This window comes from Malus domestica, chromosome 09 (assembly GCF_042453785.1).
Source record: "Malus domestica chromosome 09, GDT2T_hap1".
Classification (NCBI taxonomy): domain Eukaryota; kingdom Viridiplantae; phylum Streptophyta; class Magnoliopsida; order Rosales; family Rosaceae; genus Malus; species Malus domestica.
Genome location: NC_091669.1, coordinates 15654909 through 15726997, shown reverse-complemented (window position 1 = coordinate 15726997; position 72089 = coordinate 15654909). Strand labels below are relative to the sequence as shown.

At 37.4% G+C, this 72089-nt stretch overlaps 3 protein-coding genes and 1 long non-coding RNA gene across 7 annotated transcripts; 1 reads left to right on the top strand and 3 right to left on the bottom strand.

Annotated features, from left to right (window-relative positions):
- Nucleotides 1-3026: 3026 nt before the first annotated feature.
- Nucleotides 3027-7857, bottom strand: LOC103453593 (PHD finger protein ALFIN-LIKE 4-like). 2 transcript variants are annotated; one of them, XM_008393145.4, is made up of 5 exons: nucleotides 7649-7857; nucleotides 5512-5544; nucleotides 4329-4557; nucleotides 3802-3934; nucleotides 3027-3522 (listed from the first exon to the last, which is right to left on the bottom strand). In XM_008393145.4, exons 1-5 carry the CDS (start codon nucleotides 7785-7787, stop codon nucleotides 3247-3249), a joined length of 810 nt encoding a protein of 269 aa, XP_008391367.3. In that variant the 5' UTR covers nucleotides 7788-7857; the 3' UTR covers nucleotides 3027-3246. The 2 variants fall into 2 exon arrangements, with proteins under 2 accessions (XP_008391367.3, XP_008391368.3); XM_008393146.4 differs by having other exon boundaries at nucleotides 3027-3519.
- Nucleotides 7858-16953: 9096 nt separating this feature from the next.
- On the top strand, nucleotides 16954-20230 carry LOC108172108 (uncharacterized). Its single transcript, XR_011571542.1, has 3 exons — nucleotides 16954-19634; nucleotides 19730-19804; nucleotides 19903-20230. It is a non-coding gene; the product is annotated as an uncharacterized lncRNA (long non-coding RNA).
- Nucleotides 20231-22702: 2472 nt separating this feature from the next.
- On the bottom strand, nucleotides 22703-27673 carry LOC103424150 (nuclear transcription factor Y subunit A-3-like). Of its 3 annotated transcripts, none has more exons than XM_008362227.4 (7): nucleotides 27262-27673; nucleotides 26019-26078; nucleotides 25632-25938; nucleotides 25044-25153; nucleotides 24895-24969; nucleotides 23661-23831; nucleotides 22703-23544 (listed from the first exon to the last, which is right to left on the bottom strand). In XM_008362227.4, exons 3-7 carry the CDS (start codon nucleotides 25933-25935, stop codon nucleotides 23167-23169), a joined length of 1038 nt encoding a protein of 345 aa, XP_008360449.1. In that variant the 5' UTR covers nucleotides 25936-25938; nucleotides 26019-26078; nucleotides 27262-27673; the 3' UTR covers nucleotides 22703-23166. The 3 variants fall into 3 exon arrangements, with proteins under 3 accessions (XP_008360449.1, XP_008360450.1, XP_008360451.1); XM_008362228.4 differs by having other exon boundaries at nucleotides 25632-25929; nucleotides 27262-27657; XM_008362229.4 differs by having other exon boundaries at nucleotides 25632-25706; nucleotides 27262-27642.
- A 6265-nt stretch (nucleotides 27674-33938) lies between these two features.
- Nucleotides 33939-41751, bottom strand: LOC103424149 (polyadenylate-binding protein-interacting protein 3-like). The gene is made up of 15 exons (XM_008362226.4): nucleotides 41366-41751; nucleotides 40165-40317; nucleotides 39936-40085; nucleotides 39343-39479; nucleotides 38812-39002; nucleotides 37718-37895; nucleotides 37402-37629; nucleotides 36706-36833; nucleotides 36556-36604; nucleotides 36411-36444; nucleotides 35861-36171; nucleotides 35496-35642; nucleotides 34646-34729; nucleotides 34479-34535; nucleotides 33939-34268 (listed from the first exon to the last, which is right to left on the bottom strand). Exons 2-15 carry the CDS (start codon nucleotides 40295-40297, stop codon nucleotides 34239-34241), a joined length of 1857 nt encoding a protein of 618 aa, XP_008360448.1. The 5' UTR covers nucleotides 40298-40317; nucleotides 41366-41751; the 3' UTR covers nucleotides 33939-34238.
- Nucleotides 41752-72089: the final 30338 nt, after the last annotated feature.

The following is a 72089-nucleotide window of genomic DNA, read 5'->3' as shown; positions in this document are numbered from 1 at the left end:
GTTGGGTTGAAAATGCCAGGCCTAATTTCATGTGTATTCAATTAGAGTTTGAATTTAAAGAATTTACAAAAGTTGAGGAATTAGAGGGAATTAGAGAGATTTTGTAGTGCATTTTAAGCAGCCACAAATCTTACCTCTCCCCATGAGATTTCGAAGGAATTGAATCAAAATTTTACATGAAATCTCTACAAATCAGTTAAACTCCATAAAAATTCATAGATTTATGAATCCATTAAAATCTCTCAAATTCCCAATTGAATACACCCCCTTAGTCCAAAGATCAAACATAATTTTCAGCTCCTGAATGTCACAACATCTTCCCCAAATAGGAAGGATATGGATTTGTTGGTCACTCGATTCTTAATAGCCCTAAGGATAGCATAGTGGTTTAGTTGCCCTAACCAATTAATGCAGTCCACGTCAACAAGATGACCGAAACAAGAATACTTGAATTTCATAAGCTTATCTCTTGAAATTCGGCCTCTTATGTTAGAAGGACACCTTGTCATGTATGATAGACAGGAGATGGTGGCAATAAAGACCTCATCTAGTGAACACACTAGTTCTGCCGGAAGAGAAAATTTCACTTTCGACATGCAAGATTTCCAACACAGTCTTTCAATCAAACAATGAGAACCATAAGGTTTTATACGCACATCAAATTAATAACATAAACATGCACACAGGTAATGCATAGTATATACACATTATATAATCTACAAAGGATGTGCAGTCTTTCATCAGGATCAAATTCAACCAATTCATGAACCAAATTCAAGCAACTATGCCCAACATCTACACCATATCATATGCATAGAATATGGACCAAATTCAAGCAAGTATGCCCAACATCTACACCAATTCATGAACCAAAGTACAACTGAATCAATTAATTTTCAACAATATCATATTCACATGCACATAATATGTACACAATATTCACAACCGAAAATTAAATATAGATCGAACAAACCATGAACAAAATTAATTTCAAAATACATGCAATTATACAACCCTAAAGCCTAATCAGTTAATTTCCCTCAATTTAACTGTACAAAACCCTAAATTCCCAAATTGAGAAAATCTAAGTTCAAATAATAAAAATTCAATTCAAAACATTGAATCGTTGGGCACAAAAGCACAAGATCTGAGTTAAAACGACATTGATTGTCAGATGATTGGAAACTTGGCATCGGTTAGAAAAGTGGAAAAGGATTTGGAAACTTAAGGTTCATCGAGCTGGGGGCTGCACCGTTCAGTGTTAGTGTTCGTTGAGCTAGGGGTCGCTCCGGTTGGGGGTTTCGAACAAGAAGCTAGGGGTCGTGCCATTCGGAGTTCTCGAACAAAGAAGGAGAAAATGTTGACTGGGTTGGACAAAATAACCCATTTATATGGGAGGGAAATTTGGTCATTTCAAGTTTTAGAAAAATCTTATTTCTGTCATATTATTGTGCATGTCATTTGCATGTTCTGTGTATATCTCAAAAATTCTATTTTACTCCCAATATGAAGAAAATGGCCCCCATTTTCTGTCAAATTTCCTTCTTTTTTTTTTTGTGTATATGTTTTTAGTTTAATTTTTATAGTTCTGAAAAATGGGCCCAAACCTTGTACAACTATGAGGGGCTCCATACTAGTTTTCTTTTCTTTCTTTCTTTAATTTTTTTTTTTGTTGAACCCATACCAATGTAAAACGCATTGAAGACCCTCAAAACTCAAGGATTCCTTCCTAATATCTTGTCTCATGCTCTCAAAATCTCAGTGACAGCCTTTGATTAATCTCATATCCTCAACCAAGTACAAAAGAGAAAGCAAAAGCCTAGGCTTTCCTGTTTAAACCAAAATCGGTCGGAAATGGAGGCGCAATTCAGTTAGAATTGCCCATGAACTTCGAGAAGTCGAGAATGGGGTTGATTGGGGGGTGATTGAATCCAGATCAAACTACCTACATATCTCTGGGGTTAGAGAATCAAATCATGGGTATAGTTCTAAAGAATGAGTGGTGTGATGTGTGTGACATCATGTACCATCCTTGATGAATGACCTATGGCGTGACGTGTGGGAGATGCTTCTCCCAAGCTAGAGTGTATATAGAGATCCTGAGAGAGCAATCCCAATTAAACTGGGAGGTAATCTAAGATAAAATGTCCAATCCTCCTAAGGTTATGATTACATTGTCTAATACCTAAGATATCATAATTTGACTTGAATAAGAGTTTCATTACTTATAAGACAAATAATATCTTCAATGGGCTTAGAGCTAATGGAACCGTGTCGGACTACCATGACATGTGGTAGTCCGATTCGGAATACCCATGTATCTTTCGACCTCACTCTAAGAGCTTTTCGGTCATTCTAACCATCCTGAGTGCCACATGTCGTGGGCAGAAAAATTTATTGTCCCATAAATGCCATTTTCATACTCACATTATGTTTGTGTGTTTTTATATCTCCCTCACTTTTTTTGTTCCAGCTGATTAATTAACTACTATTAAGGTTAAAGAATGTCAAGAAGAGATAAATTTCTGAAATTTGAAGCTTTGAGTGATTGGGGTCTTATAAACGAAGAATTTGAACTGAAAAATTATGAATAATAAAAGCAAAATTAGTTAAAAACATTTTCACTAAAAACGTTTTCAACTATTTTAAAGGTACTTTCAAACGAGCTTTATGATTGCTTTTAACACTCCATGCCAGCCAACAATTTTTCTGAAGTAATGTATAACCATATGAAACATCCATGGTCTCTTCTCACACTATAACCACATCCAAGGCCATACACTACAAGAGCAAGTTTGGGTACATTGACATTATAACGGCTCATGTCAATAGTATAACGTCATATGAGGAAAAACTTGTAAGTGTCGATCATTGGCAAAGGATCTGTGTATCTTTGCCATGAAAATCCTCCATACACCGGACTTGCTGAGAATCACATCAGGACGTGGTGCTCCCCTCCATTCAGTACATGTGGATTAATAACACACTGGCGACGTAATGTAATGCAGTAAGTGATGTAAATAAAGTATTCAGAACACTAAAATTACTTGGATAAATATATGAAAAGAGTGACAAATGTTTCATAGGAACAAACAAATCAAAAATCTATCGCTAAAGTGGTAGCCTGGAATGGAAAGCACGTTTAGGAAGAGAGCCAAGTAGCAGCAAACTATGACAGCAGCGTTACAACAAATAGTCTTAAACAGAGTGGATTTTCGAGAATAAAACCATCGGGAGCGTTTAGAATTAATCAGGCCGGGCTCTCTTGTTGCTGCATGAAGGGCATTTGTACTGCTTAATCTGTTTTGCCCTTGCGGGGGTCATCTTCACGCATTTCATGTGGAACCACGTCTCACAAAAATCACAGAAAATCCAGGGTTCGTCCAGTGAGGACGGTCCTCCTCCACCACATGCCCCACATGTCTCTTCACGTTCATCTTCCTCCTCTTCGTCCAAGCCCTCATCTTCGTCCTTTGGCTGCACTACTTCTGAATGTCTTCCGTGCAATTCTGATCCTCGCTGCTTTTTTTGCCACAAAAATAAATACTATAATTGTTTCATGTCCGTTAACTATACTTAAAAGTGTGACAACGGAGAATCTAATAAAAGGCCGATTACATAAACAACAGCATCATCTCATTTGAAAACCGTGGTGACTGATCAAGCCACTGATCACATAGTTAACGCGACCTGCCCTAAAGTGCACGCCAACATATAGACAGTAGCCATAAATCTAAACTCCACAAAAATATAGCACCCATTTTCTTGAAACAGAAGCACACATGGAATGTAACTTTTTACCGCTTTGGAGCTTGACTTGGATTTGTTGCTGCCATGATTTGAAGATGACTTCTCCTTTACTTGTTTTTTTGCTGTACCAGTCACAACTTCAAATATTGTTGGCAGTTCATTAATCATATTAAAAAGCCGCTTCCTGCAGCAAAAACCAAGATACAATACATTGAATAGAAGCTCAGAACCACATAAAAGCATTGAAAGAATCAACTTTGACAAAAAAAAAAACAAAAGCTTAAAGCAAACATAAGCAGTTTGGTTGTGTACCTAGATTATTATTTATCACATGACTAATACTTATTATTTACTAGCAGCCACCGTCAACCAAACAAAAATAATAATAAATAAATAAATTTAACTGAAAACTACCAATTTAGCGTTCCACATAGAAGGAAATGCACTAAAAAAGATACACCGATGTTTATCTATCAATACTTCTACCAGAAAAAACATTTACAAACAAAAAATGAACTTTATTCACAATCATGCAGCGTCTGATCAAGGGAATTGTATACAGAGTGGTTGCAACTTACCTGTCAGCCTTATCGAACCCAAATCTGGCACCAAAGTAGAATGCAACAGAAACTAGCCAGGCATCACTATGAACAGCAACCAAAGATAGCCAGTCTTTTTCTGCCATACCATCTCTTGCAAAGTTGATACCCAGTGCAGGCTCTGGCAGCTCTGGAGGCACTTCTTCAGCAGGTAGGTTGACTTCCCACTGCTCACTAGGATATCCATATAAGGAAAGATTCTCCTTCTCTGTAAGTAGAAAATATTTCATAAAGATGGTTGAAACAGACAGCAAAAACATAGCCACAAATAGGAAGTAACAACCAAAAATGATAATTGACGAGGAAACCCAATTAAATACGGCTTTAATTTCCAAAAAAAATCTGAACATAAGGTATAACAGACCAAATTTCACAAGGCTTTGAACATATATGAAGGTACAACAGTGCAAGGCAACGAAGTACCAGTGATTCATGGAAACCATACAAAACCATTAAAACAATAATGCACAGAGACCGACAAAAATTACAGGAACGCTATATCATAACAAAAATAATCATCATTGCTATCTCTATATCACAAAAGCCTTGTCCAGGATGCAACATATTTAAAACACTGTAAACGGCAGTTAATTCTCCTTGGACTACAGCTCTTAAGAAAATTAAATATAACTCATAACACGACACAAGCATGCATGTCACAAATTTCAATTGAATTGATCCCTTGGACAAAGCACATGTACATTGTACATATACGTGCACACAAAGAAAAGAAAAGAGTTTCTTCCTAATTCTCTCTAAAATCTTTAATTAGCTGTTTCCCTTTAGACATTATTTACCTATTAGAATGAAACAACATGATTCAATCGTATATTCCAAAATTCAAATTATTGACCAAAACTGTTCCTGCAATATGCTAAACTCATTTGAACTTTTTCCAATGAGTAACAGCCTGAGCAACTCCATTAACTTGTTTGAACAAAGGTTTCCATGTAGAGCTTTGTTGCAAACAGCTAATTAGATGACCAATACAATAGATTCCTGAAAGTAACGGGAAAGATGTAATGACAACCTAGTTAAGTTCCAAATTTGTTACAGATCACCATTTACAACTCCAAGAAACAAAGGAACAGTTCATACATAGCTCACATGTTAAATAGATGCCACACTTATGATATAAATTCATAAAGCATAGAAAACTTACCAGGATCACACATCTGAAAGAATTTTTCAACATCTGCAACAAAAAATCAAAATCATATAAATCAATCTACAGTCAAACAAAAAAAACAAAGTTCTTAATGCAAACTACTACAAGTCCAACAAAATTTTCAAAATCCTTTAAAACATAAAACTGTAATGGTCCATTACAATGAAAAAAATTACATAATTCAAAACAAACAAAACTCATGCAAAACGGGATTTTCTTTTGTCATGGCTCTCCATTCAACAAATCACAAGATGTTCATGTGATACGATAGTACTCAAATCTAGTTTCTCACATTTTGGTTTTTTGTATCCCTATGTTTCTTCACTTCCAAATAGAGGTTCATTTCTATAAATAAAAACAAACAAAAAATATTCATTCACTTTGGTTCATGAGTTCTTTATTGAAGCCTGTAAAGGCGAAGTCATCCTCCAACAAATTAAGGAACAAATACACGCTCCAGTTAAGAAAGCTTCCAGCGTAAAGCGTAGCGTGGGAGGTTTCGCTATGCAATCTCACACTATGTTGTGGTTTCGTGTAAGCTATTCAAGACTTGCATAGCGCAAATTAGCATTGAATAAACATATAATAAACTTGCACCAAAATATATATAATTTAAGATAAGTTACAATTTGCATCCTCAAGTTGCAAATACAATCTCAACTCATTTTTTTATACATTGTCATATCATAAACAAAACTGTGTTTCAGTTGCAATGTCATACATCCTTATAAAATTTAAACTATCCAATAGAACAGGTTTAAATATTTAACAATATAAAAAGTCAGAATAATCATTATACAATATCCAAATCCATTATTAATCAATTTTAAAACTTCATAAAATAATCTCATCTTCTTTTCCTAGAACCATTTCCCACAACTTCTCCTTCCCACACATCCCAGCAACTCCTCCCACCAATCGCAACTACTTGGCTATTTTCCACCCCCCCTAACCCGCATCTACCCGACCAGCCTTCCACCTGCACCCCACAACCCACACCTACCACCAACCATAACCCTTGACTGTGACCCCACCACAACTCTGGTTCTTGAAGAATCGCCATAAATGGCGTCGGCCAATAGTAGATCTCGGTTCAGAATCGAAAATACTGCCCGTATCTGGCTGTTCTGAAACATATCGTCCACAGAATTCGGGGTTGGTGCAGGTGAAAGAGAAATATCGTTATATTTTTGCGCTACATCACAAAAACCTCTCCGCAACAAGAGATATATTGTGCAATATCACCCGTTTTTTCAAACCTTGGTTTCTAATCCGTTATCTGCTTTCTCACAGAAGGTAAACATTTTTCCCCTTTACAAGACAAAGTAAAACGTCCAATTCAGAAACATAGTCTTCCAGCATCCCTCTCTTCACTCCTAATACAAAAAACACTAAATATACTGTAGAGACAAATGTGTTAAGAGGAGAAAACGTAAAACACGAACTAGTCTGAAACTTACTTCCAAATCACAGACCAATACAATAACCATACATAAAATCACATTTCAGCTTCTCTCAAGCACTAAAGCCGAAAAACAAAGTAGAATTCCAAAACCAAAATAATTGATTTTACCATCCTCAATGAGCTTGAAACCTAAAAGCACATAGCAGAAATGAAAGCAAGGGAATAACTTCAACCATTCAATTCAGTGAATTCACCAATCTTCTATCCTTTCATTTCCTCGTTTTTCTTGGAAACCGAACAGAATTTGAGAAATGAGCTAAACCCTATTCAGAAGGGGGGAAGTGAGAATTCCCTATCACTCAAATTCTAATTTGAAACAAAACAAAATAATCCAAACCCAAAACTACATTAAATGTAAATATTCAAAATTTACTTCCATTTAGTTTTCTGGATTTACTCTCAAACCAAACACAGAAGCTAAACACAGTAGAAAAATATCCATTTTTTAAACCCACTTGTCAAGTCAACAGAAAAAACAAGGAGACGACGAAACAGAAGACTAATTTCCAAATCCCAAATCAAATAATCTCACTAATCAGTGAAAAAACACCAATTTCCCTTCTGGGTTTCCTCCAAAACCAATACAACTTCAATTAGTAACTTAAAAAGTTTCAAAAAAAAAAATGAAAGATTCGAAGTAAAAATAAAGTACAAAGACGAAATTACCTGAAGTGAGAGCCTTGATCATTCCAGTTCTGCGGCCCTTGAAATCTCTGAAAACCTCCTCGACCGTTCGAGGGTTGTAGAGCGCGGCATCAGCTCCCTTCATTGCTCTCTCCCCCCCCCTTATTTCTCTATCTATCATAAAAACCAAGTCAAAAACTTGTGTGAGAGGGGGAGAGTTTGCCAAAGGTGTTAACGCAGGAGGAATTGCAATTTTGGACCTGGAGTTTGTGTTAATTACAACTTTAGTGCTTGATATTTGCAGTTTGATCCTTTAGGGTTAAAAACTTCATTTTCACTTGTTTGTGTCATATTTACAATTTGGTCCTTGTGTTTTCAAATTTGAAATTTGAACTTCCTTTTTTTTTTTTTTTTTTGTTAAACTAAAATTACACCGGGCAAAGCTAAAGTACACTAGAAAAGCCCACACAGAGGACAAACAATGCTACAAACCATAGAAACAACATACAACAAAGTGATATAAGGCTAAAGACCGATACAGTCAACAACAACATGTCACCATAAATCACTCCAACACCGATTCTTTTTAATGTGGGCAAGATTTCAACCTCGAACTTACTTTAAAGTTTGGAAGATAGTATCACTAGACTAAGACGTAGTTGCAATTGATGCTAAAAGAGAAACTTGAATCAAAATCAAAATAGTAGGGTAAATTACATTTTACCCCCTCAGGTTTCGGTGTAATTACAACCTCATACAACATCTTTAAAACATTTCAATCTCATACATTTAGTATTATTTTTTTCAATTTCATACAACCGTTAAAAAATCTGTTAAGTTAACCATTAAGTGATGACATGGCAAATATAGGGTCCCCATTTGTACTGAAGTGGCTGCCACATTTGTGCCATGTGGCTAAACACTTAATAAAAAATTTAAAATATTAAAATAATGAATTAAAGAAAAGTAAAATAAAAATAAAAAAATAAAAAAATAAAACCCAAACTCTCCTTCGTCCTCCCCACCCGAGCCCACCCCTTTCGTCTTACAGCAAAGGGAGGAGATTGCGAAGCAATTCGAGGAGGCGGTGAAGGAGAGGGACAGTTTGAGGGCTGAGATTGGGAATTCGACTCATATGCTCATGTCTGGAATGGACAAGATATCGGGGAAAGTTAGCAATTTCAAGAATTTTGGGGGTAGGGGATTGCCAAGGTCGTAGAAGTACACCGGATTTCCGGCGGATGCCTACGAAGTGATTAATGGGGGAAGAGGTGGGTGATGGGGATGGGGGAAGGGGGTGGGCTCGAGTGGGGAAGACGAAGGGGATTTTGGGGGTTTTTTTTTTTTTAACTTTTCTTTAATTAATTATTTTAATATTTTAAATTTTTTTTATTAATTATTTAGCTACGTAACTCAAATGTGATAGTCATGTCAGCACAAATGGGGACCCCATATTTGTCACGTCATCACTTAACGGTTAACCTAACAGATTTTTTAATGTTTGTATGAAATTGAAAAAAAAATAATACTTAATGTATGAGATTAAAATGTTTTAAAGATGTTGTATAAGGTTGTAATTACATCGAAATCTAAGGGGATAAAATGTAATTTACCCAAAATAGTAACTTGAACAAAAATTAGATTTGGAACATGAACCGATGATAAAACTCGTACAAATCTGGATACTAATACCAAACAAGTAATGAAATTGGTATATGATATGATACTAAATTGATACAAATGCAAGGAATGAAATGGAATCACAACTTAGATATGAAAACAGTGAGTGGTGACCGACCATGATGATCTACTATAAGAGCAACTCCACCCATGGAGCCCTCCCCCCTGGCAATCCACTATTGAATCCACCATTTTGAACAATAACTGCCTTTAATGAATAGTAACTGTCATTAATGAACAGTAATTGTCATTTGCATCTCTACCCATGGAGCCCTCCCCTCTGACAATAGACAATAAAATATTAGTTTTTTTTGTTTGTTTAAACAATACAAAATAAAATTATTTGTAATTTCGGATAAGATTTTTTAAATCATTCCGTTGCGTCACTTGTCATTTTATAAAAAAAAACAATTATTTAGCGATGGATTTCGATAAGATTTTTATCCAATGTTATCGTGCCACGTGTCGTTATCTTTTGAGAATCTTTGACGATAGATTTCGATTAGATTTTAACTTGTTCAAAATTGCGTCACGTGTCATTATCCGAAAAGATAATTATTGGAGATCGATTTCGATAAGATTTTTATCCAATACGATCGTGCCACGTGTCATTATCTTTTCAGAATCTTTGAGGATAGATTTCGATTAGATTTTTAACAAATGATGGCATGTCACGTGGCCTTATCTACAATCCAATCCTTTCTGAATCGTCCATATAATCCATCATCCATCCTCACAAATCTCACACCAATTTTCTCAACATCTCTATCTCATTATTCATAGTTTCTGCTTCTTCTTCACCATCCATCATTACAATGTCTTCTTCTTCATCAAGGATGATGTGGGAAATCGATCAGCAAGAGGAAGAATTGTTTAACCAATCTGAAGGAATGTTCAACCTTCAGATAGCCGAAAACGAGATGGAAGAGGATGAGGAGCGTAGAAGGAGAGATGACGAAACAAGAATGGTCAGAGCCTCACATTCTCGTCGAGTCATCCAGACTGTTGCTCAGATATGCAGGCCCAACCGTTCAAGAAACCTTGATAGAAGCAGGCAACGACGGGGTGAAGAGTTGTTGGACGATTACTTTGTCCATAACAGTGCATTTCCTGATACGTACTTGAGACGTCGTTTTAGAATGGAACGACATTTGTTCAACAGAATCGTGACTGATGTTTGCAACCATGATTCTTACTTTGTGCAAAAGAAGGATGTTTGTGGTGTTATGGGTTTCCTGCCTGAGCAAAAAATCACTGCTGCGTTGCGGATGCTTGTGTATGGAGCATCTGCAAACCAAGTGGATGAGATAACGAGGATGGGAAAATCAACCATTCTTGAGGCCCTAATAAGGTTTTGCGAAGCAGTCGAATCTTTGTACACCGCAGAGTACCTCCGAAAACCTACTCGCATGGACTTGCAAAGTCTTCTGAAGAAGGGTGAGATGCGAGGTTTTCCTGGGATGATAGGAAGCATCGATTGTATGCACTGGACGTGGAAAAATTGTCCAAGTGCATGACAAGGCGCATATGGGGACAGAAAATGAGCAAAATCTATCATTTTGGAGGCAGTGGCATCTTTTGATACATAGAGCCTTTTTCGGGGTTCCGGGGGCTCAAAATGATCTCAACGTCCTTACCCAATCCCTAGGTTCAACGACGTCCTGCAAGGAAAGGCACCAAAATTCACGTACGTCGTCAACGTACGTAGGTACGACGGGCCATACTACCTAGCTGACGGCATTTACCCACAGTGGGAAACATTTGTCAAAACAGTGCCACGTCCGCAAAGTGCAAAGGAAAAAAACTTTGCAAGTTGTCAAGAAGGGTGCAGGAAGGATGTGGAGCGTCGTTTTGGTATCCTTCAAGCTCGTTGGGCGATCGTCAGGGGTGCTGCCAGAATGTTCGATGTAGAGTCACTTCGATCCATCATGATGACGTGCGTCATTCTTCACAACATGATTGTGGAAGATGAGTTCGATTATGATGCGGTTGATGAATATGAGCCAGAGACAGACACGATGAACAATTCAAGAACACGGATATATTGTGCGCATGATGCCACCGAAGAACCCGTGCAACACGAGCCATTAGAAAGGGATGGACATTACAATGAAATGGTCATTCAATGATATACTGCACTTCAAATGTCATCTATGCACAATGATCGGCAAATTGACTTGATAGAGCACCAGTGGGCATTGAAACAAGCTGAAGATACTTAAGTTTATTTAGTATGTTTGTTTGTATTTGGTGTGTTTATGTAATTTTATTTGGTGTGTTTTTTGTAGTGAGTTTTTTATTATTTCGTATGTTTATGTAATTTTATTTGGTGTGAATTATTTGGTATGTTTATGTAATTTTATTTGGTGTGTTTTTTGTAGTGAGTTTTTTATTATTTCGTATGTTTATGTAATTTTATTTGGTGTGTTTATGTAATTCCAATTGGTGAGTTTTTTAGTTTTATTTGGTGTGTTTTATAATTACGTCATTATACGTGAACAATTTGATGAATAAAGATTCTATTATTAGGATAAATATATTACGAAATTAAATACATGTACTCTCACTTTAAATAAAGTACTAACCTCAATAAAATGGAAACAACATAAATAATAAATTACAACCCAAAGTGATTGGAAAACTATAGGCTCCGATTACAAAAGTACCTTATTCATCACCACTTAACCAATCTGTGGTGCTAGGATCATCTTGTCTTGTTGTGCTAGGACCATCTTGTCTTGATCTCGCTTCTCTTGCACGCCTCATTTGCACCACATCCGCTTTCTCCGACTGCCAAAAATATTTAGAATTTGGAGACATCCCTTCTAAACGTGTGTTCATAATGTCATGATCTCGTTGTGCAATTCTTTCTTCTCTAAGCAACTCCCTTTCTTGCCTAAGTAGCTCTATTTCCCTTTGTTCAGCTTGAAATGCTTGTTGAATAGCTGCAGCTTTTGCCTCATCTTTAGCCTTTTCAGCCTCATATTTCGCCAATTCCCGTGCCAACGTCAATTCACCTTGACAAGCAAATTCTTGCATGTACTTTCCATAATCATTCTTGGAAGCACTCCCTTTCCTCTTTGAAGCCTTCTTACCTAGAGGCCTAATTGGATAACGGGTTGACCCCGATGCTTGTTCAGGAATGGACGTTTCAGGCACTTCTTCTCCATCTTCTTCATCAACATGGGAGCCATGATCGGGTGTAGAGTGTGGAGGGGTGCTGTGTACAAAGATGCTGTGTAGAGGGGTGTTGTTCATGCATACTTCTGGACCAACAGGCACAACTTTGAATTTAGGACAATCTTTAACAATATTCCAACATTCCCACCGGTGGAATGATTTGTTTCTTGATTTGATTTTGGCAGCATACCATGCTTGTGCTTGAAGTTGCTACAAATGAATAATAATGAAATTATTAGGTAACAAATAAATAATACAAACAAATAATAATAAGGAAATTATTAGGTAACAAATAAATAATACAAACAAATGAATAATAATGAAATTATTAGGTAACAAATAAATAATACAAACAAATAATAATAATGAAATTATTAGGTAACAAATAAATAATACAAACAAATAATTATAATATATTCTTACCTCATCCGCATAATTTGCCCCACTTCGAACATTACTACTAGCTTGTGTCAAGGCATCTCTCCACGTACTAAAGGAATGGCAAAGTATTTTCCAACGACTGGACTTCGATTCTTTGGTTCTTTTCCCACCTATTTGCTCAAGAAATTTGGTATGAATTAAACTCCACATTTCTCGCAACTGCATCTCATTACTCGTAAGGGAATTATGAGTAACTTCAACCCAGCTAGTGCACAACGCAACATCTTCAAGAAGCGACCAATTCGTACCTGCATCAGTAGTCATTTTGTGGAAAAAAAATTGGATTGAAACTTTGAGAGAAAAATAGGAATTTGATTGAAAGTAGTTGAGAAAATATGAAATTGTGGTGTAAGGTAGATGGAGAAGAAGTGGTATTTATAGAAAAGTAAAAACAATTTTTTACAAATTTTTTTTAAATTTTTATTCAAATAATTAATCTCTGCCGTTGGATTTTAAAAAAAATTTTGAATTCCAACACTGCAGATTGTGCCACGTGTCATAACGGTAACTTTTCTTAATTTTAAAACTATTTTTCTTTATTTATAAAGCATATTAATATCGACCGTTGATCTCAGATCGAACGGTTGATATTAAATAAGATTTTTTTTATTTTTTTTACCGTTGAGATCCAACGGTCCAATATAAGGAGCCGTTGAGATCGAATGGACCGTGGGAAGCCACGTGGCTTCCCAACGGTAACTGAGGCCATCTGCAAAAGTTGCTGATTTTCTGAAAAGTTGTCGGGCGACGCGCCCCGACGCGCGAGTGGGGTGCACGCGCCTGACAGAAAAAAATAAAAAAAGGGTTTGGAGCTCAGGCTCACGGGCTGTCAAAAATTGACAAGCCTCCTGCTCGGGCTTTCTCCACCAGCTCGGGCTCTTCAAGGCTGGAGTTGATTCACAGGGCCTCGGGCCCTTTCCTCTCCCCTGTCCCCCGGCCTACATGCATGGCTGGAGCTGCTTTAACGGGCGAGTCAAATGATGTTGGCTCTAAATTTGTACTTAGGATCTACACCAGCAAATTTTAAAGTTACGACTATTTAGTCCAAATGATCATTTACTTATTTGTCTATGTATATACAAAAGAATATTATGATTGGGGCCAAAAACTTATTTTCTGCTTCAATGAGAGCTCAATCAGCGAAGAGAAAATTTATCGATCTCAAGTGATATTCGAGAGGGAGGGAATCAAATTCTAGACCTCAAGTATAAGGCTAAATGCTATTAACTAAGTGGAGCTATAAGCCACCTTAATTGAAGATGAAAATTATCTCCATTGACCTATGTCAAAAATGAAGTTTTCATCAACCTATTGCTGAAATATTAAGTTTTCGAAATAACCCATACTCAAAAAAATAAAAATAATAAATAAAATAAAAATAAAAATTCAATAGACCAACTTCAAAATGTAGGGACGAATATGCAAAACAAAGAATTTAAATCTTTAAGAAAACCACATTATTATTAGTCTATTGTGAGGCTATGCTCACCCCTTTCCCTTAAACCAACTCCAACCCTTTGAGTAAGTCCTATAATTTCCCTTATATTCCCTTCCCCCTCCCCTCCCCCAATTCCATTCTAATCCTAGTTCTAATTTGAAGTTAAGTGCTAAATCCAGAAAAAAAAAAAGGCCCAAATTCCGGCCAGAAAATAGGCCAAAGAAACATGTGAGGCCTACCAGTGAGAGTGAAAGTGGGTGTATGAAGGCCAAACGCCTCTAACGGATGCGTGCACGCAAGTGACGCGCCAAGCTCAGCCAACGGCATGGCTCCACCCATGTGGGCATGTCGGCCACTTGTGTCCGATATTAATGAACCGTAACGACTACTTTTGTGATCCAACAACTTGAATCAACCGGGCCATTTGTTGATCCAACATCCTACATTCAATTTTTTATTTTTTATTGTTTTATTTATATATTTATTGAATCTAACAGCTAAGATTGAATATAATCAAATCTAACAGTAAAAAAAAGATCTAACCGTCCAAATTTAAATCCAACGGCTAAAATAATAAATAAAAAATTTATGGGTAAATTACAAAAAGCTACCTCAACTATTAGGTCGTTAACAGTTTCATACCTTGTCTTTAAAAAGTTTCAATATCATATATTTGCTTACGAATTTGTTGCAATGTTCTAACTCTGTTACATTATCTGTCAATTCCTCCGTTATATGCTGACGTGGCTTATGTTAGGTCCCACCCTCTCCACATATGAATTTCCACGTTGGCATCTAATACACGTGGATCATCTAAAAGGATGACACATGTATAGCACAAAAAATTTTAAATTAAAAAAAAATTCTTTTTTTTTAAATCAAATATTTTTAAAAAACTTCCCTTGTGAATCGTGCAATTTGAATTGAAGCGTAAAGCCCCAACCCATGTGATTCCCTTCCATTTCTTTTGTTCCAGTTCCCAAATCAAAGAACTATAACCCTAATTTCATATCACCCACCCCAAATCGTTGTCCAAATCACGATTAATAGTTCATTGAGAGAAAACCCTAAGTTCATGTTGTCGTCGCCTACCTTCCTTTTGTTTGTTTTTGTTGAAAACCCTAAATTCTTCTGGCGAAAGATTTGACAGTATTTTGAAGGATTCGAAATGGGGTGGAATGTGCGCGAGGATCCCAAGCAAACGACGCCTACCTATTGTAAGTACAAATTTCAGTTCGTTTTGTGCTTTGTTGCATCCCTTTTTTTATTCCCATTTTTCTGGGTTTGTTGATTCGAAAATCTTTGTTGGCGATTTGTGGGTTTCATTGATTGTTTAATCGAAATGCTTACGGATACGTTGTAGAATGAGGGTCATGTGGGTCATTTGTTTATTGTTGTCGAGAAAAAGGTTGTTTGGGTGCTGGTGGTCCAGGGGTCCGGTGGGTGCTTTGTGTATTGTTGTCGTGGCCTCAGGGAAAAGGTAGTTTGGGTGGTGGTGGTGGTCCTAGGGGTCCCTTGTATAATTGTTTAACAAAAGTTGAAATTTGGGTGCTTTCTTTTGTTTTCTTTATTCAAATATTGGATAATGGAAGGTCCTTTAGGTGTTTTGTTTGTTGGAGATTGGTGGGTTATTTTCAAATTTATTCAAAATGCTTACTGATTTGTTGGATAATGGGGTCCTTTTGGGTCCTCTTGTGCTTTTATCTATGATGTGCTTTGTGCTTTACTTTGTTGTTGAGTGTTAAATTGCAATTGTTTATATTTGGGGTGGGTGTGGTCCTAAGGTTTGCTGCCTGCACTAACTAGGGTCCTTTTGTTGATTTTTTGTTAGTGAAGAAGATGTAGTGTTTTTTGTGTTTAGGGTTTAGGGTTTACAACTTGGGGGTTAGGGCTTAAGGGTTAGGCCTGAGGGCTTAGAGGTTAGGGGTTAGGTCTTAGGGGATAGAGGTTTAGGCCTTAGGCCTTAGGGCTTAGGGGTTACGGGTTGGGCCTTAGGGCTTAGGGGTTACAGGTTAGGCCTTAGGGCTTAGAGGTTATGGGTTAGGCCTTAGGGCTTAAGGGTTAGGGGTTAGGCCTTAGGGTTTAGGGGTTAAGGGTTAGGCCTTAGAGCTTGAGGGTTAGGGGTTAGGGATTAGGGGTTAGGCCTTAGGGCTTAGGGCTTACTGGTTAGGCCTTAGGGCTTGGGGGTTAGGGGCTAAGCCTTAGGGCTTGGGGGTTAGGGGCTAGGCCTTAGGCCTTAGGGCTTGGGGGTTAGGTTTTAGGGCTTGGGGGTTAGGGCTTAGGCCTTAAGGCTTGGGGCTTAGGAGTTAGGCTTTAGGGCTTAGGGTTTCTTTGTGATGTGCATTGTGCTTTGCTTTGTCTACATTTGTGGTGGGATGTGGTCTTAGGGTTTTAACTGTTTTTTTTTTTTTTTTTTTTGTAAATTTCAAGTTAACCAGAACTATTTTCCATATGTTTGCACCATGGTGTAGGAGCTCTGTGGGGGGACAGTTGCATATATAGATTATTGCAACAAGGACTTAATGTCACTCCCTGTGATAGATGATATGGTGGAAGTTATAAGATATAGTGAGATATTCATGAACTATTACTACAAGATTCCCAACATGGACATTAGTAATGGTTTGAAGCTCATTCAAAGTGATGCCGATGTACAAAAGATGTGCAACTTTGTTCCAAAGGCTCGAGTGTTAGACATGTACATTGAAGAATTGTCTGTAGAAGAAACCTTTACCAAAGGAACAACAATTTATGGAGTCTATGAAGTGCACCGGTCCAAGCACAATGATTATTAAGGAATTAAGTAAGGAGGAAGGGGATGTTATGGCAATAACTTGTAAACCAAGAAAAAAAAGGTGGTTACTAGCTATTGAAGGACCTTCAGATAATAAGGGGGTGTCTAGTGAAGAAGAGGTGACTGTTATGTGCTCGGATGAAGGTTTTCACCAAGAATATGTGGCTGGTACAAGTGTGGCTGAGGAAGAAGATGTACAAGTTCCTCGAGAAGGAGGTTTACAAGATGTACAAGTTGATGAACTAGGTGTACAATTGGTGAAGAAGGTGAAGAGGAACACGGTGATACCTTTTTTGATGTAACTGTCGATTTTGAAGGAGACCAAGAAGAAAGTGAAGAAGAAGATCCTGAAACAGACAGTGACTTTGTAGAGAGTGACTATAGGAGTGATGAAGATAACATAAATTTTGCTAAGTATGATGTGATTCAGGAAGCAGATGAGGTGCAAAGAACAGGAAGGCAATCTCAGAAAAGGAAAAAAAGGCAAACTGAGGAGAGAAATGATGGAGAAGAAGAGCAAATAAATGAAGGAAAATGGGAGAGACAAGAAGAAGAAGGACAACAAGAGGTTGAAGAAGCTAGAGACGAGGGGGTGAATCTGGTTCATGAACCAGATTATAATTCTGATGATCTGGAAAGTGTACACTTGAAGACGAGGAAAGAGGCCCAAAAAGATAGCATTATCCAGAGTTTAATGAGAAAACGGATATGAAGAATCCACAGCTTACTTTAGGGCTTATTTTCAGAGACAGTGTGCAATTCAAGAAAGTCGTCATGATGCATTCCTTAGTGAAAGGATATGGGGAAATTCATTTCCACAGGAATGAGAAGTTGAAGATTACTGCCAAATGTGTAAAGGATTGCACTTGGATGTCTGCTGCTGGCAAGATGCATGGATCAAGCAACATCCAAATCAAGACAATCCTTGATCACCACACATGTGGGAGAACTTGGGCAAATAAGAACATAACTACTTCTTTACTCACAGATTTGTACTTAGATCGGATAAAGTTCAATCCCATATGGCATGTCGAATCTTTTTTATCCACTATGAAAACTGAGTGGAATCATTGGTGTACAAAGATGAAGGCTTATAGGGCATTGAATAAAGCTTTCAAGATTATTGAAGGGAAACATGCAGAGCAATATACAAAACTATGGGATTTTGCTGAGGAAGTAAGAAGGACTAACCTTGGAAGCACTGTGAAATTGAAGTTGGATGGGGAAAGGTTTCAGAGGATATATGTTTGCTTGGGGGCGTGCAAAGATGGCTTTAAGGCAGGATGTAGACCTTTGATAGGTTTAGATGGGTACTACTTAAAGGTTTTACATGGAAGGCAGTTATGATGTGCTGTTGGCATTGATCCAAATGATGAGACACGGGTTATTACTTATGCAGTGGTGGAAATGAAAAATAAGGCAGCTTGGGTTTGGTTCTTACAATTGTTAGATGATGATGTGGGTATAGAAAACCAAAATAGGTGGACATTTATCAGTGACAAGCAAAAGGGGCTAATTCCAGCATTTCAAAAGGTCATCCCCAGATTCCACCACAGATTCTGTGTAAGGCATTTGTACATAAACTATAGGAATTTGTTCAAGGGGAAAACTTTGAAAGATGCTCTATGGGCAGTTTCAAAAACAACAACGGTTACACTTCAAAAAGGCAATGGATGAGGTTAAGAAGCTAGATGAGAAGGCCTACAATTGGCTAGTGAAGAAGCCTTCAACTCAATTGAGCAAGGCCCACTTTGAAACCTATCCAAAGTGTGACATGTTGCTCAATAATTTGTGTGAATCATTTAATGCCGTCATACTAGTGCCAAGGCAAAAGCCTATTATAACTATGCTGCAAATGATTCAGACTGTTGATGAAAAAAATTCAATTGAAGAGAGGTATAATGATGAAGCAAGTAGGAGATTTCTGCCCTAAGATTAGGAAAAAGTTAGAGGAAGCCAAACTCTTAAGTGGCAGGTGCATTGCATAATGGTCAGGAGGGACCAAATTTCAAGTGGATGCTAGAGGTAGGGAACAATATGTGGTGGACTTGGTTGAGAAGACATGCTCTTGTAGGAAGTATGACTTGACGGGAATACCTTGCAACCATGCAATATCTGCCATCCATTTCAAGAGAGAAAAACCTGAGGATTATGTGGATGCATACTATTCAAAGGCACGGTACTTTGAAGTTTATTCTCACTTAATAATGTCAATTAATGGTATGTCATTGTGGGAGGATATTGAAAACCCACCAATCTTGCCTCCATTATATACAAGGCAACCTAGAAGACCAATGAAGAAAGAAAAAAAAGTTGCTGATTTGGAGAAAGATGGTGAACAAACTCCCACCAACCCACCAAATAATCATAAAGGTCCTCCTAAGCCACTTAAGCTAGGAAGGAAAAGGCAAGGTTCTTTGAAGGGTACTATATGCAAGCAAGAATGACATAATTCACAGACCCATCATCGACATCTTCCTCTAAGGGACAAACAGGTAACATTTTGTACTTTCTTTAATCCTTTGATCCTTTGATCCTTTAATCCTTAATCCTTTAATCCTTTAATGAATGATTTTATACTTTGTTATAGGCATCCATATCAGCCCAAGAGAGAGCATCATCATCAGCTGAAGTTGCACCTAAAAAGAGAACAAGGAAATCTAAGGTACAAAACCTAATCATCTCCTTTGTAGTTTACAATAGCAAGTTTAGTTTAGAACCTTACTTTGCATCTAACCTTTTTGTAATGAACATTGAAATTAGGCATCACAATCAGGGGATGGTTCATCTGCAAATCCTGAAACTCATTCACCGAGAGCCACCAAGCAGAGAAAGACAAGGCAAACCAAGACCTAAAGATGCCAGAAATTGTAACAAATTACTATTTTTCACTTCATGTTTTATGTGCAGTAGGAACTAAAATTATGGTACATGGGTTCTGGAATTAGACATCACAAACATTGAATTTCTTTTGGTTTTTTGAACTGATTTGTATCCCTGAAAATACATTGTTTTGCATTGTTTTGATAGATGGATTTCAATATGTTTTTTGGATCAGTGCACTGTGCATTTTGGGATATTTAAGGATGTCTAATGTATATCTTTGTAAATGTTAGATGGATCAATGATGCTATATGAATTACATTTCATCTTTTGGTCTTTGCAAATGTTTTGTTTCAAGTGGACTTTGTGTTCATTTTTTGTTATATCATGTGTTTATGTAGGATTTGTGCTGATGTGGGATCATATGTTTATGTACAATTTTCATTTGGTTTGGTTTTTTTAGGTTGTATTATCTTCCAAAACTGGACCCCTTTAAAATATATATATATATATATTTATTTATATTTATATTTTTTTTCGCTGACGTGGACAATTTTTGGTAGGAAATAATTATGTTGAAAAAAATATCTAGTTTTTTTTTAAATGACGTGGAAATTAATTTGGTGGGAAATCTACGTGGCAGACCACCTAGAAGTTCATATGTGGAGATGGTGGGACGTGGCATAGGCCACATCATCATATAACGAACCAATTGACAGCCAATGTAACGAAGGTAGCACATTGCAACAAATTCGAAGATAAGGTATGACATTGAAACTTTTTAAGGATGAGGTATGAAATTGTTAACGACCTAATAGTTGAGGTAGTTCTGTGTAATTTACCCAAAAATTATTTAACTCAAAAACACCATGGCTAGTGGAAGGAGCGCCACAGAAGTTGTGATTGGTGAATATGTTGTGATTGGTGAATATGTTGTTTGATGTTGAGGAAACAAAAACACTATGAAAGTTGGATGATTGGTGAATATGTTGTGTGATGGTTAGATATTCAACCTATGCATATATAGAGGATGATTGAATGTTTGAGTTTCATGTGTGTAGGTTTGTGTTTCATGCGTTTCATGTGTTTTGTATGTATTTGGTATGTGTTTCATGTGTGTCATGTGTTTCACATGTTTGGTGTGTTATACATCTCTATCATGTGTTTTGTATGTGCTTTATATGTGTTTTGTGTCTTGTGTGTTTCATGTATTTTGTGTTTATACATCTCTATCATGTGTTTCATATTCTTCCATAGTGTTTCATGTGTCGATTTAGTGATTTTTCAATATTTATTGGAATTTAAATATTTTTAGATTAAAATGTTCATAAAATTAATTTAGGATAGTCTACATAATTTTTTTTTTCAAGTTAATTAAAAAAAAAAGCCTAAATTCTTTCTTTAATAATTCGGGGCTAAAATTTTAGGCCAGAAATGTTTGAGCAAAAAAATTGTTTCCGGGTTAAAATCTAAACTATCGTTTGTTCAAAAAAGAAAATACTCTAAAGAAAATAAAACAAAAATAAAAGCCTGAACTTGTACATAGAACAATTTGTCGGTGTAGCTTAGGTTGTTTTTTCTTTTGGTCCCAAATTCATTGCACTTGCATTTTTGAAAAGTCATGATAGTGCAATGAGTCCATAATATTTACTTTCCATGACCAAATTTGACCACGGCAAGATCATAACTTGGATTTCAATGAACGCTACAAGCTCCTTGACTTGGTGTTGTGTTTCTGGTTTACTAAAACGGCGGCCGCAACCAGTACACGGAAGGGCAAGAGATCTATAGTAGTGATCAAGAAAGTAAAACTGGGTGTGCTTTTACTATTTGTATTGGTAATTTAATAGAAAACCTTTGGTCTTGGTTAGGGATGGACAAATACCTATCGGTTATAGGTATAACTGTTTACCCGCGAAATTTAAATGGACGGTTATGGGTATTAACTGCGGTTATAAATAGGTAACCGTTTACTAATTTATTTTATATATGTAAAATTAACACAAACCATGTTCCCTATCGGACAAAACTTTGATCAATGCTATTGACTATAGTGCATGGTTTATGTAGCTAATATAATATAGTTTTCCTTAACCACTTTAAATTTCATGGTCCATTATATATATTACGTTAATACTTTACATTTCAAGTTAAATAACCTAAGAATACTGTCTTTTAACAATTTTCGTAACCCAAGAATACTTAGCAAATTTTATATTACCTTCATTGTTAACAGTTAAAAATATCATCCGTAAACTATTATTTCAATTATTGGAATGGTTTAAGGACTTAAAAAATTAAAATGCGGAAATGTATGATGAATGTACCCTATAACGGTGTTTAATTGTTAGAAAAATAAAATTATGACAAATTTTTCTTTTTTAATTTTCAAGTTATTAAAAAAGCACGTAGACGGATGAAAAAGAGTAAATGATAAAAAAGAAATGATAAACGGATTAAAAAAATGATATATGGGTAAACGAGAACTAAACGATTACGGTTAAATGAGTACACGGTTATAGGTATGGTTAACCATTTATAAACTGTTATGGGTATGAGTATAACCGTTTAAGCAATTACCCAACAGGTAAACGGTTATACAGGTATGAAAATAAACGGTTATGGATAAATAACGGCAGTTACCCACCCGTCATAACCATTGCCCATCCCTAGTCTTGGCCAGAAGATGGATAGAAAAGAGAAGACAAATTTAGAAACTTTTATGCTCTTTCACCAGAACTTCTAAAACCAACAGGTCAATGCACACACTTTATTTTTCATAAAATGCAGAAGATCTTCAAAGCCAACGGTCAGCTGTCTGCACAAATACGCAGATTATTCATCACACACAAGAGAATTATGTTCTTTTCGCCAACCATGTGTACCAATCTAATCATACTTCATCCGGCATGCTTTGTATTTGCCCGAAAACTAAATGCGAAATAGACGGATTAAGGTTAACTGCAGGATGTAAGGGTTAACAATGACGATAAAGGAACACCAGGAAAGGAAACTGAGCCGAGGATGACTTCCCAAAGGAATTAGAGCCGAGAATGATTTCCAAAAGGAATTAGAAAGGTAACTTTAACAACGCCGAAGGAATTTGAAAGGAAACTTCAACTGAGCCAAGGATGACTTCCCGAGGGAACAGTAGCAGCCGTGTTCTCCAACAGAACCCTGAACACAGACTGCAATGATGATTGTTCACCGGAGGATGGAATGATGGTGCTGGTTCCCGCCGCCACGCACATCAACAAAAGGAACTTGCATGGTCCCACCAATGTGAGAGGGGTAGGCAGAGAACCTCAAAGCTTGCCGTGGAAATACGTCATCACCGTTGGAAGTGCTTGTGACTTCAGAGCAAGAGGTAGTGGAAGCACCATCTCTATAGTTGTCACGTTCGTGAACTTCAGATTCTGACATATTTCCGATCAAATGTAGCTGAGCAGCGCCTGAAGCATTCACTCTGAGGTGTGTAGTATTTGGCTTGGAATCCTGGACCTTCTTCACGTTGAGAAAGCGCCCACCAGTTCCTCTAGCCCTCTTCAATGCATGAACATGCCGAGATTCATGAAGATACGGCTGCACATATTTCAGAAAGGTCTTCCTTAGCAAAACCAGTGAAAAAAAAAAGTACAAATCTCCATGGCAAAAATCAGAGACGGGCATTTACAAATCAATTTCAAACCTTCCCACACCTTACGAACTTTGACGAGTTTGTTCTGAGCTTCAAGCTTAGCGCGAAATTGCCTCCTCCGGAGAATTGCACGGTACTGTTTCGCGTTTACATAAATAGGTTCATCTTCTGTAAGATCAAGAGGCAAGGGAACCCTACCAGGAGTTATCCCCACCACCTGAGGATGATGAATCTGGAGCCATTGACATGGTAAATACCTCATAACATCGCAACAAAAGAGGAACATTCTTATGCAAAAACAGCCACAAGTGGTGTATTTTATAGAACTTCAAGTCATGGTTTGACACTAAAGGAAAAAAAGAATCAGAATCTATATCAAAACCACTAAGTTGTATATCATATCTTATAACTTTTGTATTTTGACCCTCACAAGAATAGATCTTCAAGATTAACCCCACTTATTTTTTGCATCTATGCCTTGAAGGTTCAACTTCATAAAGATATATTCTAGGGTTAACAGGTAAGCAAGAAGAAACTTTAGTACTATAAAAAGATCAGAATAGCAAAGGAGATAAAGAGAAACACAGAATCCCGAAATTTATAAGATACATTGGAACCCCTTTTTAAGAATATCAAACTAGCTGTTACGTTGGCTTTAAACAATTTGCACGACAAGATGCTTAGGAAGGTGCTACATGGCTAAAGCCTAAAAAGATTGTATAGGTCCAACCCTCGATAACATTTCTGATGAGTTTATATGGATCAGTTCTCCTACCAAAAAAAAGACATATATAGCCAACTCACTGTGAAAAGAGAAACAAGAGTTTGAAGTGCAAGGTGTACAAACATTTTCGAACATAACATTCCAAAGTGTCTTTTGTGTTCATTTTGGCAGTATTGAGGTTGCATTGGTCATAGTGAAAGAAGAGTTAATTATTAATTTATCCTCAAAGTTGGTTAAAAGAACCTAAAGTTATAGCATCTGCAGCATAATTGGAAAGCTCTTGAAAAATTGAAGTAATCTATTATATGTGATTTCCGGTTAAAGGCACGCCCCTTGTGATTACTTCTATCAGTTACCTTAAATAAATAGTATAATGCTAAAAGCATCATTTAGTGTTCATGATATTGTGCAATCACATTGAAAGAAATAACCAAGCCTTAGTCACTACTCACAGGATTAGCAGGTTCTACAAACCAACCAACCTCTGGGGGCTCTACTGCTATAATTAAGTTGGCAAAACAAAAACACCTGAGAAAAGAGGACCTACTGGTATTTACTTTGAAGCACTTACCGTAGCTTGTGGCCCACAAGCAGTAGCCAGTAAGCTTCCAAAGTATGGCTCAGCATAGTGGAAAGGAATATGACCCTGAATACAGCCAGAAAAATATAAGATTCCAACATCCATTGTGACCAGAAAAAACACAGGCGGGTAAAACTTACAATTGAACGGCTAACATCAATTTGTGAAGGGAAGATAAAGCTCTGATTTTCCATTGGTGATAGTGATTTCATGTGGGCCCCAACAGGCTTCCCTTGTGTTTCATTATATCCTGTACCAAGAACAAGGGTAAACCAAATTAGATATACGGATCTGGCCTGGTAACAAAGAAATCAATGTGAAGAACCAAATACTTAATAGGGGAAGTTCTCCGAGTGGTATCGTGGTATGCGAAGGGAGATGTATACAAGTTTTGGCATATTGATAAGGAGCATAATATTAACTTATAAAGAGGAGTGCAATGATCAATCATGGGTAAGGGGCGTGTGCAATTCCTGACCATAGCGAAGGCCTAATATGTGTTGTCCAACCGTCCAAATCATAATTGATGAACATTACTCCAAGTGGTACATTTAACTTAAAATCAATTTATCCTTTTACAGATATTTTGTTTCTTATTAGAGAATAAAAACAAACATTGATAGAATAACGCCAACATGCAGAATTAAGAAGAAAAAAGTTCAGTTGAAACATCAATTAAAGGAGAAAGAAACAAGGGAACAGAAATATGGGGCGACAAATACATGAACCTGATTGTGCTGAAACTATGCCTTGCCCACAGGGGTTGCCTTCTTTCATACTATCAACTTCAGAGAGAGATTGACCTGTCGACAGAGTTGAGGATGAATCCTGATCTTGAAAGTTAATTCGAGATTGCTTGCTGTTATGATAATTATGTAGTGACACGCCCATGTTCAAGATTAAGCTATTGGAGGAAGATGAGTGTTGGACATGTGTCTCAGTAGAATTCTCCCATGATGAAGATCCAACAACGAATGGAAATGTTGGGTGGGCAGAACCAAAACCAGAGTTTTTCTTATCCAAATTCTGCATTTTCTAAAACAACTATTCAGGCTCGTCTACAAAAATATGGCGTTGAAACTTTATAGATCTTCAAATATGTTCAATAGAAAAACCTGAAGGTTCACTTAAATCACCGACTCATCAGCAACCAAGAAGTGCAACCAGTCGAAATGCTGCCCAAGTAAAAAAGAAGAGCACCAAAATTTAGTAACTATTTTACTTCATACGCACTGAACAAACTATAATGAAATCAGTTCAAGAGGAACGAAGGACAACATAAAACTACTTGAGTGAACAAAGGTACTGATAGTAAGCATATGCATAACTAAAGACATATCACTTTCACTGTACCAAAAGGGGCGCACCGACAAGAATTGATGCAGCACATATTATTACACAGAATGCACCAACTAAAGTGTCCACGATCCTACGTGCCGGGTATAAAACTCCAGTAAGAATCATGAATGGAAGTAGAGGAAAATTATCTAGGGGACGATATAAACATATAGGGAAAGGCAACGCCCTCGACCACTGTAGTCACATTCATCATCTAGTTTCAAACCAACTGATCCTCAGTATTGCATATCAGCTAGGAAAACCTCAGTTCATCAATTAGAACTCGCTACAAGGGCCAAATAGACTAAACGGTTATCACGGCTACTGATTCTGCGGTGTATGAATATTTCTAAACCACAGTACTAATTCGGATCAACACAGAAACTCAAAATACATGCGGCAATCAAATCACTACATAATCAGACTTCTGTTGATTCTATAAATCAAATAATCCAATCACATATTTACATTAACTATGAAATGAAAAGCACCATAAAGATGGAAAAGGCAGGGCTCAAAATGTTGAATAAACTTTTTTGCGCTAAAGTTCCATGATTTTTTTAACGTCCCATCCTCAAATTGGAAACAATTAAACCCAAGAACAGGAATTGTTTAAACTTTTTTTTTTTTTTTATATCCAAGAACAGGAATAAGTCTAAAATCAGCAAAACATATGACTAAAATTATTACCCAAAATAATTATCAAAAGAAAAAAGATTTAAAAAATAAGTGTTACCCAAATAAGAAATCAATCACCTCAACCCAATAAAATCACTACAAGATCAACCTCACCATCTTAATCTCCACATGCAACCAAACCAGAGGCTCACTAACATACAGTAAAATTTACCATTGGAATTCCCTTTTATTTTGTTATGAAAAAAAAAACAGAAACAAAATAAATTGTAAACAGAAGTTCAGACAAAAAAAAGGAAAATAAAACAAACCCATTTCAAGAAACTAAAAACAGGCATGAAATTTACAGCAGAAAGAGTGAAAGAGTGAGTGAAAAGGAAACACCTTTGAGATTAAATATGGTGAAGGAAATTGGAAACTAATAAATGGGTTTTGCTGTAAGCTTTGAATTCTGCATGCCTTCTTCTTCTTCTTCTCCTTCCTTTAACCCACAAGAACTCTCTCTCTCTCTCTCTCTCTCTACTCAAAAACTTACTCTCAATTGGATCGGCTTATTTGGTGCAAAGGCTCCATCTTTCTTCATCGCCTTAAACGACAAATTTCCTTGCATTAAACGCACTCACAAATTCAATCTCTCTCTTCTTTCTCACCAGCTTCCCACCATCCTCACTTCCCTGCTCTCTCCCTCTCCCCCTCCCCCTCTCTCTCTCTCCCCCACTTCTCTTCTGTGAAATAAAGTAAAATTGTTCCACGTGTCCATTAATTAATTAAACTGGTGATAATAATTTATTGCCTTAAAGGTTTCTTTATTGTTTGGATAATATATTTTTTCTAGTTTGGTACTTCGTCTGTTTCCTTAGCAGGTCGCTGCTTTTTGTCGTCTTCTGCTAGTGCTAACACAAAAGCGAGTTCATGACAGTGTTGACATTTCAAAATTTTTCAAAAAAAATAAAAAATTTGACATTTCAAAATTAATTTTTTTAAATTAGTGTTCAGCTAATCAATAATATTGGTATGTTGGAAATTGGTACTATCAAATTCGTGTTGGAAATAGGTGAATTGGGGTGTTGACCTAAGACCATCTCCTCATAAAACGTTAAATAACAATTGTTGGTTGAAATTGGATTTTGAAGTTTTATGTTAAATTTTGTATTTCTCTAACGAATTATCAAATGTTATTTTGTTAATTAATATAGAGCTTTAAATGATTGTATTTATTTCAAAATTTGTTGAAACAAAATTTTTATTGGTTGAAATGTTAGTGGAGTAAGGGACCGACCACTAAAATTATTATAAATAAATTTAACGTTGATGCCAAATTTGACTCTAATAATATAAGCTTCAAATCCAGTCAGCAAACAACACTTCGGTTGGAATGATTTTTTATGTCAAATATGCACAGTGGCATCTCCACCTAGGATTTGACATCTCTTTTGGAAATGTTTTAAGTTCGAGATAAACCATTATACATACAGAGAGATTCTTTTGTACGACTAAACACGGAACAAACATCACATGTTATTATACAATTTGAGTAAAGGTTTTTTTAAAGTGTCGGAACAATGTTGACATTTCCAACCAACAGACCATGGAGTTCATATGCCATCTGAATGAATAGTAGGCGTTGTTTCGTCTAATTGTATAATAACATATGTATTCTGTCCTATGTCCGAGTACATTAAAAATTTTCTCATACATTTGGTTATGTCACAATTTAACTGTCTACTTCTTGTAAGATTATTTTTCTTTTTAATCATAGTAAGTTTGGAATGCACAATTAAATTTTTAGAAAGCTAATAATATTTCTCCTTTTATATATAGGATCGTTTTTAGGAAAAAACTAATGAAAATGTTTGAAAACTTTGAGTTTTAACGAAAATGGCAAAATAAAGGGTAAAGTGAATAGTACCAAGATTGACTTTTTAGTGTAAAAATATGATTTTTCATTAAAGTGAACAGTACTGTAAACTTTTCGTTAAAGTTCTCTCGTTTATATACTGGTGTAAGGCTATTCGTTTTGTAGTTTAAAGTTGCATTTAACTCTAAGCTGACTTATGGCTGGTTTGGTATTACTGTGCTTTAAAAAAAACTGCTTATGCTGTGCTGTAAGAATAAGTGACTATGAAATAAAGTTGTAGAGTGTTTGGTAAACTTTTTTGTAAAAATGCTTTTGAAAAAAAAAAGCAGTATTATAGTGTTTGGTAAACTTTTATGTAAAACAGATGTGAAAAAAAAACCGGTTTTTCAAAGTTGGGTTTTGCAGCTTCTTGTTTTTGGCTTTTTTCACCCAAAACTGTGAAAAAAAATGAAGCTGAATGTTTACCAAACACAAAAAAAGCTCCATCTTTTTTTTATACCAGTTTTTTTCAGAATCACCTCAGTATCAAACCAGGCCTTAATATCTCTCCAATGCGTCAAAAAGTAAGAATCATATATGACGATACATACAAAATCATATCGGACTTTAGATAAATCTACAGTTAAAAGTAGGCCCTTTTAACTTTAGAAGATACAAAAGCTATATTTAACTATAAAATTACTTAATCACTTTCGAGCCATTGTCCAACCAAACCACAGCGAGTTAGCCTTCAAAAAAGCTACCATTCTCTTCATCTCGTCGAGAAGTATGATTTTTGTTTTTGAATTACTCGATTTGGTTGATTATTGAAGAAGTTATGAACGTTTAAAGTTTGCCCAATTTCTGTCGAGTTTTCTAATTTTCCCGTTGACCAGTCACCTTTCAGCTATTTTCCGGCCATCTGCGGCAACCATTGGGCTTCCAAATATGTATAATCTTATTCTACCCTTTCCTATCTTCATTTTGATATATTATGGGTCGAATTTAGTTAAGAAACGATTGAGTTCTTTAAAAATTGCCTAAAGAGTTTTTAACGGAATGACCAAAATCATGGATAGTGGACAATCTTAGGGACCATTTCTATTGATTTTAAATATCAGGGACCATTTCTATTGATCATGCAAATCTTAGGAACCATTTTGTATAATAACCCAACCTTTATTAGCACGTGATATTTTCTTGAAAATCATTTTTAAAATAGTTCTAGTTCCATGGCATTCTTAAATTAGATCTTCGTAATCCAGATATTGAGGCTCGTTTCAATCAATTTAAGTCTTGAAACCCCGAGCCTCATACTCTGAACTCAATAATACAAAACTCGAGGCTCTTGTTTCACAGGTTAAATGTCAAACGGGTCCCTGTGTTATATCCATATAGTCAATTTAGTCCTCATGTTTTCGATTTGGCTAATTTAGTCTTTATGTTTGTCTCTATTAGCCAATTAAGGACATTTCATTCAATCTCTTTAAAAAAAAACAATCATAAGAAAAATCAAATGGGAAATAATTACCTTTTCTCTTTACAGAAAAATACAAATTAATGAGAAATAACACATATAAGAAATAAAACTTCCAATCTGAAAAAAAACGATTAATGTTGTGACATAAAAATAAATAAATAAATAAGGGGTAATGTTAGGAAGGAGGTCAGAGAGCTGAAGGAGAATAATTTTTCTTTTTAAATATTTTGATTTAAAATAATTTTATAAATTCTTATTTATAAAATTATAAAAAAAAGGAAAAATTAGTATCCGGCCCCTAGTTCTTACTGTTCATTGACTAAGACCTTATTAGTTCTCAAATTTTGATTCAAGTCCCTAGCATTAATGTGATAATAAATTTACATGTTTATTATATAATTTTTTAATATAAAAATTAGTAATTAATTAGAAGTTTAAACCCTAAATTAATTTTCAATTCAAACATTTCCAAAATAATAAAAAATTAAATTAAATTAAGTTTGTACCTATTAGTTTTTTTTATATATATAAAAAGATTCTCAATTTTTTAATCTTAAATGTACCCATTCATATAATTTTTCAATTTTTTTAATCTTAAATGTACCCATTCTCAAATATATCAATTTGTTATATGTAAAATGTACCCTTTTTTTAATATAAAATCCTTTCAAATTTTTTAATCCATGTTTAAACTTATATGGGTACATTCTTTTTCGTTGATTTGAGAATGTATCCATGTTTTGGTACAATAACTTTTTTTGTTAATTTTGGTTAATGTACCCATACATATATGTACACACACACACACAATATAATAGAGAGTATAATTTATATTTTATTATTTTTAATCCCATAAATTATGGGTTTTATTTAAAATCTCATTAATATAAACAATTACAAATTACAATTTTTAATTTTTAATTTAAAGAATATATAGTAACTTACATTATTACATTAATGTCAGGGACCTCAATCAAAAACTAAAAACTAACAAGGTTTCAATCAAAGAATATTGATAGCTAGGGACCGCATCCTAAGTGTCCCTAAAAAAAATTACGAAAATTAGATGGAAATATCCTTAATTGGCTAACGGAGATAAACACAAATATCAAATCGGCCAAATTAAAAACACATGAATTATTTTAATATTTAACCCTAAATTAAAATCAAATAATAAGTGATCATGATTTCGTTAAATCGTGAAGTTCGATAGAATTATAGAAACTGAATGAAGGTAAATAGTTCATTTTCATCTATGAAGATGCAAGACTTCCAACTCCTAAACTTGCTTACATAAAAATTTCACAAAGACACTGATACGCGCTTGGAAAGAGAGTGGAGCAATTTTTGAGTTATTTTTTCCATAACCTTTAAAGAAAGGTGATTAAAAGCTAAAGCACTTAACCAAAAGAAAAAAACAAAAAACAAAAAACAAAAAACAAAAAACAAAACAAAACGCAGAGAAAAAAACAAAAAACAAAACAAAACGCAGAGAAAAAAACAAAACACATATTGTCATCTGCCATGGCTTCCATTATTAAATCAAGTTTAATCGATGTCGAGTCTTAGTTTAATTTTGTAATTAAGGAATATTATCCTTGATAAAACAATTTATATAGCTTTCCAAAGGCTCCAAGGATTTCATTAATTAACTTCGTTACATACATCCCATGATTGTTTTTTAACTTTTTTGGCTTGTAATTTTTTGGTTATCTGAGGGCATGGTTCAACTGGATTTTCTAATATAATTCGGTGTATAAGATTCAATCTAAACTATTTCATCAACAATTCAATACTAGTAATAATTTTTCACGAGAAAATTGAGCATTTAAGTAATTTTTTGTGTTTTTACTCCTTGAATTTTTATCTAGTCATTAAAAAAATCTCACGAGTGACATTTATAAGTACTTTCATCTAATTACAAGAACAGGTTGACAACATATCTCTGAATTCTACTTCTCTTGCCTCATCAAAAATATCTAAATCTAACATTTGAATTGTTATCTAGTCACACTGCACTTTAAATAACACTTTTAGAGGAACTACATGCCTCACAATGTGCATGTATATTAGAGCCTATCCCCCTTCATCGATCCATATGTTCATTTTAAATTGCAATTTGGAGGGAGGGTGGTTCGAACTACAGACTTTGCCCCAGTTTGGGGTTGAGGTGATTTTAAAAAAAGTTCATATGAAAAAAAGCTGGGAGTGTTTTTGGTGTTTGGTAAACTTAAAAAAAATGGCTTATTTTGGAAGCTGCTGTGAGAATAAGCTGAAATCAAAGGAAAAAGCTGAAGCTGCAATTTGTAGCTTTGGAAAACTGGCTTTTTTTCAAAGCACACAGAACTACAGTGCTCCTTTAATGAAAAGACCCACTATCAGACTGCTTTTTTTTCCAAAAGCACTTTTACAAAAAAGTTTACCAAACACTCTGCTGATTTATTTCACAGCCGCTTATTCTCACAGCACAGTTGCTTATTCTCACAGCAGTTTTTTTTCAAAGCACAGCAATACCAAACCAGCCCAAAGTGCAAGACAAAATGCTCTTAATCACTTAGAGTTAGTCTTTTACAATTAAACCATTATAATAAATAAATTTAATCTAGTTTTATTATGAGAAATGGGAAGAAAGAGGAGGAAATGGCAAAAATCGCCATATCTGTCGTTTTTTTTTTATTTTAAATTTTTTGTTATACATCATTTTTCAATGACTAAAATTCTCATCTAACGTGTGACATGGATATGGTTTTTATCTTCAACCCACTGCGCTCTGGATTCGAACTCTCTCTTTTTTCATTGTTTAGATAAATTTAGCATAAATTATTTATCGTTTTGTCAAAAGTCAATTACCAAGGCAATGATTGTCATTTTGCTATTTATTACTTAGTTTACCTTTTCCTCCTTCGTAGTAGGAGAACTAATTATACTATATATAAAGTGAACATGGTTTGATACAAGAGATATTTGAGGAGTGATTCAAACTCGAAAAGTGTAAGGGAGAATGATCTTTATCAACTTGAGCTACAAACCTCTTAACTCGATTTAGTACTTACTTAGCCTGACAATTTCATTGCATAATTTGTCCAAATACATGAAATAAAACATTGCTCTCTACATACAAAATACAAAAGAGACGAGAACAAAATTTTGAATGATAGAAACACATTTCTTTATACTAAAGGAAGGGTAAGGAAATAAATTGATATTTAATTATTATTCGCAAAATTTAAATTTAAGACATTTTCGCTTATAAGCGTAAAAGAATTTCCCTAACTATAATACTTAGTGATGAACAATAGAACATTAATTTAATAAAAAATGCTAGGGAATCTGCATAAAACAAACAAGATAAAATATTGTAAGCCAAAATAATAAACAAAAGAGAAATATTTGTCAAACAAATTCGTTTTAATATTTAAGGGTTATCGGGTCATCTGTCATTTAGACAACTAATCATCACCGTCGCATGTTTATCTTTGTCGAGTCCGGATCCTCTTTGTAAGGATTCTGGAAATCCGTAAATCTTATTCGTTCATCGTACATCATGCTAGCTTCTCAAGATACAAATGTCACATAAGTTGTTTACTAATTCATCGCGATCGCGATCGGATTTGAAACCACTCTGATTGCTCCAATTATTCCGACCCTTTTGTGTATAAAACACGACATTAGTGCATCAAATAACGCATCAACCAAATAAACGACCCACCCAGTCCAACATTTGAGACATTAACACAGACAAGAAGCTCCACAAAATATAAATGTTTGCATAAATTAAATAAAAAACAAGTGACAACAAAGGAAGTGCTGTACGAAGTTTGAGAAAATCCAGAATCAAATTGTACGGGTTAAAGCGTAGGTCACGAAGGTATATCGGGAACGAATAAACTTTCCCTTGGTACACACAAGATTCAAGAACTGTATAGGACCTTTTTGGACTGGAGGACTCTGCTCCTTCAAAAAATTGTTCCAACAAGTCTCCAAGGAGTTATTCTTTAGGTGCGGCAGACCAAAACACCCACAATGAGTTCGTCCAACCAATGGCTAATAATCTCGTGCTTTGTACGGCATTTCCTGTATGACAAATCCAAAACAGAATACATGAACATCTTCATACCCGGTCATCGACTATATATCCTCCAACGGACTCCAAAGAGAAAGTTGTAGGAACAACTTTCACGCATGTAACTAAAGTTATAATTTCTTTCCTCTTGTTCATTATATTGGAGTGACTGAAATTATAATTAAAGACACGTAATCTCAGAACATCATGAAATTGCTTACAGGTTGGTAGTTTGGCATGTATACTACTTGCCTAGGATGAAGCATCTGTTGCCCATACTGCAATTAAATGAAGATATGTAATTAATAGCATGAATTAGCATTGTGCTGTTATTAACGTAATGTAAACGAATTTCACGACCCCGAAAAATAAATTAAAAGAATCACACCTGGGGCCCATTTGGATGAAAATAGGCTTGGGGTGCTTGCTGTGGATTAAACATAACGGGTTGGTGTCCGAAAGAGGGCCCAACCTACAAATATCAAGGGCATTAATGACAAATGAGCTGAAATCATTTATTAAACAAAAAATAAAGTGAATTCAAAGTCGCAAAATCATCCTAAAAGTGCTGGATAAAAGAGGAGCGCTTCATCATGATCTATACAGCAAGTGATGAGTGTTAGGATGCCAGATGGCATCATCTTGTGGTGACAGTTAGAGTGGGTATTAGCATAAATAGGAGATTGTAAAGATAGAAAGGGGAATGAAATTGTATTGTTTGTATTGTTCTTCTGTTACTCTCTCTCTGTGCAATTGTGGAAGATGTAGAGTAGGGTTCTAACAATGAGGGAGCGTGGGGTAATGGGTTACGAATAAGATAAGTCCACGGTTCATTTCCCTCCAATGCAACAGAACAATAAATTGTAATCCATATATTTATGTAATCTCTTTAAAAAAGAGCACAAGTTTGAAGAATAAAAAAACAATAAGAACTCAAGAACAATGGGAACTAACTATAACTTCCAAATAATTTGAATCATTAGATTAGAAAATGCAGTCCAATTTTTTAGCTGATGGTAGGTGGTATTTGCATTCCATATAAAGGCTTATGTGAGCAACAGTGTCTTCAGTCATGATAAACCAAGATTTCAGTCTACAGCAGTATCACAACAAACATTTATTATCTGGAAAAATGAAAAATAAACAGTTGAATTGACAGTTGCCTCTTATGGGCCAACATCTACATGAGAACCTAAAAGTCGGGGAGAAAAGGTAAAAGAATATGCTTTAGTACTTACTCCAATTCCAGCAGGCATGACCGGCATATGTGGTACAGCAGGTGCATTAGTTGGATAATAGAAGGAGCCATCAGACACTGGGGATGGAGCCCTAACAGGCGCTTGAGATGGAACAAAACTCTTTGCATGCGGATTGAGTTTGAATTCCTGATAACAATATTTAATTAAAGAGAGGAGAAAGCAAAAAGAAGAGCTGGATGCATCAGCTATCCACTAGACAAAAGTACCTAGTAGCATGGGAGCATATCTATGATAGTTATAATTGTTGGAACATCAGGCATAAGATTCAAAGATATGATTGCATTTACGTCTGAGTTTGTGTTAAATATGTGATCACGGAAAACATAAAGTATATCAGTCAACACCTTCGCATGGGGATTCAATGTTGACTTTTCAGAGGACAACGAACCCCGAGATGAGCTTGGTGATAAACCAGGTCCACCAGAAGCTGAGGCAGCAGCTGGGAATTCCGAATTGGAAGATGCAGAACTACCAGGTCGTCCATGAGAATTTACCGTCTGTGTTTGAACGTGTGATTTGCCAGTCACTGGGTCGCTATAACCCGTCTTCTCATGACCTTTTGATGAAGCCTGACCAGGAGCATAAGAGGTGGCACCAGAGGATAAACCCCCTTTCTCAAACGCATCTTCCTTCCCATTCAATGATGGCTGTGAATCTACATCCCATATTCAACAATATAACTTCACAACTACTGTAAAGACAAATATTAAAATAATGCTAAAATGGCAATAAAACAAGCTTCTCATTCATATGGGAAGAGAGGGACCAAGATAGGACAAGCTTCGCCGTTACTACTAAACCCACATCTAATAGTAACTACCCTATTAAGTCCAAGGAACCAAGAAACACATAATCTAGGGTAAAGTAAACAGAAAGATAAAATATGGCACTCACCGTCTGGTTTTGATGTTTGATTGTCTTCAGCTAGCTGCATTGACAAGAACATAGAACATAAGCAATAACTTTAGAGGCCAGTGGCAGTCAATCACAAATAATTATACAAGATTGTGAACGTCACAAATAAGGAACTCTCACTCACCTTCGCCTTTACAACAGACCCAGCAGCACTATCCACCTCGCCATGTTCACTGAATAATATAGCACATTGTTTAACAAAAAAAAAAAATTGTGTAATCACAATAAAACTTATTTGCAATTATTATTTAGAGTTGGAAAAGAAATAAAAGACCTGCTTTCACCATCTGTACTGGGGAAGCTCTTGAAAAGTGTTTCTGACGCCAGCTGTCTAGCATGGTCATAAGATCCAGAGCGACATAAATCTGGGGCAACATTTGACTCAGAAGATTGTGAGTAATCCTACATAAAAATTAAAACATATATCGTCAGCATTTAATCAGGAACTTGTTATCAAAGCACATCATAAATCTCACATATAAGCACAAAAGAGAAAATCAATTCACAATCCCCAAAGTTGCATTAAACTTTGGATCAAACTAATGAGTTAAAAGTAAATGATGAGGGGATTATAATCAGGGAGAGCTTACTCATGCTTGTCAAAATAGATTCTCAGTTGCTTACAAATAAATGGAACAACTAAGAATGCTTCAAAATAATGAATTTGTTCAGATTTACAATAATCAAGAAGAACTAGAAGGGGAAAAATATTCGGTCTCCATTTATGAGCAGGAAAAGATAAGAATATACGTACTTTCTCATGACAATTGGAAGTAAAGAAAAACGGAACGAAAGAGAAAATGAGTAGACCCCCTACTGTAACAAAACATTTTATTTACAGCGTATGTGTAAAATTCCGACTGGATGGCACATCAAGTTCAACAAAATAATCCGTAAATAGGTCAGAAACTAATGCCCCCAGGGCTACCTATGCTGACCATATTATGCATAAGATTAGTGAGGGAACTACCACAAATGAAGAGCTTGATGGCACCCCATTGTTGCTTTTTCCAGTGGTCCAGTCCATTGAACTCTTCCTTAAAGAACCAGTAGAATCTCCAAAGGTTTCAGTATTACATGTATCCAACAAAATATCCTCATCTTCATCATATCCACTATCATCAACTACTTCCCCCCGATAAACAGAGGAGAATCTTGTCTCCTCATCAATATCCACATGGAGGTGAATGCCTCTTTCCTGTATCAACAAATCAACATGCAAAACATAAGGGACCTCGACATCAAATGAATTTTCAAAAGCACAAAATTATCCAACAAAGCCTCACCTCTGCCATATGCAGATCAGGTGTATCCTCACCCTCAATTTCTCTTGCTATTCTCAAAGCTTCCCTTTCCAACTCTTTTGTTTGAGGGCCCTTCGCAAGTTTAGTTGTGTAAAGGTCTGCGTCAAATGTGCTTTTTACCCCAAATAATGTTTCATTTGTTTCAAATTGATCCCATTTCCTGAAAGGAAAAGAATATAAGGAAAATGTTGAGCAACATAATATTTCTTTAGAAGAGAAAATACAAGCAAACATTAATTAACATGAATTCTCAGAGAGTTGAGCACAGGTCAATTAAATTCCAGAAACAACCAATAAGCCAAAAGGCAACCACTGAAATTTGGCTAGAAAAAAATCCTCCAATCCCATATTACTCTAAGGCCATTACATTCCGTAAATCCATGTCTAACTTGCATCGCCTCAAGCAATATTTTGATACCATTAAGGCATGTATTAGAACCATACAGCTAACTGTAACTAGTGAATTGATTGGAATCTTAATCCACCTTTTTCCGACGTCATCCACTTTTTCAGGAAACTACATCATATGAAGAATTTTGGCAAAATACAAAAGCAGAGGGACATGGCTCCTTAAGGACTGACCCTGTCAAAGAAGTACATCATGCAGGCAGAGAAAGCATCATCTCTTCAAAACATGGATAATGAAAGGCCTACATTGCAAATAATGCTATCCCTCACAGAGATTATTATCTCCAACGACTGGATTCCACCACCAGATATTTTAATCATTCAACAAGAGCACCTGCCTTTAAATTAAGTTAATAACATTTTAAGGTTCATTCGCTGGTAATAACTCCAAAGAAATGACAACTCAAAAGACCACAATGTTACTCAAAGCACCTTGACAAGAAAACTTAACAAGAATAAACCAGATAGGATTATAGAATTATAATCTTAGATAGTTAAAGCAGAACATGACAGTTTAACATGAAACCTGAAATAGTAATGTTTAGAAGATAAAAGTCAGGTACCTAGTATATTTAATAGTGTTCCAGATGGCACATATTCAAGTAGAGGCTATCTGACCAGTAAAACAGTTACCAAGATATTTAGGGAAAGAAAATTACTATAACAACCTATTCCATTGTCCATCAAATATATTTTCCAATTCAGGACATTGTGGATCATCTTCATCAGGCACCCACGGTTCCAGCTCTCTCTCCAACTCACCACGGCGGGATTGTGATATGAAGGAATCTATCATAAGTTCCTGATGTTTTTCATGCTGAACCTCATTTAACAATCCATCCCTTGTTATTGAGACATCCTGTCATCATTCATTTAAAAATACAATTAGATCAAGGGAGACCAGAGAAACAAAATATAGAAATAGCTGCTTATTCTATGTCAACATCTTACTGCTTGTTATTACTTTTATAGACAATAACTACGCGCCAGAGCAAGTGAATCAAATTAAGAAGAAAAAGACGATCATCATATACCTCCCCGTCCGCCCCCACACCCCCCCCCCTTTTTTGCTCCTACTCCCAAAAAAATTTCAACCCCTTGAAAACTCGGCAGAACAAATGATGGTAATCTGAGATTCTTAAAGCTATTACGAATAATTTACTTGGGTCAGCGAATTGCAATAAGAAATGAAGCAGAACCTTTGCGATAACTTGTACAAGTTCTTTGGCAGGTATAATTAAAGTCTTTGACGGAGCCTTGCTAATTGACTCTGTCATAGACTTTTGTCCACGTACTAAACCATCCTTTATCATTCGTGCCATTTTCAAGATGATTCCTGAAAGTGACAAGTAAAATAATGTTGGCAAATGCAAACAACCACATATAAACTGCATGGAGCAGTGAAAAACTAATGGCAATCGGCAAAACTATTGATGTTATACAAAATCTAATTATAACACTGGTGATGAATACATTACCTCTCACCAAACCAAAACTTATGTTAGTGTAAAAGAAAGTCTCTTTATGAAAACCAAAATCGACTAAAAAATAAATAATAATAATAATAAAGTCATTTCAAAGAAATAGCGCAAAGTGACCGGAAGTGAATGTTGATGGATGCACTTAATTGCACATAAAAAAAAATTAAAAAAAAGACATGACAAATTCATGATATCCAAATGATCCAAAACAGATGCTAATGTAAATGACAGTCTCATAAGACAACCGCAATCAATACAAACAGGAAGACAAACAAAAACCGTAAATAAAAACCAAAAGCAAACAAGCATACCAAAGTCTTTTTCAGCGTTTGTTGCATGAAATATTCCAGAGTATACAGATCCATTTTTCACCTGGACTTCCACATTATGCCCAATAAGACATGTGGTCATATATACTAATCGATCACGTGAAGGACTCTCAGAGTTCCCAGATTTGTTGCCTGTTTCAGCACATATAAAGTTAATAGGCAAGTTAACATAATATCAAGAAAAAATTATATATATAAATTTCACCAGTACTTGTTAATCTGCTGTGGTTTTCTGCTCCAGACTTCGACTTATTCTCGACCCTAGGCCCCCCTTCTCTCTCACCTCTTCGACGGCCAAAACCATTAGCAGAAGATTTATGATGGGGAGGTTGTTGTGCATTCATCCTCAGTAGCAGCCTCTGATCTATTAAAAAGAAATCAAAAGCTGATTAAATCATATCGTTATTATAAAGGATATCAGATGAGTGGTATATCTTCCAAAAAGTAAACACAGTGCTAAAGGGAATGTAGATATTCAAATACAGGAAGTAAGAAGCAAGGATGCTAAATGAAGAGTAGCGCACATATATACAGACGGTCCCATGTGCATTGCTCTTTGTGGAAAATGAAAAAAAATGTTATTACTCAAGCGCATACGGTGACAATCAGATCAGCATGCACACACTCAAGTACAGACATCTGCATGCACAAAGAATCACAGGCATGCAACACAAAACCAACAACCAAATAAACTAAAATACACACAATTATTTTTCTTTAAACTAACGCACACCAAGGATGCAGCATTAAATTGAACAAATTACCATTACTGATACGTCTCAGAAAATTATCAACTTGTGCACGCTTTTATAAACAAAACTCTACCCGCAAACTACTGGCAACAATCTCCAAATTTCCAGCCAAAACTATGTTCCAACAACACCAACATTACAGAAACACCAAACAAGAATTTTTTTTTAAATAAACCAATATCTTGATAAATCATGTATACAAACCCAAATGAACTTAAAAAGTAAACAAGGAAAAGAATACTGAAAATATAGACAAAACAACACCCCTTCATATTTAAGCTTCCAACAAGGTGGGGAAGTGTGCAATTACTAATCCGACGGAGCGCAAATAGAAATATAAGTCTTTCTATGTTTTCGAATTTTTGGCACCACAAAGGAACAGATTTGACGCAACGCAACACATCAATAATTTGATTCATTAGCTATGTCATTGAATGTAGAGACAGTAAGAACATGGCAGGCAATACAACAAGCTCTAATCTTGGAATTTTCATCGAGAAAAAACCCAAAATTTACTGTAACTAAACATAATTAAGTCGCAATACAAGAAATTTTCTCTCATCTTCTTCCATTTTTCTCCGGTTTCTCTACAACCAAAGGCAATAGAAAATACAACAAAAATGCTATTTGGGATGCGAAATTAGAAAATACGATCCTTACCTTAATAAGCTTAATCAAGCCTATAATTACTCCGAGGCTGCTTCCAAGCTGGAGGAGAAGATGCTGGGAGGCGCCGAAACCAGTGCGTTAGGGTTTGTTCAAATTAGGGCTCCTTTAGGGTTTCGAAAGCGCGAAGATGGTGCCGGAGCCCGAATCACGAGACTGCTTAGAGAGAGAAAGAGCGGCGGAGGAAGGGAGGAGGGAGAGAGAGAGAGAGGGTGGTGGGTCGGTCGGTCGGTCGGTCGGTCGGTCGGTCGGTCGGTCGGTCCCGGAGTGATCGCAAGCGAGAGGAGGAAGAAGAAGAAATACAAGAGCTCGATATTTTGAAGGTGGTGTGATGAAATAGAAACGAGAAAACCGCTGTACAATGCGGACGTAGGAAAGGTGAGTTTTCCCCTGTGGTCGGGTCTATGATAAATAAATGGACTTCATCACTCCTAGTCCACAACTTTCTGACAACTTGGCCACCTTTTTAAAACGTTTTTCTTTGTTGTTTTTGTGACATAAGGGGTTAGATCACCCAAACCTAATAAATTATTACAAATAATTCGAGTTTTAGAGAAGGGAATCGGACATGAGTGTAATGATAAATGCGGACAAAAAAACCCCAACTTCAATCTCTTGAACGCAGATTAACAACTCTTAATATGAAAAAAATTGTCTGAATCGAGTTATGTTACACATATATAAAGAGATAAATCTTTTTTAGGCGAAACGGTGGTAGTACAAATATTAGAGAAGTGATAAGGACGTCCTTTCAAAAGTGTGACTTTTCATTGATTATCTGTCACCTCATAGTGTAACGTTAATTCTCAAGTCAATATCATAAAACATTGTGCAAAAAATTTGAGATGACAGAGAGTCTATTAAGAATTTCACTTTTGAGATGGTCTCTTCAAGATTTCTCAAAAAATTAACGAGTGTTGAGAAAATAAGTATTTTACCACTAATGTTAGAAGCCTAGAAATTTACATGCGTTGGGAAGGTAATGATGTAACTCTTGAAATTTTCTAATATCAAATTGTCTTAAGTTCAAACTCTCCCTACACATTATATAAAAAAAAAAAAAAAATAAGGAAACAGAGTTTCTCGATCTCTAAATTTTTTATTTTTACATTCGTGAAAAATACTTTGCAGTTTCAAAAATACCAAGGAAAAGAAGGTTGTGAACACGAAAAATTCCTAAAACGAAAGAGACAAGAACAACGTGCACAAACAAATATTTGTATTTGATGATTTTGGGTTACAATCTCTCTCTATTTTGATCATCTGATTCGATCTCCGTAAGGTGTTGATTTGTGAATCTTTGATTGATCCAAGGGCCGTCGAGGCTTGATCTTGGATGAACTGTTGGAAGTTTCTTCAAGGGGCCGTGGGCTTGATCTTTGAAGATGGATTTGAGCGGATCTTCAAGGAGCCGTTGGGGCTTGATCTTGAGGATGAGTGTTTCTTCAAGGGCCGTTGAGGCTTAATCTTGAATAACGGTGATGAGCGGATCTTCAAGGGCTTTTGGGCTTGATCTTAAAGAACGGTGGCTTGTTGATCCAAGGGCCGTCGGGGCTTGATCTTGGAAGAACGATGAACGAAGAATACTTTCTTCAAGGGCCGTCGGGGCTTAATCTTGAATTGGTGGATGATTATTGATCCAAGGGCCGTCGGGGCTTGATCTTGGAAGAACGGTGGATGATTGTTAATCTAAAGGGCCGTTGGGGCTTGATCTTGGAAGAACGAAGAACGAAGAGAGCTTTCTTGATTCTTCGGGAACCTGGATGCTTGAGAGCTTCGGAGTTTCAGAGCTTCAGAACTTCAAGAATTTTGCCTAATGATTTTGGTTCTCCTCTTAAATGAATGTATTAGCCTTCTATTTATAGAAATTTCCAAGGCCTAATTTTGAATATAATATTCCATGATGAAATAAGTCGTTTCTGCCAAGTGTTAACACGTGTCCTGTTTGATGACTTTTCCAACTCATTTCAATTTTTCGTCGAGTCACAGGCTACGTGTAAAATTTATGTAATACATGAACGTTGAAACTTTGATTTATCGATCAACATTTATTTACCGAAATTTTGATGTCTACAAAGGCATAAAAGTGAAGCATGCTGCTAGAAAATAAATAGATATACCAATTAAACTTACATATTTACTTCCATCTCTTGTATTTATTTTAAATTTTTAATCAAGATTTGGCTCAAAAATTTGGTGTAAACGTGAAAGACATTTGTCGTGGCCCTTATGTTACCAGAATTTTCTCAAGTAAGGTTTTTGAGGCATTTCATAACCCAAGAGACAAATTAATAGTTTGGTGACTGAATCAGCTCATGCGCGCATTTTCTTTCTAGCCCAACTTAAGATTGTTGGTTTTAGGGCTTGTTTACTAATCCATAATCAGAACGAGAGAAATTGAATTGAAAATGAATTGAATTGAGAAGAAATGGGAATGAGGAGATGTCAAAATTGTTTACTGTAATGTTTTGGAATCGGAGTTTGAATGATATAAGTTGTTTACTAATTCACTTGAATCTAAAAATTTGTATGATTACTAAAATATCCTTAATTTATAATAGACAAATTTTAAATTTTTTAAACAATTTTACACTAGTATATATAACACACCCCGACCCGGAATGTCTACTAGAACTTCGAATCGAGTTGTTTTGGCCAACACCTGGAAGGTGACAAAGCCATAGAATGTGATAATGTGTAAAATGTGAATAAAACTAAAAGTGCCTATATACACAGTGGGCGGTGAGCGAGTATGGACCAATTTCACACGTGATACAGAACATAAGAAAAGTACAGTAAGGTAAGATAATAATTATATCATCATACAGAGCCACCTGAACTGGGAGTCCCACAAGTCCTCGTCGATACGGAACTTTGCTACTAGAACCTGGAGAGATGCAAAATAGAAAGTGTGAGTGGGTAAACAAAGATTTTCAAAATCATTTAAATTATCAAATGTAGTAACCTATCGCCGTAAAACCTGTATAGTTTCCAGAAAATCATACTACGTATAAGTATGAAATCAAAAGTATACTAACAGTGAAATCAAAAGTATACTAACAGTAAATCCAGAAGTATACCACAACACAACATCTCATTAGCAATATAAATAATCATGTGCTTAATAACTCATACTAGCACATAAGTCAAAGTCACCTATAGTGACATGTACGACTCATCCATATCTCATCAGTCAATGCTAACTTATAAGTCGGAGTCACCTATAGTGATCTGTGTTTGTACCATACCTAGTGCCTCCGTATTTAGATCTCGTATAAATACTCGGGGGACTCAAGTGTAATTATGTAATAAATGGATAGGCAAATATGTAATAAGTGAGGAGCCCTTATTCTATAAAATGACCTCTCACTCTCCTCATTAAGGGAGGCCAATTCTTAGGCCTGACTCTTACCCTCTCAAAGCCTCACTCTCATTACAGAGGCTCTCTCTCCCTCACAATCCTCTCTGAGAAATACAATATCAGTGTGGGCGTAGCCTAAACATTAGGGTGAACCACGATACATCTTGTGTTATTTACTTTCTTGCAGATTCATGGTCGGATTTATGTTGTTCCAAGACCTCTCCAGTTTTGTGCATCAACATTTGGCACCGTTTGTGGGAAACGATACGAAATGTTGTGTCAGTTTTCTTTCATTTTTTCACCTCCACCGTGAATCTGCAAAATCATAAAAAACTCATAAACCATTCTCTCTCTCCCTTCAATCGTAGTTAGTACTTATCGTTTCCAAGTCAAAGGACAAAACAAAACAGAACCCAACTCATTCAATTTCTAAGCTTCTGAAATCAAAAGCAGCAAAAAATGAAGGAAAACTGCAGATCCATCCTCATACAAACAAAACAACCGACTCGCAAAAAGCAGACTCCTTCTTGCAGATTCGTAGTCTCTATGTCTCTCTCAATGGAAGCTAATTCGACCGCAACCTCCAGCACATCCATCGACCTGTACAATCTCTCTGACACCGAACCTCTTCTCCGCGACATTTCCCTGAAGCTGCCTTGTTCCGATTGTAAAGATCTGGATCTCTGAGTGCGGTCGGCAGAGGTTCGGAAGCTGAACTTGCAGGTGAAGACCTGAGACGAAGGGAAAAAGAACGTGTGATGTGCCCGTTAGACTCTCGGGGTTTTGTGTCATGATACAAAGTCGAAATGGGTTTTCGCTCAAATCAGGTATCCACCAAAAATTCACCGAAGAAATTTTCCTAGAAAATCATGCCCTTTCCTCGGTTCATTTTCTTCTCGTCCAAACAACGCTTACAGGAGGCTCTCAATCTACTTCGGAGGTCTGGCTTCTCTAAGAAAATTTAGTCACGTAATTATGCCAAGTCATCGAACCATGCCAATGGGAAAACAGATATTAGACCTCCTATGAATGTAGAAACACCACCGGCTTCTTACTCATGAGGCACGTATGTTATTCCGGCTGCTGGTATACTAGGATTTGCTGGTATCGCAACTTTCATTCGATATAACGATGAGAGGAGAGTGACTTTGAAAGGCTGTAAAACTTGATGGCTTGCAGCGTTGCAATGTATTATTATGTACAGAGAGTAATGGGTTAGTTATGGGTTCTCGATTTCTGCAAATTACTTGTCGGGAGGGAAATAGGCGCCCAAGCAAGTAGGTTCTTGTTGTTCGACTACCAAATGGGTTCGCCTAAGTAAGTGGATTTGTGCAAATCACCCACAGCATAACTGTGAAGAAACCCACTTTTCTAAGAAAGCAAAAGTGGAATAAAGGAAAAAGAGGAAGGAGGAAAGCACTTGGATAAGTATATTGACTTTACACATATCTCATGGTGGAGGTGCGATAACATTTGCGCGGCTCACCCATGCTGTAAACATGCAGTGCAGCAGAAAAAGAAAAAGGGAAGAAAATGAATACATAAAGGAAAAAGCCAGGGTTATACTTTTGCTTTTGTCGACCACCAAAGCAGAAGATGTCATCAACTTTTGAAAAAGAAAACTTTCATCATGCATGTTCCCACTTTTCTGAAGAAGCCACTGGAATACGCACATGGAAAAAGATCTGCAACAACCCAGTACGCGGTAGGTGCAGTACGCACCAACGACTGCTTTATTTATTTTTGAATGATGTAATTTATTTTTCTTATCTTTCGAAGATATTTGTATAAATCCCATCAGAGGGTAATAAAAAAAAACGGCAAGCCCAAAATAATGGACTGGAATGTCATGTGGAGGACGAATGCCCATATGCCTAAAAGAGTCAGGCCCTATGGCTCCAAAAATTATTCGGCACCCTGCCGCTATTATCACAAACCAGGTGATCAAAAGTACGCCCAGTATTTCAAAATTTATTCGGCACCCTATCGCTAATATCACCAACCAGGTGATCAAAAGTACGCCCAGTACTCCAAAATTATTCGGCAACATGCCGCTATTATCACCAACTAGGTGATCAAAAGTACGTCCAGTACTCCAAAATTATACATGAGCATTACTTATGTCAATCATACATAAACATTCATGAACATCACTCATGTCAATCATACATAAACATTCATGACCCTCATTCATGTCAACATTCATGAGCATCACTCATGTCAATTAGCTTCGAAAGCTTCATTTACAGAGCTCCAGCTTTAAAGCTTCATTTACAAAAGCTCCAGCTTTAAAGCTTCACTTGCAAAGCTTCACCTACAAAGCTTCAGTGCAGGGTATACAAATACCACCTCCGAACAACCGCCACTTCGGCCCATACATGGATTCAATTTGAAGTCTCCAACCAACAAACTCTATTGATTAAAGACTTGGAGGACTACTTTATGTACCATATATTGGGCCTCAACTGGGCCTCATGAAAAATACTTGGAGGACTTAGCCCATTATTTATATATTGATGAGCGAGCCCTTATTCTATAAAAGGGATTCCCTTACTTTCATTAGAGATCACTCATTATTCATGTATTGAGGAGTGAGCCTTTATTCTATAAAAGGGACTCCCTCACCATCATTAGAGAGCATCGCCGCCTACTGAGCAACCGCATCGTCGCGAGCATCAACTCTAGCCTATTATTTATGTATTGATGAGCGAGCCCTTATTTTATAAAAAGGACTCTCTCACCATCATTAGAGAGCATCAACTCTAACCTATTATTCATGTATTGAGGAGCGAGCCCTTATTCTATAAAAGGGACTCCCTCACCCTCATTAGAGAGCATCACCGCCTACTGAGCAACCGCCTCGCCGCGAGCATCAACTCTAGGCCATATTTATGTATTAAGGAGCGAGCCCTTATTCTATAAAATGGACTCCCTCACCTTCAACGCCGCAAGCCGAGCCAATCAAGGCAGCATAAGCCACAAGTCGAGCAGCCTCACAACATGTGCTACTTATAGTTGAGCATCATTTCACTTTGAGCACTGTCTCATATCAAGTATCAGCTCAAGACGACATCTAGTTACTTCGACCCACACATGGACTGAATTTCAAGTCTCCAGCCAAAAGACTCTCTTGACTGAAGACTTGGGGGACTACTGTTTGTACCATACCTAGGGCCTCCGTATTTAGATCTCGTATAAATACTCAGGAGACTCAAGTGTAATTATGTAATAAATGGATGGGCAAATATGTAATAAGTGAGGAGCCTTTATTCTATAAAATGACCTCTCACTCTCCTTATTAAGGGAGGCCAATTCTTAGGCCTGACTCTCACCCTCTCAAAGCCTCACTCTCATTACAGAGGCTCTATCTCCCTCACAATCCTCTATGAGAAATACAATATCAGTGTGGACGTAGCCCAAACATTGGGGTGAACCACGATACATCTTGTGTTATTTACTTTCTTGCAGATTCACGGTCAGATTTACGTTGTTCTAAGACTCCTCCGGTTTTGTGCATCAACAATCTGTAAGACTTATCCATATCTCATCAATCAATGCTAGCACATAAGTCAGAGTCACCTATAGTGACCTATACGACTTATTCATATCTCATCAATCAATGTTAGCTCATAAGTCGGAGTTACCTATAGTGACATGTACGACTTATCTATATCTTATCAATCAATGTTAGCACATAAGTCGGAGTCACCTATAGTGACATGTACAACTTATCCATATCTCATCAATCAATGCTAGCACATAAGTCGGAGTCACCTATAGTGACATGTACGACTTATCCATATCTCATCAATCAATGTTAGCTTATAAGTCGGAGTCACCTATAGTGACCTGTACGACTCATTCATATTTCATCAATCAATGCTAGCACATAAGTCGAAGTCACCTATAGTGACATGTACGACTCATCCATATCTCATCAGTCAATGCTAGCACATAAGTTGGAGTTACCTATAGTGACTTGTACAACTCATCCATATCTTATCAGTCAATGCTAGCACATAAGTCGGAGTCACATATAGTGACATGTACGACTTATCCATATCTCATCAATCAATGTTAGCACATAAGTCGGAATCACCTATAATGATATGTACGACTTATCCATATCTTATCAGTCAATGCTAGAACATAAGTCGAAGTCATTTATAGTGACTTGTACGACTTATCCATATCTCATCAATCAATGCTAGCACATAAGTCAGAGATACCTATAGTGACATGTACGACTCATCCATATCTCATCAGTCAATGCTAGAACATAAGTCGAAGTCATCTATAGTGACTTGTACGACTTATCCATATCTCATCAATCAATGCTAGCACATAAGTCAGAGATACCTATAGTGACATGTACGACTCATCCATATCTCATCAATCAATGCTAGCACATAAGTCAAAGTCACCTATAGTGACTTATATGACTTATCCATATCTCATCAATCAATGCTAACTCATAAGTCGGAGTTACCTATAGTGACATGTACGACTTATCCATATCTTATCAATCAATGCTAGCACATAAGTCGGAGTCACCTATAGTGACATGTACGACTTATCCATATCTCATCAATCAATGCTAGCACATAAGTCGGAGTCACCTATAGTGACATGTACGACGTATCCATATCTCATCAATCAATGTTAGCTTATAAGTTGGAGTCACCTATAGTGACCTGTACGACTCATTCATATCTCATCAATCAATGCTAGCACATAAGTCGAAGTCACCTATAGTGACATGTGCGACTCATCCATATCTCATCAGTCAATGCTAGCACATAAGTTGGAGTCACCTAAATAGTGACTTGTACAACTCATCCATATCTTATCAGTCAATGCTAGCACATAAGTCGGAGTCACATATAGTGACATGTACGACTTATTCATATCTCATCAATCAATGTTAACACATATGTCGGAATCACCTATAATGACATGTACGACTCATCCATATCTCATCAGTCAATGCTAGAACATAAGTCGAAGTCATCTATAGTAACTTGTACGACTTATCCATATCTCATCAATCAATGCTAGCACATAAGTCAGAGATACCTATAGTGACATGTACGACTCATCCATATCTCATCAGTCAATATCCAAGTAATATGTCAGCCGGATCCACCTCTTGTGGCCTATACAGCTGAACCCATAGCTCATCACATATCCCTACACACGAGTCGGAACCACCTTTAGTGGTATGTACAATAGGGCTGGGTGTAAATAAGTACGTTCAAGTGCTACGATCACGTGAAGACTGTGCGAATAATCGTGGGTCACCTACCAGTCAAAACCACCTGTAGTGGTTTGTACAACAGGATTGTGCACCTACCTTGGATCCAAAGTGAACGTAAGGTGCGGGAGGTGAACATCACGTGAAGGACTGTACCCTGGCCACAAGCGGGAGCACTAACACCGGAGTGCAAGTTTATGAGCTTTAATTGCATCTATTGTAACATATACGACTCATGGGCAACCTGTACGACAGTGTAGGAGTTGGCTATCATTGCAACTTATATAACAAGGTTGAAGTTGCCTAAAACATACATGTAGTCATGCCATAACTCCATCATTTCAACTGTTTGTACCATACTTGACTAATCCCGAAACTACTGAGCACCGGTCAATGTTATACCGTCAAGGACCCAGAAGAGTTCCCCTCCAGCCAGAAGGCCAATCACAGCGTGACACGTGTCGACATCAGAAGCCAATCATAGCGTGACACGTGTCAACATCAGAAGCCAATCACAACACGACATGTGTCAATGTCAGAATGAAACTAGAAACTCTCTTCTATAAATAGAGATCATTCTCTCACAATATTTCCTAATGTCATTTGTACTAAATCATTCACTAGTACTCATTAAAAGAGAGCTTGAACCTATGTACTTGTGTAAACCCTTCATAATTAATGAGAACTCCTCTACTCCGTGGACGTAGCCAATCTGGGTGAACCACATACATCTTGTGTTTACTTCTCTGTCTCTATCCATTTGTATACTTATCCACACTAGTGACTGGAGCAATCTAGCGAAGGTCACAAACTTGACATTTTCTGTTGTACCAAAGACCTCGCTGATTTTGTGCATCAACATTTGGCACCGTCTATGGGAACGACACTTATTCCCACACCAGGCATCCCTCTCCAACATGGGGAGCGAAGGAAGCCACAACACACAGAATGACACCCCTCTTGCACCTAGTGCGAAGCAATGAAAGAATGAAGGAAAGAGGGTTGCTCTTCAAGCTAAAGTTGATGAGCTAGAAGCTCAAAACAACAAGATAGCAATGAAGAATGAGGTCCTCCAGGAGCAGTATGAGAAGCTATTTGAGAAGCTCCACGAAACTATACGTACTCAAACACGCGAGCTTGTTACCCCTATGGACATCAACCATCATCTGGGTGCCCCCCAACACAGAGGGTCACCTTCCTTCGACATGGGTATCCCTGATGAGGAGCGAGCTAATCATCAAAACATTGATCAACATGAGACTTCTCTCAACCCAGCTGCTTCGACCCTGAAGCAGGAGAAGTGGAGGAAGACACCTCCTTATAGAAGGGTTGGAAGGATCGAAAGCCGTTTATCGTGACTGCCGAGACTTCCTAAAGTAACGTCGAGATAATCCTTTCCACATATGCTCGAAGATCAATAACCCAAGGGTTTCTGAAAGACTCGGTCCCCTCCTACGACCCAGGCCAGCTGCCAATCTAGGGAAGGAACGACATGTTCTAGAGGAACATGAAGGTACATGGGACTCTGATGTATTCCGACAGACTCGCCCTAGAAGTCAGTACGGCGAGTCCAAGGAAAAATCACACGCCCTTGCTCAAACTTTCCTACTTCAAAGAGGCGATGGAAACTTACAAAAGAAAATCCTAGTGGTACATGACTCCACTCAAGACCCCATTGTCCTACAGCTCCTTAAGGAAGTAAACAAGTTGAAAGCCGAACGTCAGGCTGAGATACCTGACTGGAACCAACCTAGGTCTGGCCCTCTCACAAAGAGAATCCTTGACACCCCCTTCAAGCGAAGACAAAACAAAAGCTTGGTTTATAACTCTATACTGAAGAGGATGACCCAATTGAACACCTTAACCTCTTTGAGTCCACCATGGCATATCGGATGCACACCGACGAAGAGCGATGTCTTCTCTTCCCCTCCACCCTCTCTGGTGGAGCTCTAAACTGGTATTGCCGTCTTCCACCTGAGACAGTAGACTCATTTGAGGAACTGAGGAAACTGTTTGTCTCTCAACACATCTTCCAGATGGATCGCTTGCATTCTACATATGACTTGTACACTATTCGCCAGAAGCCGGACAAGTCACTACGAGAGTATGCCGGTCGTTTCAACCATGAGTATTCTCGCTACGCTGAAGCAGATGACAAGACCGCCCTCAAGGCCTTCACAGCAGGCCTACATGATTGTTTCTTCAAGTACATGATCAATGCCAACACTTGGAAAACTTACTCTGAGGTGATGGCATAGACTTACAACCATGCATCCGCCGAGGCAAGGACATATCAAAGGAAACCCCCCACAACCACCCCTTATCAGCAAGTAGGGAGTGGAAGCCAGATCCAACCAAATGAGAAGACCTCGACCTTCCAAACGGCATTGGTGCCTCCCCCTACCTTACTTCATACTTTGCCAAGTCAACAGACATATCAATCTCAAGGTAAAAGGAAAGATTTCCATCCTCACCAGTCTCATTTTAGTAAAATGAGTAAGGGACACTATCGCGATAACCAAGGGTATCGCCATGATAATCCCCGACCCCAGGCAGTCAACACAGTGGGTCAAACAAGTGTCAGGGCAGCCCCTACCCCGAGGTATGAGGCATACACACCTTTGAACGCCACATGCGTGGCCATTTACCCCAGCATATCACACTTGATAATGAAGCCAAAACCGAGACTTCCATATTACAAGCCCACAAAGAATACGAGCACGTTTTGCTGCTACCACAAGAATAACGGCCATGATGGCGAGAAGTGTATCACCCTTCGTGATCATATTGAAGCTTTGGCACGTGAAGGAAAAATTGATCAATTCCCCCTTCATCCTCCAAAGGGTAACCGTAACCAACGCCAGGTAAATGTGATATATTCCATAAGTGGTGGCACACCCATATCTAAATCTTCCAACAGGGCCATGAAAAATAATGAACGAGCTTTAAGGTCTGGCCACCAAGTGTTTCACGTGGGAGACATCAGGGGAGGTAAGTATCAAAAGCCTAACTGGGATCCAATATGTTTCTACCCTGAGGAAGAAAAATGTATCATTTACCCTCACAACGACCCATTGATCGTGGAAGCTCACATAGCAGACTTTGAAGTACGACGAATCCTGGTAAACACAGGGGCTTCGGTCAATATCATGTTTGCTGAAGCTTTCAGGGCACTTAATGTAGCTGAACATTTGCTCGACCGCTCGATTTCCCCTCTGATAAGCTTTTCCGGTGATATCGTGCAACCTTTGGGGAGCATACACTTACCTTTCACCATTGGTACAGGCCCTTACACAGCTACCATTACCACTAACTTCCTGGTGGTTGATTACACAACGGCATATAATGTCATCTTCGGATGCACAAGCATCAATGATCTCAAGGCCATGGTATCCACACATATGTTGTTGATGAAATTTCCAACCCCAGAGAAGATCAGAGAAGATCAACTTAGTGCACGATCATGTTACAACACTTCGGTCAAGCAACAGCACCTGCATGTGCCCAAGGAAACCCTTTATATACATGACCAAGTCATAAAGACCAGCCCAGATGAAGTCAACTTGGATCTTCACGGTGGCAACAGTCAACCCGACGATCTTCAAGATGACTTTTTCACCCAACAAGCACAACATGCTGAAGAGTTGGAGAAGGTCTCTATCTCAAAAGATTATCCGGATCGTATGGTGAAGATTACTCTGCGACAGAGTCTCGAGTGAATGAACACTTAGTCTAAACTGGGATGGACCGTTTGAAGTTGTTGGCATCAGTCACCCTGGCTCCTACAAGCTTAGAAGCTCCGATGGCAAGACCCTTGGCCATCCATGGAACACTGATCACTTGAAGTACTATTACAAGTAAACTCACATTGTACAAGTGTTAAGCTTCAGCCGTTCAACATCCTATGTAATAAAGACTATTTGGCCTGAATTCAATAAAGGGGTGATTTAGACAACTCGATCCTAATCCTCTTACATTCTTAGCAATGAAACACTCGGGTTCAAAGCTTCAACATGAATGCTTCCAACATGAAACAAAGTCTAAGTATATGTCAACAAGACTATACAAATAAACGAACAGCTTCACAGTATATTCGTTCAATCATACATTCCAACACATTCATACATAAGCCAACTGTGCTTTGAAAAGGTTCAACATATTTTGTGTCATTTAACACTTGCTATAATATGCCTAGACACATTGCCTTTATTCTCACCAATCAGGTGATGAAATGTGAAGAATGAACTCATCTTCATGCCACCAACCAGGTGATGAAATGTACAACCCGTACTCTCATTCATGCCACAAACCAGGTGATGACATGTACAACCCGTATTCTAATATCATTTGGCAACTTACCACTCATGCCACCAACCAGGTGAAAAATGAACTCATCTTCATGCCACCAACCAGGTGATGAAATGTACAACCCGTACTCTAATATCATTTGGCAACTTGACATTCATGCTACCAACCAGGGGAAGAAGGAACTCACCTTCGTACCACCAACCAAGTGATGAAAGCAACTCACCACTCATTCCACCTACCAGAAGATGAGTGGTACAACTTGTACATGTGAACTTCTAGCATTCACAAATAATCAAAAACCCTCAAACTTGACAACTCAACTAGAGGAGCACTTATGCCCAACAAAAGTTATAGTCACCAACAAAGTCTTATTGCAAGCCAACAACAACTTCAGTGTATGGCATACAAAGATCAAGTTATTTAGCCCTCTTACATCTGCTTCAAACATTTCCCCTCTGTAATAATGCAAACATTACAACTCATATAAAGCTTCACACACTCTTGATCAAGACAGTGTGAAGCAAAACCAATTTATGGTGCCAACAAGAGCTTCATCAATGGAGGGCAACCACAATTCTCAAAAGTTTCACACACTCTTGATCAAGACAGTGTGAAGCAAAACCAATTTATGGTGCCAACAAGAGCTTCATCAAAGGAGTTCAACCACAATTCTTAAAAGCTTCATACACTCTTGATCAAGACAGTGTGAAGCAAAACCAATTTATGGTGCCAACAAGAGCTTCATCAATGGAGGGCAACCACAATTCTCAAAAGCTTCACACACTCTTGATCAAGACAGTGTGAAGCAAAACCAATTTATGGTGCCAACAAGAGTTTCATCAATGGAGGGTAACCACAATTCTCAAAAGTTTCACACACTCTTGATCAAGACAGTGTGAAGCAAAACCAATTTATGGTGCCAACAAGAGCTTCATCAAAGGAGTCAACCACAATTCTCAAAAGCTTCACACACTCTTGATCAAGACAATGTGAAGCAAAACCAATTTATGGTGCTAACAAGAGCTTCATCAATAGAGGGCTACCACAATTCTCAAAAGCTTCACACACTCTTGATCAAGACAGTGTGAAGCAAAACCAATTTATGGTGCCAACAAGAGCTTCATCAAAGGAGTTCAACCACAATTCTCAAAAGCTCCACACACTCTTGATCAAGACAGTGTGAAGCAAAACCAATTTATGGTGCCAACAAGAGCTTCATCAATGAAGGGCAACCACAATTCTCAAAAGCTTCACACACTCTTGATCAAGACAGTGTGAAGCAAAACCAATTTATGGTGCCAACAAAAACTTCATCAAAGGAGTTCAACCACAATTCTCAAAAGCTTCACACACTCTTGATCAAGACAGTGTGAAGCAAAACCAATTTATGGTGCCAACAAAAGCTTCATCAATGGAGGGCAACTACAATTCTAAGACCTTCGAAGCAAATTCAATTTATATGGTTTATCCAAACCTTCGACTAGTACAAGGTGTGGCTTGCATCACAATCTCTTGTTTAACAGTGTGGAAGCAAAATTTGTCTATGTTGTCTCTCCCATATTTTCAAATTTCTAGTTTCCCAAAAAAAAAAAAAAGGAAAATTTAGCAAAGCTTTAACTCCAAAACTTCACCTACAAAAGCTTAACCCACAAAAACTTGACCCACAAAAGCTTGACCCACAAAAGCTTCACCAACAAAAGCTTTAACTCCAAAGCTTCACCAACAAAAGTTTCATCAATGGAGGACAACTACAAATTCTCAAAAGCTTCACACTATCTTGATCAAGATAGTGTGAAGCAAATCAATTCATGGTACCCAACAAAAGCTTCAACTCCAAAGCTTCATCTACAAAGCTTCAACTCCTAAGCTTCACCTACAAAGCTTCAAATCCTAAGCTTCACTTACAAAAGCTTCAACACAAAAGCTTCAACTTCAAAGCTTGACCTACAAAAGCTTGACCCACAAAAGCTTGACCCAACTTCGAGAATCAGATTTCCTTGGATAAAGCTTGTCTGCAATCTTCACACGCAACATCAACTTTCCAGATACCGCATACCACCTTTTCAAAGTGCTCTCACAAAGTTAGAACACGTGAAGCTTGCAACTCCTACTACATTGCTACGACCAATAAGGGTAAAGGAATAGCATTACTACTTGTTGTTAGGGAGACTCCTATTTATGTCGACCTCCATCCTCCACGGACAGGCAGACCTGCATAAATGCTCAACCCTTCCTCATATCTGAGATGGCACTCCCAACAAAGCTTCTCGAAATACTCAGTTTTCTTTCCCCCCCCAATAATACCTATGTAAACTAGCCACACCAGAGCAAGAGTATCTCATATCATCACGGTCAAAAGCAAGAGTATCTCATATCATGCTTTTTTCCTATCTTTTCCTTTGCCCTTGTTCTTACCTGCAAGACAAAGAGAAAGAGAACAATCAGTCAGCATTTTGAATCAAGCTTCCAATCAGAAACTGACTGCCTAGAACTCATTGCCTGATTACTTACCTGGCATTGCTCTCGAGTACTCATCTTCAACATCTTATGCTTCTAGAGAAGATACCACATCTGCTTGAGGAATAGATAGGGCAAGTGAGAAGGATACAAGGAAGCATATGGAGATAAGCATAACAGAACACGTGCCGATACATCCACTACTTTGTCAAAAGCAAAAGTATCTCATATCATCAGGGTCGAACGTACTCTAGATTTGATGGACTTGTTTTAACCCTCAAATTCTTGAGTCGGCCTTATACTCTGAAGGAAACTAGAAAACCCTTCAGCCCAGTTCAAAAATAAACCTATGGAAAGTTACTTCTTCAAAAGCAAAAGTATCTCATATCATCTCTTCTTCATTTGCTTCTCCTTATCCTTGGTGCTATTTACGACACAAGGAGAATGAGAACAATCAACCGGAAGCCGAAGTCGAACCTCTGATCTAGGTTGCTTACTTGGAAGTCTAATTGCTTACCTTGTCTGTTACCTCTTTCGGTAAATCTCCTAGCTGGCGACTTGGGGGACTTCTACTATAGGGTTTGTATCGCATTTGACCAAGCCCGAAACTACAAGTAAGCTTCAAGTGAAATTGATACATTACCTTGTGCATCTTCATCGGTTAAAGATACCACCCCTGGATGGAGGAAAAGTACTTCCATAGAAGATGCCATATTTACATATAAGATAGATAAGGCAAATGAAAATGATACCACACTTTGGTACTTAGAAGTTTCGTGATTACTCAATAGCTTAGATCTTGCAAGTCCCCAATGGAGGAGCTTCCCTTACTCGGGAACTTAGGGGAGCACTGTTTGTACCATACTTGACCAATCCCGAAACTACTGAGCACCGGTCAATGTTATACCGTCAAGGACCCAGAAGAGTTCCCCTCCAACCAGGAGGCCAATCACAACGCGACACGTGTCCATATCAGAAGCCAATCATAGCACGACACGTGTCAACATCAGAAGCTAATCATAACACGACATGTGTCAATGTCAGAATGAAACTAGAAACTCTCTTCTATAAATAGAGATCATTCTCTCACAATATTTCCTAATGTCATTTGTACTAAATCATTCACTAGTACTCATTAAAGGAGAGTTTGAACCTATGTACTTATGTAAACCCTTCACAATTAATGAGAACTCCTCTACTCCATGGATGTAGCCAATTTGGGTGAACCACGTATATCTTGTGTTTGCTTCTTTGTCTCTATCCATTTGTATACTTATCCACACTAGTGACCGGAGCAATCTAGCGAAGGTCACAAACTTGACACTTTCTGTTGTACCAAAGTCCTCGCTGATTTTGTGCATCAACATCAACTAATACCATAAACTCACCTGAACTTACCTGGGTGTCCTGCATTCACCTTTGCTCTTCAAAGCGTTCACCATAATTATGTGCAGGTAATATACATATAGATAAACCTTGATGCAATCTGATACTCAACCGTGTTATAACATTTTCAATTATTTACATATATATATATATAAAATATGGCATAAAAATGCATAAGCTGTAACGCCCTACTCCCGAACTATTTATTTTCAAGAATAATTATCGGTGATAAGCCCAACTAGACATTAGTTTAATTAACTATCATTACTTACATTTCCTTACTTCAAATTCTTGATTCTTCACACATTGATTTATGATCAACATTTAACCACCAAATCATAAGGTTAAATCTCACATTTTTCACCAATGTCCCTCACATTACTCAATTCTCTAAACAAGGCTATTGTCTCAATTATTTAGTATCATTTATTGTATGGCTGCATCTAACATCTCGTTAGACTGCCTATGTACCCTAAACAAGGATCAAGCCATTTGTAGTTCACAATAATTACTTCAAAGCATTCACAATAATCATAAGCAATAATCAGTTTATAAACGTTTGTGGAATTATCAATCATATAATATATATATATACACACACGATAGAAAGGAAAAGACTCACTCATCTAAGGTCCGCGCTACGACTCCCTAGCACGCATATCGAGCCATCACGAACCAATGTCGCCTAGAACAATTATCAAATCACGTCTCAAAGTTTTTACCGATAGAATACATAATTTACATAAAACACATCCCTACGTAATTCACTTCGGAAGATCAGCATCACGGATTTCTGATCTGTTACTTCCAAAGATTCACATTATGTTCTTAGAGCCACGTCGTAATGTTTCATTATGATCTAACGGTCGGATCTCTGCCAATTGCCAAAACTAAGTGGCGGTCAACATTTTATTTAATGAAATTACAAATCCAATTTGGGAAGATCATATGTCGGATTCCCGATCCGTAAGTTTCTATGGTCCTCAAATATTACATACTATAATGTATTAAATTTTGGTGACGATCGAACGGACGAATCATTGATTCATATAAAGGTCAAGTGATGTATCGTAATGAAACTAAGTTCAAACAATCAAACAACATCATATGGATATCAATTATGACATCAGAGCATCTAATTCAACTTAAAAGGACATCATCGGCCCACTAGCCAGGCCGCCTCCGCTGCTGGCAGTCGGCCGCCCCGACTTGCCGAAAATTTTGACTATTTTTTAAAAATTACCAAAATTTACAAAAATGAAGATCTCAATGAGTGTATCAAGTTTTATACTTGTGGCCAAGTCCAATTTGGCAAGAAAAAGCCCCAAATTCACTCAAACCCGCCAGAAAACCTAAGATGGGTGTTCTTCGATTTGACTTCCTCAATGTTCCAACGCCCCTACAACTGAATGGGTCTTGTTCCTAGGTCCAAGGGAAGTTGATTAAGGGTGATGGTGAATGGTGATACTCACCGAAATGACGAAACGCCGACGAGAACCCCCGGGTTCTTCGATGGAGTTCTACCCTAAATAGGCCTTAAAACCCTTGATTTTTTGGCATAATTGGTAGATGGAAGGTGGCGCAAGAAGTTACAAGTGAAGGATGGATGAAACTAGCCTGAAAAAATGGTGGAATTGGCCGGCATTCACCCGGGTCGAAACCAGGTTGGTGGTGCACGGGTTGACGAAATGGGGAGGAAAGTTTCAGCTTCTCTCTCCCTTCCTAAGGTCCTTTTTTTTTCTTTTCTCTAAAAATCTGATTGGTTCCCTTTATTTTAACTAATTTAACCTTTAACCCACGTGTGGAAATTAAATAATTCCCACAATCTATTGTTTTACAACTTCAAACGTCCTTAACTATACCGATATAATCCAAACTTGCAAACGGCTTTTGCATGTGCTTTCGTACCAACAAGTACTACACAAATGCACTAAGTGAATAAGTCATACGTTTCTCTACACGTTGGTCAATGAAAGTCAAAACCTTCACCTCTAGGGCATTTTCGTAAATTCATTCTTTTAAAATTTATAAAATCGTAGAATTAAGGACGGGTTGTCACAATATATGTTTTAATTTACTTAAAATTTTAACCCTCGTATGTTTATTTTTAATAGAACTTGAATTTTTTTTTAAAGAGTAAAAACTCAACAGAAAATAAAAAACAAGGTGAGTTTCTGGAACCTCCACGGTATCCTCTATACTCTCCCTCTGCATTCTCCTCAATTTGTTTCTCCAATCATCCGCCGACACAACTCTTGCTACTCCTGATGCGTCAACCTCCATTTGCATCTCTCTTTCTCTCGGTTTGGATTGGGTCTCATAGGTAGAATTTTTGGGGTGGGTTGGTGATGGGTATGTGTTGGTTCAGGGATGGGGATGGGTGCGCTTTGGGTGTTGAATCGCGGGAGGCAGATGGAAGGGGTTGAATTTGAAAGGTTAGTTTCGGCCGAAAACTCTAATTCCAGATGTTGGTTTTCTTTCGAAATTCAAGTACCTCATCTAAGTCAGTAATTTAATTCCGGGAATATCTGTGACAACCCGTCCCAAATTTTATTATTTTATAAATTTTAAAAGCGTGATTTTACAAAAATGCCCTAGAAGTGAAGGTGTTGACCTTCATTGACCAACGCTTAGGGAAACGTACTAAATATTCTTGTAGTGTATTACTGATGTATTCGACGATGCAAACGCGTGAACGCAAGCAGAAGTGAATTTGGAGTTACAATTAAAGTTTTGTGAAGCTACAAACCGAATGTATTTTGAAGAAATGATTTATCCTAAGAATATTATATTATTTTGTACTAAATGATTGGGCCACATGGGTGTGGCTGAGAAGAGGGCATCGGAGAGAAGGAAATCAGAGGAAAAGGGGATTGGGCACCCAATCTGGAAAAAGAGACAGAGACCGAAAGGGAGAGAGGGGTTAGACCAATCAAAAAGCAAGAAATGAGGGAAAAAAGAATGGAGAGAAGTGGGGGAAAAAGGAAGAAACGGGTTTTCCCCAACACGTGCACCCGCACACCCATCTCTATTTTTCCGACGATTTTCACCAAATTTCTCACAAATTGGATCAAGGTACCACTCCCAATCAAAACCTAGACCTTCCCTCTTCATGTTTCACCCCAAAAAATCTTGAAATTTGGTGGTGGTTTGGTGAAAAACGCACCCGTGGGTGCCGCGAGTTTGTGTTCGAAATCCTCCAGCTTTTGAAGCAATTTCTTCCAATCACTACCACCCCTAGCTTCCTCTTGAGGCCTAGAACAAAGCCCAAACAAGTTTGGGAACGGCGGAGCTATTTTGGAGACGGATCAAATACACCAAAAAACAAGGGTTTAGCACGGTTTTGATGAAATTAGGGCCTTTCCAGGCCAAATTGGCCTTGGTCACGGGTATGAAGTTGTTATACTCATTGAGATCTTCAAATATGCAAATTTTGGTAATCTTTAGAAATAATTGAATTTTTCGGTGAGCTGGGGCAGCCGACCGCCACCCGCGGAGGCTAGTACGGCGGCATGTGGCCTGAGGGCCGCCAATGCTATTTTTAAGCTATATGTGATGTCTTGAATTCATTTTTGAGAAGTGAATGACGTAGATTGATCATTAGAGCCAAAATTCTCTAAGATACGTTAATAGGCCATTATATGAATCAACGATCCGACCGTTAGATCGTCATCAAACTTTGATAGATTATTATTCATAATATTTGAGGAATATAGGAACTTACGGATTGGGAATCCGATGTATGGATCTCCTTGAATTGGATTTGTAAGTTCGTAAAATAAAATGCTAACCGCCACTTGGTTTTGGTAATTGGCAGAGATCCGACCGTTGGATCATTTTGAAACTTTAGTATGTTGTTCTAGAAGCATAATTTGGATCCTTGGAAGTTACAAATCAGAGATCTGATTTGTAGATCTTCTGGACCGAATTGCGTAGACTTATGTGCGATGTAATTTATGTATTATATCAACGAGAATTCTGAGATATGGTTTGATAATTGGTCACAGGCGCCGATCGTTTATGACGCATCGATGTTCGTGCTAAGAAGTTGTAGCGTGGACTCCAGGTGAGTGGGTCTTTCCTTGCTCATCTTATGTTTCATGATTGATAATTCTTTAAATGCTTTTAAATAAAACTAAGAACTTCTGCCATGACATATATATATTTATATGTTATAAAATACTATGAGATGGTTGAGTTAGATTTCATTGTGATCTATCCATATGTGTATTACTATAAATGATTATTGTGAACTACGAATGGCTTGATCCCTGTTTAGGGTACGTAGGCAGTCTAACGAGACGTTAGATGCAACCATATAAGAAATGAGATTAAATAACCAAGACCATAGCCTTGTTTAAGGAATTGAGCAATATATGTGGGCTTTTAGTTTTAAGTATATATGTATACACTCGATATTTTCCCAAAAATATGTTTAAATGAGATTATGCCTTGAATGCCATGCATATGAGTCTATAATTCATATATGAATTGGTATATGATGCATTATATATAATTGTGGTGCAGTGAACGCTCTGAAGTGCAAAGGTGAATACAGGACACTCAGGTAAGTTTAGGTAAACTCAAGTAAGTATACGGTATTAGTTTAAATTATGAGATATGCGATGAGATATGAATATGTCGTACAAGTCACTAAAGGTGACTATGACTATTATATGCTAGCCATAACTTATGAGATATGCGATGAGATATGAAATGTCGTATAGGTCACTAGAGGTGACTTCGACTATTATATGCTAGCCATAATTGATGAGATATACGATGAGATATAAATGTGTCGTATAGGTCACTAGAGGTGACTCCGACTATTATATGCTAGCCATAACTAATGAGATATGAGATGAGATATGAATATGTCGTATAGGTCACTAAAGGTGACTCCGACTATTATATGCTAGCCATAACTGATGAGATATGCGATGAGATATGAATATGTCGTATAGGTCACTAGAAGTGACTCCGACTATTATATGCTAGCCATAACTAATGAGATATGCGATGAGATATGAATATGTCGTATAGGTCACTAGAGGTGACTCCGACTATTATATGCTAGCCATAACTGATGAGATATGCAATGAGATATGAATATGTCATATAGGTCACTATAAGTGACTCCGACTATTATATGCTAGCCATAACTGATGAGATATGCGATGAGATATGAATATATCGTATAGGTCACTAGAGGTGACTCCGACTATTATATGCTAGCCATGATTGATGAGAGATATGATGAGATATCAATATGACGTATAGGTCACTAGAGGTGACTCCGACTATTATATGTTAGCCATAAGTGATGAGATATGCGATGAGATATGAATGTGTCGTATAGGTCACTAGAGGTGACTCCGACTATTATATGTTAGCCATAACTGATGAGATATGCGATGAGATATGAATATGTTGTATATGTCACTAGAGGTGACTCCGACTATTATATGCTAGCCATAACTAATGAGATATGCGATGATATATGAATGTGTCGTATAGGTCACTAGAGGTGACTCCGACTATTATATGCTAGCCATAACTAATGAGATATGCGATGAGATATGATTGTGTCGTATAGGTCACTAGAGGTGACTCCGACTATTATATGCTAGCCATAAGTGATGAGATATGCGATGAGATATGAATGTGTCGTATAGGTCACTAGAGGTGACTCCGACTATTATATGCTGGCCATAACTGATGAGATATGCGATGAGATATGAATGTGTCGTATAGGTCACTAGAGGTGACTCCGACTATTATATGTTAGCCATAACTGATGAGATATGCGATGAGATAGGAATATGTCGTATAGGTCACTGATGAGATATGCGATGAGATATGAATATGTCGTATAGGTCACCAGAGGTGACTCCGACTATTATATGCTAGCCATAACTGATGAGATATGAATATGTCGTATAGGTCACTAGAGGTGACTCAGACTTGCGTACTAGTATGAGTTATTAATCGCATGATTGTTTGATATTATTGATGAGATGCTGTGTTGTGATACATTATGATTTCTCTGGAAATTATATAGGTGTTGTAGCGAGTGATTACATATTTTATATGTTTTCTATTAGTATTTCACTTACAGGCCCACTTATCCTTATTTTGTCTTCACTCTCCAGGTATTATTAGCTGAGTTTTATTATCACCAAAGACTCGCGTCGATTCTTAGTATCGGAGACTATTTTGAGGGTACGATTCTTATATCACTTTTACGTACTTGTTTATGCTCTAACATCACGTGTGAAGTGAGTTCATTCCCGCTCACTCGTGCACTCTGGTATTTAGGCACTTTTAGGTTAAATTTATTCACAATTTTCCATATCATCACACTTTATGGCTTCGTCACCTTCCAGGTGTCGGCCATCACAACTTGATTCGGAGTTTTAGTGGACATTCCAGGTCGGGGTGTGTCAATATCAGGGGTTTGATTCCTAATTTTGGGTGGAGCCCACTAATATTTTGCATTCCCAAAATTTGGTAAACACCGAAATCACCCACGGAAGAATTTGATTCCCTTTATGCATAAACACGCCATTAAAGTGTTTTAAGAAAAGTTCTGTATGCAATTCCCCAACAACTGCTTAATTTAGTGGCACATAAACTTCACTTTGTTGGAAGAGATCTTAAGTTCAAATCTCATATACAACAGTCATGAATTAATAAATAAATAAAATTGTATGTAACTGCAACAGAGAATTGGCCACATCGAATAGTATCTTGATTTACAAATTGTAACAAAAAAATGGTGACAAAAGGTTGGTGTCAGACGGGAAAAAGAAGGACCTCTGGATTAGAGATCCTGACAGCATGCTTATGCAAGGCGAACGGATGTTTGTACCGAATGTTAAGGAATTAAAGAAAGACATATTGGATGTAGCGCATATCTCTGCTTATGCGATACATCCAGGGAGCACCAAGATGTATCATACCATTTGACACTTCTATTATTGGCCAGGTATGAAAAGAGAGATTGCAGAGTATGTTAGTCGTTGTGCAATTTGCCAGCAGGTTATGGCAGAAAGGAAAAGGCCGTTTGGATTGCTGCAACCACTCCCGATACCTCAGTGGAAATGGGAAGATATTACGATGGATTTCGTGTACAAGTTACCTCGTACTCGAAATGGTTACGATGGTATCTGGATAGTAGTTGATCGACTTACCAAGTCAACGCACTTCATACCCGTTCGTGAGAATTACTCGTTGAATTAGTTGGTTGAACGGTTCGTCTCTTAAGTGGTTAGGTACCACGGAGTCCCAGTTAGTATCATTTCTGACCGGGATCCCAAATTCACTTTGAAGTTCTGGGTAGCTTTTCAGGAAGCTTTGGGATCGAGATTACTCTACAGCACCGCCTATCATTCCCAAACAGATGAGCAATCAGAAAAAACTATCCAGACTTTGGAAGATATGTTGAGATCGTCAGTTCTACAGTTTGGAAACGCTTAGCACAAGCGCTTACCGTTGATGGAGTTCGCGTACAACAACAGCTTCCATTATAGTATTGGTATGACACCATTTGAAGCGTTGTATGGGAAACCGTGTCGTACTCCACTTTGTTGGTCTGAGGTTGGCGAACGAGTTTTAGTGGGCCCTGAGATCGTGGAGGAGACGACACAGAACATTCAGGTGATAAAGGCTAACATGAAAGCAGCCCAGGATCGACAGAAGAGTATCGCCAACAGACATTCTACCGACAGAGTTTATAAGGTTAGTGATTGGGTATTCTTGAAGTTATCGCCGTGGAAAGGTGTTGTGCGATTCGGAAAGAAATGGAAACTCAGCCCTAGGTACATCGGACCGTACCAGATCGTTGAACGAGTCGGTGAAGTTGCTTATCGACCTGCTTTGCCACCAGAGTTGGCGAGAGTGCACAATGTGTTTCATGTATCGATGCTACGGAGGTACGTTTCTGATCCGTCACACGTAATCCCTCATCAGCCACTGCAGATCAATCCAAATTTGACCTATGATGAGGTTCCAGTGACTATCCTTGATTGGGAGGATAAGGTTCTTAGGAACAAGGCCAGGCGGATGGTGAAGGTTTTGTGGATGAAGCCACTTGGGATACAGAAGAGCGTATACGAGATATGTATCCACGTCTATTTATGGCTTTGATAGTAGTTAGTATCGAAATTTTGGGGACAAAATTTTTATAAGGGGGTAGATTGTGACGACTCGTCCCTAATTTTCCTATGTAATTTCTCCCCGAGTATGTGTATTGACGATTATGCCCTTATTGGTAAGTGACGTGGACTTATTCTTATTGCTTTCCTTTTTATTTCTCGTTATCGCATTTAAATTGTACACGCTAGTATGAGTAGGTGTAAGTTTTAAAGTGTAAAAATATCTACTTTGGATAAATTTCGATTTCCTTTTACTGTAGGAAATCTAAAAACCTATCCTTAGATTCCTTTTAAAACTCATCCCGTGCACTTCTCTACATTATTCCACTTTCAGCTACCCCATCTTGTCCTTATTTTCTGCCCCCCCTCTATCAAAAAAAGCAAAGGAAATTTCAAAACCTCACTCTCTTTTTTCTCTCTCTCTCTCTCCCGTGAACTCTCTCTTCCTCTGCGACTTCATGAGCGAGCTCCAAAGCTCGTAGATTGAACAAACAAACTACATCATCATGCTCATCTCAGTCCCACGATCACAACTATGTCCTTGAAATCTGGTGTGGACGAGTTTTGACTCACCAACTCAGAAGGTCGACTCGGCGAGTTCGACATATCGATTTTCAGGCCATGCATGGCTTAGGTAAGCCTTGAGAAACCCTTAGAACCATCATTTCACTTCTATGGGTTGTTATTGATCCTTTGTTTGTGTTTTAAACGTGTGGTTTTACCTAGAAACTCGAGAAGAATGAGAACATGCCATTTTTCATTCAAGAACCGTGGCCATTTGGTCACTTTCAAACCGTTTTTCTGGTTAACCTCGACCATAACTGGACTTCTTCTAGGTACAAACTTGTTCTTTACATTCCTAACTTCAAAATGATTTTTGAATCACTAAGTTTGGTTAAGTAACGAGTTAGAAATCAACTCTGGAAGTTGGGAAGAAAATTTTAGTTTTCTGGACATCACAGGCTATATTTTAGTTTTCTGGACATCACTAAGTCGTGTTTGTTTGGCCACTTTCAGGCTAAATTTCTGAACAACACAGACTATATTCGAACTTTCTGTAAATTGGGATCGGTAGATCGCATTCTTAGCTTTAATTTGGCTTTTGTAGAAGTGAATTTGGTTGAGAATCGAGCTCGTTAGGGGCTATGGAAGTTGGCCCAAAAATCTGCAAGACTATAGATTTTCGCGAAGAAGGCGAGTACAGTGTACTCGCGGGGGCGCGTGGGCGCGCGTGGTCAGATCTTTAGGCGGCGCGTGGTTGACACGTGTGTGTGTGTGTTCGTGTCGTCGAGTAGATCAATTTCATATATTTATACCCTAGGTTTGAGCAAACTATGGGGGTTTTATTTAGGTTTCCGTTATATGTTTTAATTAATGTTATTTAGTTATTTCACCTATAGGGGAAACTTATTCCGAGGATTTTCGAGGCTAAGCTAGGCTCGGGGGCTACGACCCAGCGACGCACTTGTGAGTGGGTAGTTGTTTTATACCTATATATATTTATAGTTTCCATGAATGCGTATTTACTTCACTTTTACGCCTAACTTGCCTAGTATCATTATTGTGATATAAATTGTGATAAATGCTACTATATGGTTGTGATATTACTGTCATGGCATTCATACGTACTTGTGTACATGTTCATCTTGCTGCACCCAGTGTTAGTACTCGCCCTAGGGCCAGGGCCAGTCCTTCACATGTATGTTCACATCTGCACCGTTCGCTCGCCTTGGATCCAAGTTTAAGTGCCAGTCTTGTCAGGTAGATTGCATTAGGCGATCCGACGTGTATGTGATGTGATTTTGCACCAGTCTTCACGTGATCGTAGTACTAGAGCATATTGATTACACCCAGTCCTGTTCGTGTCAGAAACCATCTGTTCGAACTTGTGTGCTAGCTTAGATGGATGAGCACTTAGTTATATTAATTATCACATTATTATTATTGTGGCATATGATACATCATTTACTTGGCATATTTCTGGTTATATGGCTGATATATTGGATTTCATACTTACGTAGTATGTTTTGAGGAAACTATACTTGTTTTACGGCGATGGGTTAGTATATTCAAAGATAAAATACTTGTTTTACAGCGAGGGGTTAGTATATTCAAAGATAAAGGTTTTCTTATAAGCATTATTTTGCTGACCCACTCAACTTTGTTTTTCGCCCCTCCAGGACCTAGATAGTTGTACTCTCTGTGGCACTCGAGGAATCACGGCTGTTTTGACATGTCCTTCTATTTAGACGTACGAACTTATCACTATTATGTAATAAGTGTACTTTGGTTGCTTTGACTACTCTTTCGGAGTCTCACTGTCTATTACGCTCTGAATAATTGTAGTGGGTTCAACCCACGAATTGCACACTCTTTCACTGTTTAGTTCTAATTAGTTTTAATTTTATTCAATTTTTGCATTACTTACCCTTATGGTTACATCACCTCACGGTGACGGCCAGCATGCTTCGACCTTTCCAGATCGGGATGTGTCATTAGCCGTTGGATTTAAGTTTAGACCATTAAATGTTTTTTTTAACCATTTGATTTGATCAAATTAATCTTAACCATTGGATTCAATGAATTTATAAATATAAAACTAATATATATATATATATAGTGGGTTAGTCCCACTAACCCAAGGAGAACCCTTATGGTTACATCACCTCACGGTGACGGCCAGCATGCTTCGACCTTTCCAGATCGGGATGTGTCATTAGCCGTTGGATTTAAGTTTAGACCATTAAATGTTTTTTTTAACCATTTGATTTGATCAAATTAATCTTAACCATTCGATTCAATGAATTTATAAATATAAAACTAATATATATATATATATATATATATATAGTGGGTTAGTCCCACTAACCCAAGGAGAATTCTTGGCTAAATTTGCCCCATAAAAGAGTTTTGAGTTTTAACTCACATTTTCCCTAAAGGTTGGAGCAAGTTGAGGTAAGTTTAGAACCTAAATTTTGAATTTTACTCCAAAAATTAGAGTAGGTTCTAAGAAATAGAAAATTATAAACACAAAATCCCGACCCAAGCGACCAAGATTGAAATAGAAGAAATTCCACAAATTCCTTTTACCCACCATTAGTAGCAACTAGACCTGTAAACGGGTCAGGTTTACTGGGTTTGCGTCAGGTCAAACCCGACCCGTTAATTTAACGGGTTATCCAAATCGAACTCATTTCACCTATTAACAATTTTTTTTTACCATGTTAACAAATAAATAAAAAATGCCATTAAGCTCAAACAAAAACAAAACTTTGATTCAAGAACAAATCAACATACAACAATTAATTTGGATAAGATTGGACGAATGTGAAAAATGCAATTAAGTCAGCGCTAGACAAAACAACCTTTGGCAATTCCTCTTCTCCCTCTGCAAATTTTACCCCTACTGGCGGAGTGGGTGTTCGGGATTTCGAAGAATTGCAGACGATGTGGGATGTCAAAAGCTGAGTTGAGAATTGCAGGCACAACAAAGGTGAGCACGAGGGATTGAATATGAGAGATGTCTCTTTTCGCATTTGGCTGATTGCAAGCTTGCAGTCGTTTGATCCACACAGGGCCACTCATTTGGGCTTAGGACTATTGAACTTACACAAAAGTCCTCACTAACGGGTGTTAACGGGTTTCACTGGTTCATCCAAAATGACTCATTATTTAACGGGTTGACCCGTTAACCACCTGACTCGTTTATCACTCACCCAAATACTAATTTTAATGGGTCGGATTGAAAATGTCAAGTCTAGTAGCAACTAGTAATTCCACAACTTCCTTATAAGCTACTTTTTCAAAATTAAAGAGTGAAATAGCAGAAATGAACCACAGCAAATGACCCGGTGGTAAGGGCGCAGACTGCGACTCTCCAATAAACAAAAAATGTGGAATGTCACGAGTTGAATGCTCCGAGCTAGTGAGTTTGCTTTACTATGACCACTGGCATGATGAAATCCCCATAACCTCTCTCGATCGGGGAATGAATGGATTACCGTGACTTGCCACCAATTGTTCCCCTTTAAAAAAAGACAAAAAAAAAAGAAAAAAAAAGCAGAAATGAGTTTCAAAGACCATGATGAATGCAAAGTATTGAGAAAAAACACATTTTATTGCGAAGTAAGAAACTGAGCTTACTTTGGGCTTTCAATGGATGGGCAGTGATCACCATAGATTGGACACTATATCTAATCCATTTTCACTCTCTGGGCTCTTTAGTGGATTGGCCCAATCATCATTTTCTGAAGACACTGGATTACCTCCACATTGATTGATGAATTGATCAAATTTTGGCCATCCAGATTCAAGAGAATCATGCTATTTAATTTTTCTTTTATCGTACTTACCCTTAAATGGTTCACACGACGACATAATAAATCTTTACAAAAGTTAGATTTTGCATAAAATTCGTACCACTGACTGGTATATACTACTATAGTTGGACCTCCATTCAATCATTGTGAATCTCGAATTTGGTTCTATGTTGTGGCACATGCTTCATTGATATAGCTTAAAACGTATGTTTTGTCGAGGTTTTTTACGCGCCAGAGAGAAAATACAGTTTGTCAATCGGTCACTCATATCTCGCATCTATTTCACAAGATTAATCCAGCATTAGTAACTTTCTGTTGCTTGACCCACACTTTCAAAATAAATCATGCAAAACAAACATTGTTACTTGTATTAGAATAGAGAGAGATTTTCTACCTGGAACAAAAGTCAGTGCATCACATCTTACAATACAAGTGGAGAGATACTAAAATTATATATTATTTCTTTACTTATATTATGACACGCAATCTACTGATTCGTGTTCCGAATATATTAAAAATTGTGCCTGATGATGGAGCTTTTTATTGGTTACAGTAGTAATTTGGAAGTGGCGCGGAAATAGAAACGATTGCTCAAACTAGAAGCCCTCTGCTGGGCTTCTTTATGGTAAATTCAAGTTTGTGAATGCAAAAAGCTAAAAGCACTTGTTCTTTTGCTTTTTAGGACTAGGTTTTGTATTACCATTAGGGCAGGGTGTTTGGAACCCCACTTTTGATTTGTAAGGGGTCATTGGTATTGGTAAAAAGGTTGACCCCAACTCAACAAGGTTCTCCGTTTTGCGAGGGTCGGGCAAAGGAAGGAACATCTATCCTACAAAGTCTTACTTTATTTAAAAAAAAAAAGATTGTTTCTATAATTTGAACCTGTGACATTTCGGTCATAAAAGAGCAACATTTCTATACTCTAAGGATTAGGCTGCGACAATGTCGAGGCCTTAAGTAAGATGTCATACTCGTTTGACAATTTGGATGACTAAATTAAGCAGAATTTCGACATATTTGTTGTGAACACCAATTCATGAAATTCACGGTCAAATTGTTGCACAAAGAGATTACACACGGTGACAGGCATGATGAGTGAGAAACTCGGCATGTCATTCTATGCACTACATTAGGGCAGCCTTTTATGTACACCATGATCTCATCTCACGCAATGCAAGCAAGGCATATGAAAGTTTCATAATTTAAATGTGCAAAAAAGTGCTACCCACCACAAAGCACAAACACGAAAAGGAAAAGTATAGGCCCCTGCATGATATAATTATCTCTCCCATTCGAACAAAATCCAAAACTTAGTATGCAAGAAGACAGAAAGGTGCTCTAACTATAGACTTAGTTGGAAAACTACACATTATACTCTTAGAAAATGAGAATCTAAAAAGGAAGCACATTTGGTTTGTTGTCACCCTAAAGAAAAGCATAACACAAATCATGGAGCTTTATCTGCACCAAGTGCCAT

Excerpts from the sequence above, each read along its gene's own strand:
- LOC103424150 (XM_008362227.4), bottom strand. The coding sequence starts at position 25,935 with ATGCAGAATTTGGATAAGAAAAACTCTGGTTTTGGTTCTGCCCACCCA. Across the intron at positions 24,970-25,043 it reads TTGATGTTAGCCGTTCAATT|GGTCATATTCCTTTCCACTA; the intron begins GTAAGTTTTACC and ends GGCTGTATTCAG. Across the intron at positions 23,545-23,660 it reads AACTCGTCAAAGTTCGTAAG|CCGTATCTTCATGAATCTCG; the intron begins GTGTGGGAAGGT and ends AAATATGTGCAG.
- LOC103424149 (XM_008362226.4), bottom strand. The coding sequence starts at position 40,297 with ATGAATGCACAACAACCTCCCCATCATAAATCTTCTGCTAATGGTTTT. Across the intron at positions 39,480-39,935 it reads AAACGCTGAAAAAGACTTTG|GAATCATCTTGAAAATGGCA; the intron begins GTATGCTTGTTT and ends TGTCACTTTCAG. Across the intron at positions 34,730-35,495 it reads TCATGCCTGCTGGAATTGGA|GTTGGGCCCTCTTTCGGACA; the intron begins GTAAGTACTAAA and ends TGATATTTGTAG.
- LOC103453593 (XM_008393145.4), bottom strand. The coding sequence starts at position 7,787 with ATGATAGATAGAGAAATAAGGGGGGGGGAGAGAGCAATGAAGGGAGCT. Across the intron at positions 3,935-4,328 it reads GGGTTCGATAAGGCTGACAG|GAAGCGGCTTTTTAATATGA; the intron begins GTAAGTTGCAAC and ends TTTTTGCTGCAG. Across the intron at positions 3,523-3,801 it reads CCAAGTCAAGCTCCAAAGCG|CAGCGAGGATCAGAATTGCA; the intron begins GTAAAAAGTTAC and ends TGGCAAAAAAAG.